Genomic DNA, 72,089 nt, shown 5'->3' on the forward strand with positions numbered 1-72,089 from the left:
CCTGAAGTTAGCTTTCCTTCTCCAGCTCTTAAGGGTCACGAAGTTCTGTATTAATCTCATTGGAAGTGCTGTCAACTGTCACCTGTTTGCCTTTTTAGGTAGTTTTTTTTTTTTTTATAATGTTTTGAATTAATGATAGAGTAGCTTGCTCCTTGGAAGAAAAGCTACGACCAACCGAGACAGCATATTAAAAAGCAGAGACATTACTTTGCCAACAAAGATCTGTGTAATCAAAGCTATGGTTTTTCCGGTAGTCATTTATGTATGTGAGAGTTGGACTATAAAGAAGCTAAGCACCAAAGAATTGATACTTTTGAAGTGATGTGCTGGAGAAGACTCTTGAGAGTCCCTTGGACTGCAAGGAGATCCAACCAGTTCATCCTAAAGGAAATCAGCCCTGAACATTCATTGGAAGGACTGATGATGAAGCTGAAACTCTGACACTTTGGCCACCTGATGTGAAGAACTGACTCATTTGAAAAGCCCCTGATGCTGGGAAAGATTGAAGGCTGGAGGACAAGGGGATGACAGAGGATGAGATGGCTGGATGGCATCACCGACTCGATGGACATGAGTTTGAGTGAACTCCAGGAGTTGGTGATGTACAGGAAGGCCTGGTGTGCTGCAGTTCATGGGGTTGTAGAGTCGGACACAACTGAGCGACTAAACTGAATGAAGATCTACCACTAACTCCAGAAAAGAGAAAACTTAAAATTTTTTATTTATTTTTAATTGAAGGGTAATTGCTTTACAGTGTTGTATTGGTTTCTCAAATCAGTCACAACTATATATATATATCTCCACCTTCTGGAGTTTCCCTCCTACTTCACCTCCCATCCCATCCCTCTAGGTCATCACTGAGCACCAAGCTGGGCTCCCTGTGTTATATAACAGCTTCCTATGAGCTATTTTACAGGTGATAGTGTATGTATGTCAGTGCTGCTTTCTAAATTCATTCCACCCTCTCCTTTGCCCACTGTGTCCATTCTCTATATCTGTGTCTCTATTCCTGCCCTGCAAGTAGGCTCATCAGTACCTTTTTTCTAGATTCCATATATATGCATTAATAACAATATTTGTTTTCCTATTTCTGACTTCACTGTGTATAACAAGCTCTAGGTTCATCTACCTCAGTTCAACCGATTCACATTTGTTCCTTTTTATGGCTGAGTAGTATTCCATTGTATTTATGTACTACAACTTCTTTACCCATTCATCTGTCAATGGACATCTAGATTGCTTCTGTGCCTTGGCTGTTATAAACTGTGAAGCCATAAACACTGGGATATATGTATGTTTTTGGATTATGATTTTCTCAGGGTATATGGTAGTTTTATTTCTGGCTATTAAAGGAATAGCCGTACTGTTCTCCATACTGGCTGTATCAGTTTCTATTGCCACCAAGAGTGCAAGAGGCTTCCCTTTTCTCCACGTTTCCCTTTTCTCCAGCATTTATTGTTTGTAGATTTTTTGTAGGTCTTTCCTTCTCTTGTGTTTTCTGCCCAGAGAAGTCCCTTTAGCATTTGTTGTAAAACTGGTTTGAAAACTGAAAGTGAAAGTCGCTTCAGTTCAGTTCAGTTCAGTTCAGTCCCTCAGTCCTGTCTGACTCTTTGTGACCCCATGAATTGCAGCACGCCAGACCTCCCTGTCCATCATCAACCCCTGGAGTTCACTCAAACTCATGTCCATCGAGTCGGTGATGCCATCCAGCCATCTCATCCTCTGTCATCCCCTTCTCCTCCTGCCCCCAAAACCTCCCAGCATCAGGGTCTTTTCCAATGAGTCAACTCTTCGCATGAGGTGGCCAAAGTATTGGAGTTTCAGCTTCAGCATCAGTCTTTCCAATGAACACCCAGGACTGATCTCCTCAAGGATGGACTGGTTGGATCTCCTTGCATTCCAAGGGACTCTCAAGAGTCATCTCTAACACCACAGTTCAAAAGCATCAATTCTTCGGCGCTCAGCTTTCTTCACAGTCCACTCTCACATCCATACATGACCACTGGAAAAACCATCGCCTTGACTAGACGGACCTTTGTTGGCAAAGTAATATATCTGCGTTTCAATATGCTATCTAGGTTGGTCATAACTTTTCCTTGAAGAAAAAGCATTGATTGCTGAGGAAGGCTTTCTTATCTCTCCTTGCTATTCTTTGGAACTCTCCATTCAGATGCTTATATCTTTCCTTTTCTCCTTTGCTTCTCTTCTTTTCACAGCTATTTGTAAGGCCTCCTCAGACAGCCATTTTGCTTTTTTGCATTCCTTTTCCATGGATGGGGATGGTCTTGATCCCTGTCTCCTGTACAATGTCACAAACCTCTGTCCATAGTTCATCAGGCATTCTATCAGATCTAGTCCCTTAAATCTATTTCTCACTTCCACTGTATAATCATAAGGGATTTGATTTAGGTCATACCTGAATGGTTTTCCCCACTAAAAGTCGCTTAATTGTGTCTAACTCTTTGCAACATCATGGACTGAATTCTCCAGTCCAGGATACTGAAGTGGGTAGCCTTTCCCTTCTCCAGGGGATCTTCTCAACCCAGGGATCAAACCCAGGTCTCCCACATTGCAGGCAGATTCTTTACCAGCTGAGCCACCAGGGAAGCCCATGATACTGAATTTTCTTAACTCTTGCTTCCTGTAAAGGATTTGATTTCTCCATCAAATCTAATCAAGAATCTTGCTGAGTAGAGTATTCTCGGTTGTAGTTTCTTCCCTTTCATCACTTGGAATATATCCTGCCATTCCCTTATGTCCTGTTGAGTTTCTGTTGAGAAATCAGCTGAAAATCTTATGGGATTTTCCTTATTTGTCTTTTTTCCATGTTGCTTTTAATATTTTATCTTTGTCTTTAATTTTTGTCAGTTTGTGTGTATAGACTTTTCATGATAACCATTCTGGCTGGTGTGAGATAATATCTCATTGTAGTTTTGATTTGCATTTCTCTAATAATGAGTGACGTTGAACATCTTTTCACGTGTTTACTGGCCATCTATATGTCTTTTTCAGAGAAATATCTCTTTAGATCTTCCACTCATTTTTTGGATTGCATTGTTTATATTTCTGATATTGAGTTATATGAGCTGCTTGTGTATTTTGGAGATTAATCCTTTGTCAGTTGCATTGTTTGCAATTATTTTCTCCCATTTTGAGGGTTGTCTTTTCACCTTGTTTATAGTTTCCTTTGCTGTGCAAAAGCTTTTACGTTTAATTATGCCCCATTTGTTTATTTTTGTTTTTAAGAAAAGGCAAAACTTTTTATTTAAAAAACAATTTAAAAAACACTGCTGCTGCTGCTAAGTCACTTCAGTCGTGTCCAACTCTGTGCAACCCCATAGGCAGCAGTCCACCAGGATCCCCCGGCCCTGGGATTCTCCAGGCAAGAACACCGGAGTGGGTTGCCATTTCCTTCGCCAGTGCATGAAAGTGAAAAGTGAAAGTGAAGTCACTCAGTCATGTCAAACTCTTAGCAACCCCATGGACTGCAGCCTACCAGGCTCCTCCATCCATGGGATTTTCCAGGCAAGAGTACTGGAGTGGGAATACAACACTAGTCACTTCAAATTACCTTAATAGCTGAATGAGCTTAATTTATCTAAGCAGAGGAAGAAATTGAAGAAATGCAAATATTTTCATTTATTAATGGCCTTTAAGTAGATTGGATTGTGAAGATACTGTTCAGCTCATTTAAAGCAAATAAGACATTAAAATAGAAGTTCAATTACACTGTATTTATTAATTGCTGAATGTTTTCCTTGGTTGCAGCAAATCATCAGTCATGTTGGAGTCTTTAGTTGTTACATGGAGGAGATTTTCAGTAGAGGATCTTTGCTTATCTTTTTCAAAATGTAAGTACACTACCGATATCCCCTCAGTTCAGTTCACTCACTCACTCGTGTCTGACTCTTTGTGACGCCCTGGACTGCAGCACACCAGGCCTCTCTCTCCATCACCAACTCCTTGAGTTTGCACAAACCCATGTCCTATCGCATCAGTGATGCCATCCAACCATCTCATCCTCTGTTGTCCCCTTCTCCTCCTGCCTTCAATTCCACCCAGCATCAGGGTCTTTTCCAATGAGTCAACTCTTTACATGAGGTGGCCAAAGTATTATAGTTTCAGCTTCATCATCAGTCCTTCCAATGGATATTCAGGACTGATTTCCTTAAGGATGGACTGGTTGAATCTCCCTGCAGTCCAAGGGACTCTCAAGAGTCTTCTCCAGTACCACAGTTCAAAAGCATCAATTCTTCAGTGCTCAGCTTTCTTTATACTCCAACTCTCACATGCATACATGACTCCTGGAGAAACTATAGCTTTGACTAGATGGACTTTGGTTGGCAAAGTAACATCTCCGCTTTTTAATATGCTGTCTAGGTATGTCATAACTTTTCTTCCAAGAAGCAAGCATCTTTTAATTTCAAGGCTGCAGTCACCATCTGTAGTGATTTTGGAGCCCCAAAAAATAAAGTCTGTCACTGTTTCCACTGTTTCCCCATCTATTTGCCATGAAGTGATGGGACCAGATGCCATGATCTTCATTTTCTGAATGTTGAGCTTTAAGCCAACTTTTTCGCTCTCCTCTTTCACTTTCATCAAGAGGCTCTTTAGTTCTTCTTTGCTTTTTTTGCAGTGTTGTGTCATCTGCATATCTGAGGTTATTGATATTTCTCCCGGCAATCTTGCTTCCAGATTGTGCTTCATCCAACCCAACGTTTCTCATGATGTACTCTGCATGTAAGTTAAATAAGCAGGGTGACAATATACAGCCTTGACATACCCCTTTCCTATTTGGAACCAGTCTGTTGTTCCATGTCCAGTTCTAACTGTTGCTTCCTGACCTGCATGCAGATTTCTACAGAGGCAGGTCAGGTGGTCTGGTATTCCCATCTCTAAAAATTTTCCACAGTTTGTTGTGATCCACACAATCAAAGGTTTGGCATAGTCAATAAAGCAGAAGTAGATGTTTTTCTTGAATTTACTTGTTGATTATCAACTTGAAGACATTTTAATTAAATCATAAAATTTAAATAGTTACACACATACAAACCTTAGTGTTTTTTTTTTGTTTTTTGTTTTTTGTTTTCTGTTCTCTCTCTACAACTCTCTCTGTTACATTATCTCAAGAGACCATGGGACTTCCCTACAATGTAGTGGTTAAGACTCCTTGCCTTCAATGCAGAGGGCACAGGTTTGATCCCTGATCAGGGAACTAAGATACCACATGCTGCGAGTCATGGCCAATATATAAATAAAGAGTCCATATAATATAATATGCTCACAGTCAAGTTTTCTATTAGCAAAATAACACAAAAATGTAATAATGTTGGTTGTTCCAACATTTGGGAGGAATGTTTACATGTGTGAGCTCCATTTTGGAATACTAACATTTAGCTGAAGGATTTATTGAAATGTCCTTCAACTGAATTCTTGGGAAAATCTTCTAAATTTTCCCAGAGCCCAGAATGTAAAAAAAAGTACAGAGTAAAATTAGTGAGAAGAAACATGTGCAGATAACAGATAACATCACCAGTAAAGACTCTGCTCACTTTCGGCAGGTGGGAATGATACCAGCTTCACGTGGTTATTTTAAGATTAAATGAGTAATATATAGTAGAAAGAAAAAAATTGAGATTTTGTTTTCTTGTATTTGCCTCTTTTCTGTCCCTACATTTAAGATGATAGCAACTCTGCTTCCTTGCCTCAGGGGATGTTTGTGGCAAGGAAGAAAGCAGAAGTTGCTTTCAAAACAACACTTTCCTTCCTAGCTTGAAGTGACCACCCCAAATGTCTATTGAATAACATTTAGAGCCAGTAATCTGGTTTACGAATGGGGTTTAAAGTAGTGTACTAGATGGCTGGGGATTTGTTGAGAAACTACATCTGCATATATTATAGATCAATGCAAGTAGGAACATTTTCTAAATTTACTTTTATTCCGACTTCTAAAAAATGTTATTTCCTAATATTATGTAATTTAGTTCTATTTAGGTGAAGAAAGAGGAATCAAGCAAAGGGATTCTCCCAAACCACTTTTGGGTGCTTCTGTGGAAAACAAAGATTTCATTGAGAATAAACAGTGATGCCTAAGCTAAAAGGATGAGAAAGAAGTCAGTGGGCTTCTAGAGCAATGGGATATGCTCCCTGATCCCTGAAAGTGTCCCTAGAATGTGACAAGATTTCAGAGTGAATGGCTGAAAGCCGCAGTCAACCTAAGCCTGGAACTCCTACTACCCAAATGTGGGCATGCCTGAGGTTTGTTCTGTGCTGCGGTCTGAATGCTTATGTCCCCTCAAAATTCTGTAGGTCATATTGTTGTTGTTGTTCAGTCACTCAGTCGTGTCTGACTCTTGTGACCACATGGACTGCAGTACACCATGCTTCTCTGTCCATCACTACCTCCCAGAGCTTGCTCAAACTCACGTCCATTGAGTTGGTGATGCCATCCAACCATGTCATCCTCTGAGTGTGGTGTCATCTGCATATCTGCGGTTATTGATATTTCTCCCAGCATTCTTGATTCCAGATTGTGCTTCATCCAGCCCAGCATTTCTCATTATGTACTCTGCATATACATTAAATAAGCAGGGTGACAATATACAGCCTTGACATACCCCTTTCCCTATTTGGAACCAGTCTGTTGTTCCATGTCCAGTTCTGACTGTTACATCCTGACCTGCCTTTCTGAAGAGGCAGGTCGGGTGGTCTGGTATTCCCATCTCTTTCAGAATTTTCCACAGTTTATTGTGATCCACACAGTTAACGGCTTTGGCATAGTCAATAAAGCAGAAGTAGATGTTTTTCTGGAACTCTCTTGCTTTTTCAGTGATCCAATGGATGTTGGCAATTTGATCTCTAGTTCTTCTGCCTTCTCTAAATCCAGCTTGAACATCTAGAAGCTCTCGGTTCATACACTCTGGAAGCCTAGCTTGGGAAATTCTGAGCATTACTTTGCTAATGTGTGAGATGAGTGCAATTGTATGGTACTTTGAACATTCTTTGGCATTGCCTTTCTTTGGGATTGGAATGAAAACTGACCTTTTCCAGTCCTGTGGCCCCTGCTGAGTTTTCCAAATGTGCTGGCATGTTGACTGCAGCATTTTCACAGCATCATCTTTTAGAATTTGAAGCAGCTCACCTGGAATTCCATCACCTCCACTAGCTTTGTTTCTAGTGATGCTTCCTAAGGCCCACTTGACTTCACATTCTGGGATGTCTGGCTCTAGGTTAGTGATCACACACCATCGATATTATCCAGGTCGTGAATATCTTTTTTGTACAGTTCTTCTGTGTATTCTTGCCACCTCTTCTTGATATCTTCTACTTCTGTTAGGTCCCTACCATTGCTATCATTTATTGACCCCATCTTTGCATGAAATGTTCCCGTGGTATCTCTACTTTTCTTGAAGAGATCCCTAGTCTTTCCCATTCTATTGTTTTTCTCTATTTCTTTGCATTGTTCACTTAGGAAGCCTTTCTTATCTCTCCTTGCTATTCTTTTCTTATAGCAGCCTAAAGGAAGACAGCCCGAATGCAGTTTAATAGACCAGAGGCTGATCAGTTAATATATATTGACACATTATTTGTCATCATTTTACATTCTGTGCATATAGGAAGGAAGAAAACAATATGCCTGCCTTCAGTTAACTTGCATTCTAGTAGGGAGGGGGAAAAGGAACACATTTCAGATGAATAAATCAATTTCAGTTCAGTTTAGCTCAGTCAATCAGTCGTGTCTGACTCTTTGCAACCCCATGAATCGCAGCACACCAGGCCTCCCTGTCCATCACCATCTCCCGGAGTTACTCAAACTCATGTCCATCGAGTCGATGATGCCATCCTTCCATCTCATCCTCTGTCGTCCCCTTTACTCCTGCTCCCAATCCCTCCCAGCATCAGGGTCTTTTCCAATGAGTCAACTCTTCACATGAGGTGGCCAAAGTATTGGAGTTTCAGCTTTAACATCAGTCCTTCCAAAGAATACCCAGGGCTGATTTCCTTTAGAATGGACTGGTTGGACCTCCTTGCAGTCCAAGGGATTCTCAAGAGTCTTCTCCAACACCACAGTTCAAAAGCATCAATTCTTCGGCACTCAGCTTTCTTCACAGTCCAACTCTCATATCCATACATGACCACAGGAAAAACCATAGCCTTGACTAGACAGACCTTTGTAATGTCTGTGCTTTTTAATATGCTGTCTAGGTTGGTCATAACTTTCCTTCCAAGGAGTAAGCATTTTTTCATTTCATGGCTGCAATCACCATCTACAGTGATTTTGGAGCCCCAAAAAATAAAGTCTGTCACTGTTTCCACTGTTTCCCCATCTATTTGCCATGAAGTAATGGGGCCAGATGCCATGATCTTCGTTTTCTGAATGTTGAGCTTTAAGCCAACTTCTTCACTCTGCTTTTTCACTTTCATGAAGAGTCTCTTTAGTTCTTCATTTTCTGCCTTAAGGGTGGTGTCATCTGCATATCTAGGTTCTTGATATTTCCCCCAGCAATCTTGATCCAGCTCGTGCTTCCTCCAGCCCAGTGTTTCTCATGATGTACTCTGCATATAAGTTAAATAAGTAGGGTGACAATATACAGCCTTGACATACTCCTTTCCCTATTTGGAATCAGTCTGTTATTCCATGTCCAGTTCTAACTGTTGCTTCCTGACCTGCATATAGGTTTCTCAAGAGGCAGGTCTGGTGGTTGGTATTCCCATCTCTTTCAGAATTTTCCAGTTTATTGTGATCCACACTGTCAAAGGCTTTGGCATGTTTTTTTGGAACTCTCTTGCTTTTTCAATGATCCAGCGGATGTTGGCAATTTGATCTCTGGTTCCTCTGCCTTTTCTAAAGCCATCTTGAACATCTAGAAGTTCACAGTCATGTGTTGCTGAAGCCTGACTTGGAGAATTTTAAGCATCAGTTTACTAGTGTGTGAGATGAGTGTGACTGTGTGGTAGTTTGAGCATTCTTTGGAATTGCCTTCCTTTGGGATTGGAATGAAAACTGACCATTTCCAGTCCTGTGACCTCTGCTGAGTTTTCCAAATTTGCTAGCATATTGAGTGCAGCCCTTTCACAGCATCATCTTTCAGGATTTGAAATAGCTCAACTGGAATTCTATCACCTCCACTAGCTTTGTTCGTAGTGATTCTTCCTAAGGCCCACTTGACTTCACATCCCAGGATATCTGGCTCTAGGTGAGTGATCCCACCATCATGATTATCTGGGTCGTGAAGCTCTTTTTTGTACAGTTCTTCTGTGTATTCTTGCTACCTCTTCTTAATATCTTCTGCTTCTGTTAGGTCCCTACCATTTCTGTCATTTATTTTGCAATGAATTGTTCCCTTGGTATCTCTAATTTTCTTGAGGAGATCTCTGCTGCTGCTAAGTTGCTTCAGTCGTGTCGACTCTGTGCGACCCCAGAGACAGCAGCCCACCAGGCTCCCCGGTCCCTGGGATCCTCCAGGCAAGAACACTGGAGTGAGTTGCCATTTCCTTCTCCAATGCATGAAAGTGAAAAGTGAAAGTGAAGTCACCAACTCTTAGCGACCCCATGGACTGCTGCCTACCAGGCTCCTCCGTCCATGGGATTTTCCAGGCAAGAGTACTGGAGTGGGTTGCCGTTGCTTTCTCCTGAAGAGATCTCTGGTCTTTCCTATTCTATTGTTTTCCTCTATTCCTTTGCACTGATCGCTGAGGAAGGCTTTCTTTTCTCTCCTTGCTATTCTTTGGAACTCTACATTCAAATGGGTGTATCTTTCCTTTTCCCCTTTGCTTTTCGCTTCCAGTCTTTTCACAGGTATTTGTAAGGCCTCGTCAGACAGCCATTTTCCATTTTTGCATTTCTTTTTCTTGGGGATGATCTTGATTCCTGTCTCCTGTACAATGTCATGAACCTCCACCTTGGAAGGGACCTATTCAAATGAGAGGCCCTGAAGTTTAACAGTGAATCTTCCCCTAGCTGGGACTTCAGCGTCAGGAAGCCAGCTGAAGGGATCACGCAGACTCAGATAGATGTTCCTGCATTGACTTGTGTGTAACCATGGCTGTGGGACGTGTAGCACCATCTCAGAAACTTGGCACACGCCCTGCCAAGGTTAAAGGTCACCAGAAGGACTGATACAGAATTCCCTACTGGCCAGGAGTACAGGATGAAATTGAATTATTTATAGAAATTTGGGCAAAATGCGTCTTTAAGTGAGATTCATTCCAGATACATATATAAAGAGTCTTGCATGTAGCTTGACATATAGTTCATTTTCTATTGGTGCCATAAGAAATTACCGCAAACATAACAACCCCTAAGTTTACTATCTCACAGTTCTGTAAGTCAGAAGTCTAGGTGGGCTCAGCTGGGTTCTAGGCTCAGGAGACCAAAAGCCAGGCATCAGCTGGGCTGGGCTCTTAGCTGGAGGCTCTTGGGAGCTCAGTCATTTTTCAGTTGCGGGACTGCTGTCCCCCCTTCCTTGCTTGTGGTGGACGGGGAACGCCTCTCAGCTCCTCATGGCCTCTTCTGTTTCTTACACATGGCCCCTTCATCTTCAAGGCCAACAGCCAGTGTCAACTCCTCTTTGTAATTCACTTCCTCTCCTTGACTTTCTGTCTGTCGTCAACCTGAGAGAGGTGTCTGTTGGTTTCGAAGATTAGATATTCTCTCTATTTTAAGATCAACTGACCATATAATAGAACCTACTCATAATATCCTATCTACAGGTTCCAGGGATTAAAGCAGGAATATCTCTGAGGGACTATCTTAGAAATCTTGCCTGACACAGGGTTCTAGAAATAGTTTCTTACCATCTTCCGTTTCACTGAACATTTCTTTATCGTCTGCTATAATCCAAGAACTAAGTTAAAGAAAGCGAATAAGACATTGCCCTTTAGGTTAAGGAGTTTATACCTTAGTGGAGGAAATTGATACTGAAATAGGTAATTTTAATACAATGATAAGAGCTGATACTTAGAATTTACAAAGGCCCATTCCTGTTATAAGCACTGCGTGAATGTATTACCTTACAAGGCAAAGGAAGGGTACAGATAAAGGGAAGGGATACAGATAAAGTGGTGTGTGCTATTGAAGCATAGAAGAGTGTACTTTGGATTGGGGGTGGGGAGTAAGGGGAGGAGCAAACAGGCACAGCTTGTCAAGGAAATCTGAGAAGGCAGTGATACCTGAACTCACGTTAAGGAAGAGCAGGAATTGGTCAGGCACAAACAGATGTGTGTGTGTGAAGGGGAGGGGGAGGGAGCAAAGGGAGTGGGAATTTTGTATGTACAAAGGCAAAAAGAGGGACAGTTACATAGTATCAGAGCAAAAAAACATCATTAAAGTCATAGCAGGATACAAACTGGAGAAACAATTTTATCACAGAAAGTCTTACCTACAAAGAAGGAGGGGCGCATCTATCATTAAAATGTGGGGATTTTTTAAAGGCTCACACAGTTATTCAGAGTAGCTCAAATAGGCCCAGATAAAATGTGAAGAAAGCTTATCTTTGGAACTTTTCTCTCCTCCCCAAGCATTTATCCTGTGACTCATTCTTGCTATTAGAGGTGTGATCAATCATTGGCATAAACTGAGAATTAAGATCTTAGCTAATAAGGCTTTAAAATGTGACCTATCTATTGCATTTTAAAAGAAAATTCTCAAATCCTGGAAAGGCATCAGGGCAATGAAGCCACCAAAGCCCTCAGATATCTAGACCAGACTGGGCAAAGCCTTTTCTTTCTATTTGAAATCTTAATTTGAATGGCAGCTGGACTTGTAAAGGGAAGCTAATGGGATAATGAGGACTGTGTGTCCTGCTATTTTCTTCCTCTGCTCATTTGTCCATTCTGATTGCATCTTGGAGCATTAGGCATATCCTACTGGGTTGTCCTCTGTTATGCTTTAGCCAAAAGTGTTTGGCTAGACTAAATGACCTCACAGTTCCTTGGAATTTACAGAGAAGATTTATTTCTACTGTACCATCATAACTTAAATATAAAAAATGAATGAAGACTTGAAATACCACTGTTAAGATGATGGAGACGTGTGGTTAAAAATTAATACTAAAATTGGGAGAAAGTAGATATAAAAGAATATATAGATAACTAGTTAACTTCTAAGTTAAATGTATGTGCATATATATACACACACATGCACCCTCAGTATAGTGAACAGCTCTTTTTTAATTTCACCTGTCTGGCATGCCTTTCTCCTTCTATTAATAGTGATGCATAGGTTTTCTTGGAAGAGAGGATTGTTTATTTCATGGGACAGTCCTGGAATCTTTCCTTGTCCAAGAGCAGACATGTGAACCAGTCAGGACTCTTGGTTACAAACAAGATACTTCCTATTTGTATTCAGTTTTTATTGCTCTGCAACAAATTACAACAAATTCAGTGGCTTAATACAACACAGATTTTAAAATCATAGTTTCTGTGGGTCAGAAGTTGGAACATTTTTGTTCCGGGATTTTTGAGGCTGAAATTGAGTCGTTGCTATTTGTACCCTCAACTGAGGCTTGGGGTCCTCTTCCAAGCTTGCTACTCATTGGCAGCATTCATTTCCTTTAGTTGTAGAATGGAGGGCCTTATTTTCTTGCTTGCTGACAGCCAGAAACTGCTCTCAGCAACCAGAGGCTACCCTCAGGTCCTTGCCATGTGGCCCCTTCATAAACAGCTCACAACATCGTGTCCAGGCCACAGGAGAACCTCCCTCTAGGGAGGGCCCAGTCCCTCTCTGTAAAAGAGCTTTCCCTATTAATTCAAGCCCAGTCAGGGTCATCTCCTTTATTTAAAAAAAAATATTTTTTCATATTTTAAATTTTTAAATTAAAAAATGTTTTGTGGACTTCCCTGGTGGCACAGTGGATAGGAACACACTTGTTCATGCGGGGCACGTGGGTTCGGTATCTGGTCTGGGAAGTTTCCATGTGCCACGGAGCCTGAGCACCACAACTACTGAGCCCACGCGTTGCAGCTACTGAAGGCCACGTGCCAGAGCCTGTGCTCCACATCAGGAGAAGCCACAGCAATGAGAAGCCCACGCGTGGCAGAAAGAGTAAAGCCCTCGCAAAACAACGAAGACCCAGGGCAGCCAAAATAAATAAATAAATAAAAATTAAAAAAAAATTCTTTGGGTTAGAATATACATACTGTAAAATTTACCGTTCGAACCGTTTTCCAAGCATACAGTTTGCAGCATTAAGTGTTCCTCACTGCGGTGCAGCCACCACCATCATCCATCCACAGTCTTTCATTCTGAAAAACTGAAATTCTGTACACATTACACGGTAACTCTAGCCACCCCACCCCCAAGCCCCAGGAAACCGCTTTTCTACTTTCCATCTTTATGAATTTTACCACTCTAAGTATCTCATCTGAGAGGAATCATGCAGTTTTTGTCCTTTTGTGACTGACTTATTTCACTTCAGTATCTTCATGGTTTATCCACGTTGTAGCATGTATCCAGCCCTTCTTTTCAAGGCTGAATGGCACGTGACCTTCATATATTTTGTTTATTCATCTGTGGACACTTGGGATGCTTCTACCTTTTGGCTATTGTGAATAATATTGTTGAAATCATAGATATTCACATGCACCTGTTTTAAATTCCTTGGGTATATAGTCAGAAGTGGAATTGTTAGATGATAAGGTAATTCTATTTTGAAATTTTTTGGCAACCATCATATTGTTCTCCATAGCATCTGTACCATTTTACAGTCCCACCAAAAGGATAATCTGCTTTTGATTAACTCAGAATTAATTGATTTGGGTCATTAATTATACCTGCAAAATTCCTTCACCTTTTTCACATAACAATCACAAGAGTGACATCCACCATATTCACAGTTCTTCTCAATACTCAAGATGAGGGGATTACACATGGTTAATGGTTTATACCAGAGACATTTTAGAATTTTGGGGGGCATTTTAGAATTTTGCCCACCACAATTCCATAAGCAGAAAGGACATTTATGGAAAAGATATTGAATGGTTCCAGAATTAGTAAGAAGGCTGGAGAATGAACCCATAAAATGAGGAAGAAAATGTAAGCCAGGCAATAATAACAAACATAGTCAAGATCACATTATAGGAAAACTCTCATAGAATGACATTGCTGGTGCCACCATCAGATAGTAATTGTTATGACAACTGTGGTAAACAACCTCTAAGGCGGAGCCCAGTGATCCTCTCCTTGTGGTATTCACACCTTCTATGGTGTTCTCACATCCCTGTGTTGCTCTGACTGACCAACAGCATTCAGCACAAGTAATGATCTGTCACTCTTAAGATTAGTAGTAGAAGATGCTGTGGTTTCAGTCTTGGTTGCTTGATTACTCGCTAGAACCACTCATTCTGTGGGACTTGGGCGATCGTGTAAATACACTTGGGCAGCATTTTGGAGAGGTCCACTTGGTGAGGAACTGAAGCCTCCAGCCAAATGAATGAGCCTCCTTGTAAGCAGATCCCCTGGCCCCAGTCAAGCCGGCACATAAATGACTGCAACTCTGGCTGCCAGCAACCTAAGAAGGACCTTTACATCTTTGAGGGTTTTAAGCCAACAAAGACAAATATGGGGAAGAGATTACATGCAGACGCAATGTCTTAACTATTTACCATCTAGCCCTCTACAGATAAGGTCTGCTGATCCTCCTACCACCATTACTGAAGACAAACTTACCAACATTTTCTCCAAATTCAAAGTCCTTGGTTCGAATGCTCAGTTAAACCTAGCTCAGGTGCCCAAGACTTACTGCTGAAGAACTGGAAGAATGTCTAGCCCCATGTAGCTTCTCTAGTGGGTGGCATGGTCCTTTCTCTCAACAAGACTCACAAAATGGGAATTGTCCCCAGTTAAAAGGTGCTCAGATTCTAGGTAACCAATAGAAAAATGATTTAACTCCATCTAAACCAATCAGATTAGCTCTCCTAGCACTTAGCAAAGTTGTGTCCAGATGATTATGCCCCAAAGCGACTGTCCGATATTCTTGTCATCACCTACATCAGTTCCTGTACTATTTGCTTTCTTAGCATTTTTTTTTTAAATTTTGTGAACCATCCCATATCCTAATAAATTGATTTTTTTGCATAAAACTAGAGTCAGTTTCTGTGCTGGAATAAAGAACTCTGCCTGATAATAACATTATAGCTATTGTGTGAAGATCATCAAAGAAGAATTTCAAAGTTGTTAATAATATTTCACTTCTCCAGGACTTTTGTTCCACCAAGAGATATCTTTTCCCCATAGGACATAGTTCAATATTTCAAACATTCACTTCTCATAAGCAAATAATATCAGAATATGTGTTTCTGAACACTGGCATAATGATAAGAACGAGTAGACTATTATATTCTCACTGTGAAATAAGATTTTAAACTATGAAGAATACTCAATAATTTCTTTCCTCAGTTAGATCTATAACTAGCTATTCTAGAATTTGTATATCAGAACTCAAATACCTCTTGTTTGTTAGCTGTCACTTATAATCAATTTATTAAAAAATCAGTTTATATCATTCATTTATTCAGTTGTTCAATGTAAAACATATATCCCCTTAACAACCATCAATAACTCAATTCTGTGATCAAACGTAGCACCATAAATAATAGAATGGTCTTCACGATCAGCCCTTCTATAATCTATGATATATCTTTGCCAAAAAGGAATAGCTTGAGTCTAATCAAGCATTTAAAATCAGATATCATTTTATAAAAAAAAAGGTGGCAATAAGAACATATTAAATTAACCATAAAAATTTAATCAGAAAAACCCAAATGTAGAATAGTCTATGGGAAAATTGGCTTGTTCTCTTAAAAAAAAAAAAATCAATGTTGTAAAAAATTTTAAAAGTGAAAAATTTTTAGATTAAAAGAGACTGAAAAATGTAACAACCAAATTAAACATGTAAAATTTGACTAGTTTCTAATCTGGAAAAAAAAAGTTGAAGTTGATTGTTGGGAAAATTTGAATATGGATTGGGTTTTAGATTGATATTAATAATTTTTTATTTGTGTTCTAAGATGTGTGGTAATAATGTGATTACAAAATCTGTCCTTAATTTAAGGAAATGCATGTATAAAATGTCATGATGTTGACAACTTCCTTTCAAATGGTTTGGCAAAATAAAAAATAAACACAAGATGGTAATAATTTTTGAATCTAGCTAATGGGTGTGTAAGTGTTTATTTTACTATTCTTTCAACTTTTTGTTAGAAATTTCTCATACTAAAATGTTGAGAAAAAAAATTGTTGCAAGAAAAAGAGCCTTTTGTGGGGAGACTGTGCTGGGATTCCCTAATGGGGCCAATATCACTGTTCCAGAGGCATCTGGAAATGCAATGAGGATATTTTTGGTTATCAAAATATCTGGGGAGCATTGTGATTTGGTGGGGAGGAAGGTGGCAGGGATGCTAAATAACTTGCAATGTGAGGGAATTTTTCACTCAACAATTACACTTCTCAAAATGCCATTATCTCCCCTGTTGAGAAGTACTAAAAATAAACCAATCAGAAGCTCTTCATCCAAAAGTCTCCCATGTACAATTCTAGTGGATCTTCTTCAATCCGCAAAAAAACAAAAATAAGAACAAAAACATGATAGAGTAATATTTATTTATGGTTTCAACTTTCTCGTTTTCTTTTCGTTGGTCAATTCACTTTTTTTTTGGTTTCACAATCGCCATTCCTTAAAAGCTGATCCTCTCAGAATGACCACTGATGCCGTTGCCAAATCCAGTGGATGTTTTGCAGTATTTGACCATGATGAATACTTCTTCCTTCTTGAAAATTTCCCCTCATCTTTCATTACACAGTTCACCTCTGGTTTTCTTCTTAATTCTCTTACTACTTTTAAGACTCCTCTCATACACTCCTTTTTCTCTGCCTACATTTAACTTCACAGGGTTTCATCCATAGCCCTCTTTTGTTTCATCTAAGCTCTTTCCTCCGATCCCCACCTCAAGGCCAGATATGCATTTAAGTTCTATACCTATTTATACAATTGCTTATTGTTGTTTTAGTTGCTAAGTCATATCCTGGATTGTAGCCCCACACGGTCCTCTGTCCACGAGACTTCCCAGGCAAGAATTCTGGTGTGAGTTGCCAGTTCCTTCTCCAGGGGCAACCCGCGGATCAAACCTGCCTCTCCTGCATTGGCAGGTGGCTTCTTTACCACTGAGCTGCCAAGGAAGCCCATACAATTGCTTACTGACGTGAAATACCTGGGCCTAACAATTATAATGGCAGCCCACTCCAGTACTCTTGCCTGGAAAATCCTATGGACAGAGGAGCCTGGTAGGCTGCAGTCCATGGGGTCGCTAAAAGTCGGACACGACTGAGCGACTTCACTTTCACTTTTCACTTTCATGCATTGGAGAAGGAAATGGCAACCCACTCCAGTGTTCTTGCCTGGAGAATCCCAGGCACGGGGGAGCCTGGTAGGCTGTCATCTATGGGGTCACACAGAGTCGGACACGACTGAAGCAACTTAGCAACAATTATGAAATGAAATCTAACAGTTTCCCACATAGACTTGGATCTACTTCATGCTTTGGGAACCTACTGTAAAGGCATCTATCCTAGGTGGTAAGGGAAGGAAGGGATAGCGTAGGGATGGCTTCTAGAAGAAGATGACACTTCACTGTCGCAATTAATCAAGGAGGAATTGAATGAAGTATTTGAGGGGGAGATGCAGTGAGTTAGGGAGCAGACTCCAAAAGAACAGAAACAGAAAACGCACAAAGGCAAATAAAACGACACTTCTCCTGGAAGTGAATGTAATTCACAACTGGTGAAGCTTACATGCTTTTTTGGCAGGAAGAATTGGTAGAGTTGTAAAGGTAGGAAGGAAATAGATCATTAAGAGTCATAGATGCCATATTAAGGAGTTTGGATTTTGTCCTATCAGGTCGGAGTTGGCAGATTGATTGCCCACAGACTATACAAGGGATGGCTCCTACCCTGTTTTTAACAAGTGGAATTAGCTGTCACCATTTAAAAATGGAGAAGCTTCACATCTGAACCTGGACTTCTAGCCTGTTCTGAAGACTTGGGAATTCTGGCCACATTTCCTTGAATTTGACGGGCTCTGCTGTCAGTGCTCTGCAGTAGTCCCTATTGATCTGCTTTATTCAAATGTCACTTATGTTACCTGCCTGGCCCCCGTGGCCGCTGACAATTGCTACTTTTGCTTCAGATGCTGGGCAGCCACTGAAGAAATGTTAGCAGGGGGTAGTATCATCAAATATTGGGTCAGAAAGATCATTCTGGAAGAAAAATAGAAGTTTGATTCTGGAGCATAGGAAAAGGAGCTGTCAAGAAATGAATCTATACATTCTAGAGCAGAGGTGGGTAACAGATTCATTACCTTGCCCAGAAACTGTTTACCCTCCGAAAACACCTGGGTAGGTCAGAGGAGGCGAGAGCTTTTCAGGCCTGGACTGACATTGGAGACAGCCTCCTCCAGGGCTGAGACAGTACAATGGAGAGGAGGGACCAGAAATAAACTTGACCATTGTCTGGGAGGTATAAAACATGGGAAGAGTGTAGGAGATTTTCTAAATAGGTAATGAATGATAGTCTAATTTTGCTTAAAAGTTTTTATCACACTTCCTAGGAAAAGATAAGTTCTCTTGCATTATTAAATAGATTTGCTTTTCAGAGTGATCAGTTCACTGGATGTATTTTCACGTATCCCTAGTAACTATACATCAGTAAATTACACCATCTCTGAGTAATAGTCTAGGAAAGAAAATTGAACATGAAGTGAGTGAACAATTAAAGTTTCTTGAAAAATGAGCCATGTTCAGTTAAGCTCATCAGTTTAATTGTCTGTGTGTTTGTTTGCTTTAAGAATGTGGGACTTCCCTGCTGGTCTAGTGGTTAAGACTCCAAGGTTCTTATGCAGGGGCCTGGGTTTGATCCCTGGTCCAGGAACTAGATCTCACGTGCTGCAACTGAAGGTTCACAGGCTGCATCAAAGACTGAATATCCTTCATGCCTCAACTAAGACCTGGTACAGCCAAATAAATGAATACTTTTTAAAAATTTGGAGCTAGGTCAGAACAATGTAGAGAGACTGAGAGATACAAAGTTTTTCTGAGATGTCTTGCCTTGACAGGTACGTGATAGACACTGGATTTCTTAGCCTGACAATTTCTCCAATCAGCTTTCCATTTTCTTTTAGTATATTCCACATTATCCCTAGTCTCTATTTTTCCATTTTTTTCCTGTTCGTTTTGGTTTGTTGTGATCAACATAGTGACTTATTTTTTCTTCTTGTGTCTTTTGAGTTTTAGATATTTCTAGATTTCCCAAATGATATGACTTATACTTAAATCTCCAGTGTTACTACACTCTTTGTACATATGTTTAACCTCTGATTCATAAATTTTCATATATACATACACATATACTAATATATGTATATCATATATATGAGTTATATATAATTCCTCTTATTTTTAAAATTATTTTATTTCATTTTAATTTAATTCTATTTCACATTCATCCTTATAACTTTTATCTCCTTATAACTTATTTTTAACTTTTATAGACATAATTGTATAACATGTTCTTCATACCAGTTTAATACTTATTACATGATTGGGCTTCCCTGTCATCTCAGACAGTAGAGAATCTGCCTGCAATATGAGAGACCTGGGTTAAGTCCCTAGGTTGGGAAGATCCCCTGGAGAAAGGAGTGGCTATGCACTCCAGTATTCTTGCCTGGAGAATTCCATGGACAGAGGAGCCTGGTCGCCTATCATCCATGGGGTTGCAAAGAGTTGGACACTGCTAACCAACTAATACACACACAGGGTTATCTGAGTAGCTAAAGAAGCTTATATGTGTTCTATTCACACTTAATGGTTGTAAAAGAAAATATGAAATATATACTGAGAGGGGTGAGGGTTATAGATACACACACACACACGCATATATATATATATGTACATATGTAGGTAGATAGATACATAAGATATAAATACATGAAATTACAAATGAGAATATCTATTTTTAATTAAATCCAAATAGGCAATATGCTAAGGTTTTTCTATATGGGAAGGTAGCTGATTTTCTCTTTTCTTTATCATAGGTTAAAAAGAAACCCTGGAATGGATAATAAAGGTAATTAATAAGGAATAACGATTCCTCTGCTATTTGCATAAAAGTCATTGCAATGTTCTAATCCTTCAGGTATAAGAAATACGGGTACACCATCAGATGAGTTGAGATATGAGACGAAAGCTTGAAAACTGGTTCCTCTAGCATTGGTGTTGTACATGTATAACCACTCAGTGTTTCTACTGTGGCACTCTCTTTGGCTTGCTTTGTGTCTACCACTTCTATCATAGTTCAACCCTGTATAACTCATTTCTAGAGATAAAAGTATAGTTTATTGTAAAGATTTCTGATATGTTATTGACAATTCTGAAGACAGACATTTCTTCTTGCCTAGGTAAAGGAAGAAAAGAGAAAAAGAGAGTATTACTATCTTGAATTGATGAAATTATTCTCTATTTGAATTATGGTGGTGGTTACACAATAGTATCAGTTCAGTGCAGTTCAGTTGCTCAGTCATGTCCGACTCTTTGCGACCCCATGAACCACAGCACACCAGGCCTCCCTGTCCATCACCAACTCCTGGAGTTTACCCAAACTCATGTCCATTGAGTCAGTGATGGCATCCAACCATCTCATCCTGTGTCGTCCCCTTCTCCTCCCACCCTCAATCTTTCCCAGCATCAGAGTCTTCTCAAATGAGTCAGTTCTTTGCATCAGGTGTCCAAAGTATTGGAGCTTCAGCTTCAGCATCAGTCCTTCCAATGAACACCCAGGACTGATCTCCTTTAGGATGGACTGGTTGGATCTCCTTGCAGTCCAAGGGACTCTCAAGAGTCTTCTCCAACATCACAGTTCAAAAGCATCAATTCTTTGGCACTCAGCTTTCTTTATGGTTCAACTCTCACATCCATACATGACTACTGGAAAAATCATAGCCTTGAGTAGACGGACCTTTGTTGACAAAGTAATATCTCTGCTTTTTAAATATGCTGTCCAGGTTGGTCATACCTTTCCTTCCAAGGAGTAAGTGTCTTTTAATTTCATGGCTGCAATGACCATCTGCAATGATTTAGAAGCCCGCCAAAATAAAATCAGCTACTGTTTCCAATATTTCCCTGTCTATTTGCCATTAAGTGATGGGACTGGATGCCATGATCTTAGTTTTCTGAATGTTGAGCTTTAAGCCAACTTTTTCACTCTCTTCTTTTACTTTCATCAAGAGGCTCTTTCGTTCTTGTTCACTTTCTGCCACTAGGATGGTGTTATCTGCATACCTGAGCTTGCTGATATTTCTCCCGGCAATCTTGATTCTGGCTTGTGCTTCTTCCAGTCCAGCGTTTCTCATGATGTACTCTGCATAGAAGTTAAATAAGCAGGGTGACAATATACAGCCTTGACATACTCCTTTTCCTATTTGGAACCAGTCTGTTGTTCCATGTCCAGTTCTAACTGTTGCTTCCTGACCTGCATACAGGTTTCTCAAGAGGCTGGTCAGGTGGTCTGGTATTCCCATCTCTTTCAAAATTTTCCACAGTTTATTGTGATCCACACAGTCAAAGGCTTTGACATAGTCAATAAAGCAGAAATAGATGTTTTTCTGGAACTCTCTGGCTTTATCAATGATCCAGCGGATATTGGCAATTTGATCTCTGGTTCCTCGGCCCTTTCTAAAACCAACTAGAACATCTGGAAGTTCAAGGTTCACATATTGCTGAAGCCTAGCCTGGAGAATTTTGAGTATTACTTTACTAGTGTGTGAAATGAGTGCAATTGTGTGGTAGTTTGAGCATTCTTTGGCATTGCCTTTCTTTAGTGTACATTTGTCAAAAATTATAGAACTGTACATGGAAAAGAGTGAGATTTACTATTGGTAAAAAAATGGAAAGAGAGAAATGAATTAAGTTTTAAGACTGTCAAAGTTAGAACCAAAAAAAAAAAAAATGCTGATAAAGTCACATTCGGTTGGTAATATTCCTGTTAAGGTAGTGAATATTACTAATATAACCATCAATATAGCTTAGTTATTCTCCTCTTTAAAACTTTGAAGAAAACAGATTTATTCTTAAAAGCCATCTTATGTTCAACCACTTGCTTTTCAGAAGTTTAAAGTTCAGTTAACAGTGTCCAACTGGTTAACTAAGTGCGGTGGAGAGCCAGACACCAAAATGGCCTCAGTGATTCTCACTGCCTGGGTTCATATTTCTGTGTAGTTTACACCCACCACCCAAAGGTCTGACCTGTGTAACCAACAGCATATTGAGGAAATCCCAGGGTGTTTCCTCTGTGATTCTCAAGGATCATTCACTCTGAGAGAAGCTATTTTGCTTTATACATAAATCTAGTACCTATCTTTTCATAGTGATATATCATGGATATGTTCCCACATCAACAAATATAGGTCTACCGTACATGACTATCATTCTGTGTGCTTTATTTCATCAACCTTCTTTTAATGATTTTCATGTCTTATAAATCTTCAGTCATAAAAATGCACAGTTGGACATATTTCATTCATCTTTCTTAAAGGAAAATTCCTGGAAATGGATTGCATAACAGAAGTTTGAGCTTCAAGTATATCAGTGAATACCTATTTATTCATCATCAGACTATATTACTGCCTACGGGGACACAACAATTGTTTAGCTAATTTGGAACTGTTAATCTTTTAGCCATAATGAAGATGTACAACTATATTTCCGAAGTACTTCTAAGTTGCTCCACTGCCAAGTATTTCAAAACTGTTACTTAGTAAAGAAACTTCTGATAATCCTTGTGGTCTAAAGTTTTGGATAAACTCAATAAACTGTTAACTATCAAAGTGTTGATATCAATATCTGCCCAGGTGAAATACCAAACCAAAGTTGATTTTGTGGTAGCAGCTGTGCTAAGCATTAGTAATGTCTCTACCAGTGACAGAATGATTCTTTATCTTCGTAGTTTGGTTATCACGTATCAGAAGACATGGTAAATTCATATTAGAAATTAAAGCCTCTCTTTGGTAACTCAAGGATCTTGGGCAAATATTGACATTTTACCCTTAAGGGACTACCTAGTTAGCTAAATTTTAGAGAAAGTTTTTCATTAAACTTATGGTTAGACAAATTCATGAATCCTTGAAAAGTATTATACTTCCTTGCATGCGGGCTAAGTCGCTTCAGTCGTGTTTGACTGCTTGCAACCTTATGGACTGTAGTCCGCCAGGCTCCTCTGTCCATGGCATTCTCTGGGTAAGAATACCTGGAGTGGGTTGCCATATCCTCCTCCAGGGGATTTTCCTGACCCAGAGATCGAACCCAGGTCTCTTAATGTTTCCTGAATTGGAGGTGGGTTCTACACCACTAGTGCCACCTGGAAATCCCCTGGAAAATGTTATGTAAGACAGGTAATCTAACTAAGTTGGTAGAGCATAATGTTTAGGAACATATGGGCTTTGATATTTGACAACCTTAATATTGAATTTCACTCTTTTCTCTGGGGGTATATAACAACTTCGTTAAGTATTAAAAATATGAAGATGATAATAATCTGAGGGCTGTTGAGAGGGTTAAATGGGATACTTCAAGGTGCCTGTCATATGGTAATTAGTCAAACAAATCTCAGTTCTTCTTCATAATCATAATGATGCTTTACATCCAGCAGATACTCATTAATGCTGTTGAGAGGAGTGTTTAACCTCAAAATATTAACAATGACCACTTAATTTCATATTCATGTAGTATTCTGCATAATTTTGAGTAATATAAATATGTAGATTCACACTAGTTTTATTGTTAGGAAAAAACCCTGAATTAGTAAAAAAGCATGAATTACAGATTTTTAAAAAAGTATTTACACTATGTATAAGATAGATAACTAATGAGAGCATACTGTATCACAAGGGAACTCTGCTCTGTGCTCTGTGGTGACTTAAATGTGAAGGAAATCCAAAAGAGAGGGGATATATGTATACATATAGCTAATTCACTTTGCTGTACAGCAGAAACTAACACCACATTGTAAAGCAATTATACTCCAATAAAAATGAATAAATAAGTAAAGCAAATTTGGAAAACTCAGCAGTGGCCATAGGATTGGAAAAGATCAGTTTTCATTCCACTCCCAAAGAAAAGCAATGCCAAAGAATGTTCAAATTACCGTACAATTGCATTAATTTCACATGCCTGCAAGATTTTGCTCAAAATCCTTCAAGTTAAACTTCAGCAGTATGTGAACTGAGAACTTCCAGATGTATAAGCTGGATTTAGAAAAGGCAAAGGAACCAGAGATTAAATTGCCAACAACCATTGTATCATAGAAAAAGCAAGAGAAATCCAGAAAAATATCTCCTTCTGCTTCATTGACTATGCTAAAGCCTTTGACGGTGTGGATCACAACAAACTGTGGAATATTCTTAAAGAGATGGGGATATTAGACCACTTTACCTGCCTCCTAACAAACCTGTATGTTTGCAGGACAAGAAGCAACAGTTAGAACTGGACATGGAATGGACAGGTAAAAATTGGGAACGGAGTGCGTCGAGGCTGTATGTTGTCACCCTGCTTATTTAACTTCTATGCAAAGTACATCAGGTGAAATGCCGGGCTAGATGAATCACAAGCTGAAATTAAGATTGCTAGGAGAAATATCAACAACCTGAGATATACAGGTGATAGCACTCTAATGGCAGAAAGTGAAGAGGACTAAAGAGCCTCTTGATGAAGGTGCAAGAGGAGAGTGAAAAAGCCGGTTTAAAACTAAACACTTGAAAGATTAAGATCATGGCATCCGGTCCTATCACTTCATGGCAAATCAATGGGGAAAATGTGTGAACAGTGTTAGATTTCATTTTCTTGGGCTCCAAAATTGCTGTGGATGGTGACTGCAGCCATGATATTAAAAGATGCTTGCTCCTTGGAAGAAGAACTGTGTCAAAGCTAGGCAATGTTTTAAAAAACAGAGACATAACTTTGCCAACAAAGATCCGTATAATCAAAGCTATGGTTTTTCAGTGGTCATGTATGGATGTGAGAGCTGGACATAACTCTCCAATCCTGAGCACTGAAGTATTGACGCTTTTGAACTGTGGTGTTGGAGAAGACTCTTGAGAGTCCCTTAGACAGCAAGGAGATCTAACCATCAATCCTAAAGGAAATCAACCCTGAATATTCATTGGAAGGACTGATCCTGAAGCTGAAGCTCCAATACTTTGGCCCCCTGATGCAAAGAGCTGACTCATTGGAAGAGACTCGAATGCTGGGAAAAATTGAGGGCAAGAGGGGAAGGGAGCGACATGAGGATGAGATGGTTGGATGGCATTACTGACTCAATGGACATGAGTTTGAGCAAATTCAGGGAGATGGTGATGGACAGAGTAGCCTGGCGTGCTGCAATTCATAGGGTCACAAAGAATTGAACACAACTTAGCGACTGAACAACAGCAACAAAGATAGTTGCATTACTTTAAAATTTATTTAATAATTTAACTATAAGAAGAGTTTTCAGTGAGTCCTTTGGGGAATACATTTTGTTATAGATGGAAAATTAGCACTTTTTCACTTATAGATTGTTGATGTTTTTATGTGCTATTGAAACGTCTTGCTGTATCTGCACAGGTAATTTAAAAGATTTCCTCCCAGTGAAATTTCATTGTCTAAGGCAGCAGTCCCCAACCTTTTGGGCACCAGAGACCGGTTTCATGGAAGGCAATTTTTCCAAGAACTGGGGTGGGGGATGGCTTTGGGATAATTCAAGTGTGTTACATTTATTTTTTTTAATTTATTTTTAATTGGAGGATAATTGCTTTACAGTGCTGTGTTGGCTTCTGCCATGCAGCAACATGAATCAGTCATAAGTGCACATAAGTCCCCTGCCTCTTGAACTGCCCCTCCACTTCCCACCCCATCACATCTCTCTAGGTAGTCAGAGTACCTTGTTGAGCTCCCTGTATAACACAGCTTCCCATTAGCTATCTGTTTTATATGTGGTCGTGTATATGTTTCAATGCTACTCTCTCAATTGTCCCCCCAGCCTCTGCTTTGTCTGTGAGTCTATTCTCTACGTCTGTGTCTCTATTCCTGCCCTGCAAATAGGTTCATCAGTACCATTTTTCTAGACTCAACATATGCATAACTATGCATGCTAACTCGCTTCAGTCCTGTCTGACTCTTTGTGACCCTATGGAGTGTAGCCTACCAGACTCCTCTATCCAGTGGGATTCTCCAGACAAGAATACTGGAGTCGGTTGCCATGCCATCCTCCAGGGGATCTTCCCGACTCAGGGATGGAATCTGCATCTCATGTCTCCTGCATTGGCAGGCTGGTTCTTTACCAATAGCACCACCCCAGAAGCCCATGCATTAATATACAATATTTGTTTTTCTCTTTCTGACTTTGACTTACTTCATTCTGTATAACAGGCTCTAGGTTCATCCTCCTCATTAGAACTGACTCAAATGCATTCCTTTTTCAGTTCAGTCACTCAATCATGTCCGACTCTTTGCAACCCCATGAACCACAGCACGCCAAGCCTCCCTGTCCATCACCAACTCCTGGAGTTCACTCAGACTCACGTCCATTGAGTCGGTGATGCCATCCAGCCAGCTCATCCTCTGTCATCCCTTTCTCCTCCTGCCTTCAATCTTTCCCAGCATCAGGGTCGTTTCAAATGAGTCAGCTCTTCGCATCAGGTGGCCAAAGTATTGGAGTTTCAGCTTCAACATCAGTCCTTCCATTGAACACCCAGGACTGATCTTCTTTAGGATGGACTGGTTGGATCTCCTTGCAGTCCAAGGGACTCTCAAGAATCTTCTCCAACACCACTGTTCAAAAACCTCAATTCTTCAGTGCTCAGCCTTCTTTATAGTCCAACTCTCACATCCATACATGACCACTGGAAAAACCATAGCCCTGACTAGACAGACCTTTGTTGACAGAGTAATGTCTCTGCTTTTTAATATGCTGTCTAGGCTGGTCATAACTTTCCTTCCAAGGAGTAAGCGTCTTTTAGTTTCATGGCTGCAGTCACCATCTGCAGTGATTTTGGAGCCCAGAAAAATAAAGTCAGCCACTGTTTTCCCATCTATTTGCCATGAAGTGATGAGACCGGATGCCATGATCTTCATTTTCTGAATGTTGAGCTTTAAGCCAACTTTTTCACTCTCCTCTTTCACTTTCATCAAGAGGCTTTATAGTTCTTCTTCACTTTCTGCCATAAGGGTGGTGTCATCTGCATATCTGAGGTCATTGATATTTCTCCCGGCAATCTTGATTCCAGCTTGTGCTTTCTCCAGCCGAGCGTTTCTAATGATGGACTCTGCATATAAGTTAAATAAGCGGGGTGGCATTCCTTTTTATGGCTGAGTAATATTCCACTGTGGAGAAGGCAATGGCAACCCACTCCAGTACTCTTGCCTGCAAAATCCCATGGATGGAGGAGCCTGGTAGGCTGCAGTCCATGGGGTCTTGAAGAGTCAGACATGACTGAGTGACTTCACTTTCACTTTTCACTTTCATGCATTGGAGAAGGAAATGGCAACCCACTCCAGTGTTGTTGCCTGGAGAATCCCAGGAACAGAGAAGCCTGGTGGGCTGCCTTCTATGGGGTCGCACAGTTGGATGCGACTGAAGCGACTTGGCTGCAGCAGCAGCAGCAGCAATATTCCATTGTGTATATGTACCAAAACTTTATCCATTCACCTGATGATGGACATCTAGGTTGCTTCCACGTCATAGCTATTGTAAGTAGTGCTACAAGAACATTGAGGTACATGTGTCTTTTACAATTATTGTTTTCTCATGGTATATGACCAGTAGTGGGATTGCTGGATCATGTGGTAGTTTTATTTCTAATTTTTTAAGGAAGGTCCATACTATTCTCCATGGTGGCTGTATCAATTTACATACCCACCAACAGTGCAAGAGGGCTCCCTTTCCTTCACCTCCTCTCCAGCATTTATTGTTTGTAGATATTTTGATGACGGCCATTCTGATCGGTGTGAAGTGATACCTTATTATAGTTTTCATTTGCATTTCTCTAATAATGAGTGATGTTGAGCATCTGTTTATTTGTTTATCGGTCATCTGTATATCTTCTTTGGAGATATGTCTGTTTAGGTCTTCTACCCATTTTTTGATTGGGGTTTTTTTTGGTATTGAGCTGCATGAGCTATCAAGTACATTACATTTCTTGTGCACAATATTTCTATTATTATTACATCAGTCCCATCTCAGATCATCAAGCATTAGATTCTGGAGGCTGAAGACCCCTGCTGTAAGAGAATCCCTTACTTACTAAAGGCAAAATATGTCAACTCAGATTTTTAAAAGTACAGGTTCACTTACTATGATTTTTTTCACTGTGTTTTTAATATAAGCTGGATAAAGAAAAATGGGGGGGAAAATAACCTTTTCTCTGAGATAAATTAGTTAATTTAAAACTTAACATTGAGGGACTTTCCTGGCAGTGCAGTGATTGACACTCCATGCTTCCAAAGCAAGGGTGCCAGTTCCATCCTTGGTCGGGCACTAAGATACCACACGCTGCACGCCAAAAAAGAAAACAAAACAAAAACTGCAAAACCTTAACATTGAAAGTAATATTCAGCAATGTACTAGAAACCCTGGGGAACTTCAATCTAATTTAAGGAATAAACATTAAGCTCATATTATGAATCCAGCATTGTTTTAGGAACACAAAGATTAATTTAATGTGGATGTTAATGTTGAGAAGTAATTTGGAGATAATTTAATACAAATCTCTCAACAGACAGGAGGAAATTAAGGCCTCTGAGAGATTAAATATCTTTCTCATAGTCAATAGGTAAGTAGTAGAGCCAATATGAGAATGTTTCAAGTTTGGTATTCCTTGCATAGCCTCATGATCCCTACCTCAAGGTTTTACAAAAGATACTTGGTACAGTTTTTACATCAACTAGAGCTCTTATGGCTGAGATATCCCAACAAAGTGGATCAGGAAAATTTCCATGATAGTCAGCATTTCAAAATAGCAGGAGGTCAGTGCAGCTTTGTTCCTAATTCTGCAAGAACAAAAGAAATTCTAATTATACAACTGGCACTGGACAAATAGTCCCTCTCAACAAACATTTGATTGCTTGCTATGTGCCTCATTCTGTGTTATATCCTAGGAATATAAAGTAGACTGAAAACAGTCTTTTTTTTTTCTGAAAGAAACTAGTATTTATATTAAACTACAGAGGAATTGATGCTTTTGAATTTTGGTGTTGGAGAAGACTCTTGAGAGTCCCTTGGACTGCAAGGAGATCCAACCAGTCCATCCTAAAGGAGATCAGTCCTGGGTGTTCATTGGAAGGACTGATGTTGAAGCTGAAACTCTAATACTTTGGCCACCTGATGCGAAGAGCTGACTCATATGAAAAGACCCTGATGCTGGGAAAGATTGAAGGCAGGAAGAGAAGGGGACGACAGAGGCTGAGATGGTTGGATGGCATCACTGACACAATGCACAGGGGTTTGAGTGAACTCTGGGAGTTGGTGATGGACAGGGAGGCCTGGCATGCTGTGGTTCATGGAGTCGCAAAGAGTCAAGACACAACTGAGCGACTGAAGTGAACTGAAACTACAGAGGAAATAAACATATAAGGAAAGAATTTCAGGGACATTACACAGCCAAACCAATGCCTAGGAAAATGCATTCCAATATTTAGAAATTATTATTTTTAAAAATTTTGTTAATTTTAAGGTAGTTTCGCCAGGGCACAATTACCCCAATCCTACTCAGTTCAGTTCAGTTCAGTTCAGTTCAGTTGCTCAGTTGTGTCTGATTCTTTGCGACCCCATGAGCTGCAGCACACCAGGCCTCCCTGTCCATCACCAACTCCGAGAGTTTACCCAAAACTCATGTCCATTGAGTCGTAATGCCATCCAGCCAGCTCATCATCTGTCATCCCCTTCTCCTCCTGCCCCCAATCCCTCCCAGCATCAGAGTCTTTTCCAATGAATCAACTCTTTGCATGAGGTGGCCAAAGTATTGGAGTTTCAGCTTTAGCATCATTCCTTCCAAAGAACACGCAGGACTGTTCTCCTTTAGAGTGGACTGGTTGGATCTCCTTGCAGTCCAAGGGACTCTGGAGAATCTTCTCCACACAGTTCAAAAGCATCAATTTTTTGGCTCTCAGCTTTCTTCTCAGTCCAACTCTCACATCCATACATGACCACTGGAAAAACCATAGCCTTGACTAGACGGACATTTGTTGGCAAAGTAATGTCTCTGCTTTTGAATATGCTATCTAGGTTGGTCATAACTTTCCTTCCAAGGAGTAAGCGTCTTTTAATTTCATGGCTGCAATCACCACCTGCAATGATTTTGGAGCCCCAAAAATAAAGTCTGACACTGTTTCCACTGTTTCCCCATCTATTTGCCATGAAGTGATGGGATCAGATGCCATGATCTTCGTTTTCTGAATGTTGAGCTTTAAGCCAACTTTTTGACTCTCCTCTTTTACTTTCATCAAGAGGCTTTTTAGTTCCTCTTCACTTTCTGCCATAAGGGTGGTGTCATCTGCATATCTGAGGTTATTGATATTTCTCCTGTCAATCTTGATTCCAGCTTGTGCTTCTTCCAGCCCAGCATTTCTCATCGTGTACTCTGCATATAAATTTAATCTGTATATAAGTTAAATCCTACTCAACACCCTCCAAAAACTTCCTGTGGCAGAAATAGGTAAAAGAAACCAAGGCAAGGTAAACAGAATCAGCACTGTGACTCCTAACCTCAATGCAGAGGAATATGATATTCTGACCTATTATTTTAGGGGAGCAACCACTTTCCTAATCTAGTTAGATTTAAATGGCCTTAGGCCAAAGTACCATCCAACACTTACACCCACATTTGTTCTGGTCACATGTAACAAAAGTGTGAGATTGAAGGTAATCTAGCTGTTTAGGTCTCTGACATGCTAAACCAGCCGCAGTTTAACACAATGATAGCTCTGGAAGGGAGAGAATCACAGAGGGCCCTACCTATTTTTTTTTCCTGTGGTGGTGGTGGTTGTATACGTGATCTTTTCCTGGACTAGGGATTGAACCTTCTGCCTTCCTGCAGTGGAAGCATGCAATCTTAATCACTGGATCACCAGGGAAGTCCCTGAACAGTGACTTTAAATCAAATTGATCCTTCCTCTTTACTTGGACAATTTGGTGCCCTTGCATAGGTATTATTTTCTCCCCAAGTGTTCTTTTCCCTTCTTCCTATCAGATAATCTCCTCAAAAACTTAATTTGAATTTTATTTACAAAACTTAAAAAAAAATGTCTTCAGATTTGGATCAATCCGTTTCATTAGATCCTATCTCCTATTATGTTTATAAACACCTAAGATACTTAGTTTACTCTCCTGAATAAGAGTCGAAAATTTTGACAGAGGAGCTGACCATCCATATAAGAGCTTTAAATAGTTTTAGATGGGTCATGGGAAGTGGCACCAACATTTTGAATGATTACAGCACTTCAGTTCTGCTGTAACCCCATTTTTATTTTTGAAACTCATTCGCTGAGTTAACGGTGACATTGCACAAGAAAGGGACAGTGTGACAGAATCTGATGATTATCTCATGAGGAAGTATAGAGCTACATACGACAAAAAGCAACAACATAGCAACTCTGGTCCAGAAACCTTTGCTTTTAATCTCGCTTTCCCATAAACATGCTCAAAGCAATCCATAATACAAGGGTATTTGCTTTTTTGTTTATCCCTTTTTAAAAAAAACCCAAACCTCCTAATGCGTTTATTTTAAAATGCTGGGGTTGACGGGGACGGGGGTCGGGTGAGTGATACTTGAGTTTCCCTCTGGGGGGAAAAAAATGTTGGGTGTTTCATTTCCTCTGCCACATCCACTAGCAAAATAAAACCGTTTGCGAGGGCACTTGGGTTCCTCCGAAATCTTGAAATAGATATGGAAAGAAATGGTCGAGGGTTCATACTGAGTGAAGGCGCGCAGGGGGCTCCAGACTCCTTGCAGGTGGAGCATCTCGGGCCTGGAGAGTCTCCTGAGGGGTCGTGAGGAGACCGCCAGGCTTGCAGGCATGTGGGTCCTCAGGCTGGACACGGGTGCTGTGCCCAGAACTGCCCAGGCAGAGGGGCGCGGGGAGGCCACCTACAATCTGGCCCGGGAATTGTGCGGGCTGGAAAGCCTTCCTTCTGGCCTTTGTGCTTGCGCGAGTCCCCCGCGACCTGGCTTGGGCGCCCGGTGTGGTCGCAGGGGTGGGCGGGCACGGTCCGAAGATGCTAGAAAGAGGGAGGCCCGGCCGCGCATGTGCGGCCCTCAGGTCGGCGACGAAGTCACAGGCTTGTTGACGGGCCCTCGCGACGAACATGGAGGCTCCCGCCGCCTGGGGCCCCGCTAAGAGGTGGCGCATCTTGCGGCGCGCGGCCCCGTGGTCGCCAGCAAGCCCCGATGGTAAACGCCGGAGGTCCGCCGGCAGACGGCCCGCACGGGCGGGGCTGGCGGCCCGCGGGCGGCGTGGAGGCCGCGGCGACGCTCGGGACGGGCCCGAGCGGCGTCAGCACGCACGTCGCCGCCGCGCGCCGCCGCCGGGGGCCCCCTGCAGGCCGTCAGCCCCGCTGTCCCCGGCTCCAGCAGGTAGAGAGCGCCCCTGCAGACGTGTGAGGGGAGACGCCCTCGGCGCGGGCCCCAACCACCGCCTCCTTCGGGCCTCGGCCACGGCCCACTCGTACCGCCCGGCCCGGTAGAGGTCTGCGACCTGAGCTCCCCGCGGCAGACCCCTCTCCCTTGTCGAAGTCCTTGGCCAAGCGGTGGGGGGAAGGGCTGCGCCTTCACATGTGCTCATTGTTTGTTGGGGTCCTTGGAGAGGCCGAACGAAGATTACCCGTTGGGAATTACATCGGTCTCATAAATTGTTGTGTGTCAAACCTCAGTGGTTCCCCCCAGACCACACTTTTATACTCCCGTGAAAGCAAGCTTTTCAGCTTACGATATGTAGGCGTTAATCACTCGATTTAGGTGTTCGACTGAACACACATTGTGCCCGCTACGTGGCAGGCCATCTGCCAGGTGCCGGGAATACACAGTGATGTGTAAGGGTAGATGGTGCGTATGCTGTCTCGTCCAGCTCTTCTTGGCCCCATGGACTCGAGCCCGCCAGGCTCCTCTGTCCGTGGAACTTTTCAGGCAAGAATACTGGAGTGGGTTGCCATTTCCTCCTCCAGGGGATGTTGCCCATCCAGGGATCCAACTCAGCGCCCACATCTGCCTTCATTGGTAGGCAGATTCTTTATCACTAGCGCCACCTGGTAGATAGACCAGACAATTATAATAATAAAATATTGATAAATGCTATAGGAGCACAGTCCTCAAAGAAGGCAGAACATGGAGGCGTAATTCTTCTGGGTGAAAAGGAGAGCAGTGCTAGAGAAAAGTAACTTTTGGGATCGTTCCTACTACGATAAGGCATCCAGTTTCAGCTTCTCCCACAGTATGTCTTGACATTCTGACTTTAGACCTTATCCGGCAGCTTCTTCCATTCTTTTCGCTGATTATTCCAGCATTCAAAATCCTTTATGTAATTCAGCCCTTTTCTTGTGTTTCATCTTCCTTTGCTCCTTGCCCTCTTCCCTTCCAAAAAAACCACCAGCCTTCCTCGTTCACTGAGTAAATATTAATGATTTCTCTCACATAAACTCCCTCAACTTCCTACTCTCATTTCCATTTTCCCCAGCCTTGGTATTTCAAATGACACTTTGTTGTTGTTGAGTGAATGCATGAATAAATAAACATGTTAGGCACTATTTGTGCTAGATGCTGGCGATTCATGTCAGTAAGGTCGGTTTCCCTCTGTCCTCAAGCCAGTCAGTGCATGGAGTCATATCTGCTGCTCTGGACTGTGATGGACTCTTGAGTTACTAGACTCATATGTTCATTGCTTTTATGATATTCACATCTGTTTGTCCTCCATGTTCCTCAGATGTAACATATCCCATACTGTATCCCCTTACTCCAGGGTTTACTCTTCCTCCTAATTCCTGACTCAGTGAGTAACTGCATCATCTGTCTAATGGATCAAGCCAGAAATGTGGGGTTCTAATTAATCACCAATAGCTATTTATACAATCCTGGTAATTTCTCTCATTCCCTCTTTCCCCCCACTTTCTCAGCCTATGTCTTAGGATCCTTATTCATTATCTCTTTCTTGAATCTTTGAAATTGCCAGCCTGCTGTCTATTACTTTTAATTCTTTCATCTTATTCCTTGGATATCAAGCTTTATATAATAATAAGCTTGTATACAGGAGAAGGCAATGGCAACCCACTCCAGTACTCTTGCCTGGAAAATCCCATGGAAGGAGGAGCCTGGTAGGCTGCAGTCCATGGGGTTGCTAGGAGTCGGACACGACTGAGCAACTTCACTTTCACTTTCACTTTCATGCATTGGAGAAGGAGATGGCAACCCACTCCAGTGTTCTTGCCTGGAGAATCCCAGGGCCGGGGGAGCCTGGTGGGCTGCCGTCTATGGGGTCGCACAGAGTTGGACACGACTGAAGCGACTTGGCAGCAGTAGCAGCAAGCTTGTATAGCTACTTCCAGATTTTTCAGATTTAGGCTTTATTTATATACTAGTCACTTTAAAAGATGAAGATTTAATTTCTTTTTTTATCTTCTTCATACTTACTACACTTAACAGGACTTCCTTCTGAATTACTGAGTCTAGCAATATCCTTATACTTTTATTCTAATTAAGTCACTATTCGTTGTTTACATTATTATGACTATGAAAATGTTAGTCATAACTGAGGTTTGTAAAATATCTAGTATTACATTTCCTTTCTGCACAACCTTTTCCTCTGAAGATACTTTTTGATCCCTTTGCTTTCTACTAAGCTGAAGTATATGAAATTGCCACTTTTATTAAATATTGGCATTGTGTCATTCAAGCTAGAATGTTTTTTTCATGAATTCAATTTCAGTTCTCTAACAGTTGTCCAAATAACTCAGTACTTTTAGATAAATGAAATATTCTGTAATTTTCAGCTTCTTGATACCTTCTGATGGATTAAGTGTCCTTTTCATTTCTGTGCTCCTGACGTAATCTCTCCTGGAGTCTTCTGACTTGCCCTAATCTGGACTTGTTAGCTCTACCAGGAAGACAACTATCATTCTAGGGCTTTTCTTCACTGGAATCTTGAATCTGTTCTTAACGTGCTGTGGCTTTCTGTTTCTTGGTTTATCCCCAAGAAACTGTCTTAGAGTATCATTATTTCTCCATATCATTAGGGAATGAAAACTCATATTAAAAAGTTACAGAACATGTTCTGAGAACAATAAACCTTGCAGCCGACCAACAATCTTTATTAGAAATGCTGAGATAGAAATAATTACTAAGTTTGCATCCAAATCTTCCTCATTTTGGAGGATCACATCTTCTGATAGCTCCTTAAGAAAGAGTGCACAAAAGAGAAAGTTTTCATATCTTGCCTATTTAAATATCTGTATTCTGCCCTCTCAACTAATTAGTTTGGTATGCTATATCATTCTTCATTGAAAATAATTTTTTAAAAGAATTTTGAAGGTGTTGCCCCAACATCTTGTAGTGTCTAGGTTAGCATTTGTTGTTGTTTACTCACTAAATCATGTCTGACTCTTTGCAACCCCACGGACTGTAGCCCTGCAGGTTCCTCTGTCCAGGAATTTCATAGCCAAGAATACTAGAGTGAGTTGCTATTTCCTCCTCCAGGGGATCTTCCCAACTCAGAGATCAAACCCGTGTCTCATTCATTGGCAGGAAAATTCTTTACTGCTGAGTGACCACGTTAGCTGAGAAGAAGTCCAAAGTCATTCTATTTCTTGATCCTTTGTTTTTGACCAGATATTTCCTCCCAGAACCTTTTTCCTAATTTTCTGAAATTTTATAGTGTTTTTCCTAGGGGGCATCTGTTTTCATCCATTGGACTTAAAACTTAGTGGACACTTGAATCCCATTGGCCTAGCTGGGGTTCCATGTTCACCTCTAAATAGTTCATGATGGACAGGAGGATGATGTACACTGATGGATCAGTTCTGTGGCGTTTATCCTTCCTTAGAACTGAGAGCTGTGACTGGGGGTACATGTACTGACCACACAGGAAGGGTGGCTTTCCAGGGAAAGTCAGGGTATCGTTACTAAAAGATACACAAAATATTGGACTGATAAAGCTAGAGATGTCCACGCCGTAATGTAAACAAACTCTGTATGTGTAACTTGAAAAAAAATTGTTCCACAGTTTTCTTTTCTTTTTTCTTTCTTGCCACCCCACATGGCTTTCAGGATCTTAGTTCCCTGACCAGGGATCGAATCAGGGCCCATGACAGTGAAAACTCAAAGTTCTAACCACTGGACCACCATGGGATTCCCTGTTTGTATGACTCGATGGAAGCCTAACTTGTAACTGGAATACTGAGTTTTGAGTGACTGAATTTGCTGTGGTCCAAATGATCTGAATGGCTTTTACTGACTTACATTCAGCATACTAAGAATGTAAGTCATGGTAGGGTGAAGTGGTATCTTGTATTTTATAGAGCGTGCATTAACTTTTGTTTTTTTTTTCATAAAATATTTTAAAATGTCTAATTAAATGGATTCTGCAGACACAGCTATAAGTTTATCTCTTTTCTAAAAGCCTGAGAATCCATGATCATGTACATTATACTTGTTTACAGAGTAGCCAGGAGCCAAATCATGTGAAAGAATTGAAATTATGTTCCCATATTAGGTGATGATCACGTTTGCCACTGTCTCTTGCCAGGCCTTATTCTTGCAAAGCTCTCATACAGCTAGAGCTTTGATGCCCTGTTTCCGATTCTGTTCCCCAGTGTGTCTTAGAGTACAACTATTTCTCCATATCATTAGGGAATGAAAACCCACATTAAAAAGTTACAGAACATGTTCTGAGAACAATAAACCTCACAGCTGACCAACAAGCTTTATTAGAAATACTGAGATAGAAATAACTGCCAAGTTTGCATATGAATCTTCCATAAATAAAAAAAATTACTCAGGTATTTATTATCTCTATTTTATAGCATATTTGGCTTTGTTTAGATAGTACCTAAATCCAAGAGGAAAGCCCGGTGATTATCACTGTAAAAGGCATTTATTGAAACTTCCTGTGATAGATACTTGAAACAATAGTGAACATGCATAAATGGCATAAGTTAGTAAATGTTAAGAGGAAGCAAAGGTAAAGTGCCTTTCATGTAAGGGTTACCAAATAAAGCACAAGAGACTTCATTAAATTTGAATTTTCAATACAAATAAGTGAATGCTTTGGCATCAGCATGTCTCTAGCATTTCATTTGAAACAGTCCTAGCAAAAATTTTGTTATCTATTTGACAATCTAATGAAACTGGACATTCTGTATTTTTACTTGCTAAATCTGGAAAATCAGCCATCATATAATAGTGATTTAATTTCATATAAGAACACAAAGATTATGAGAACTTCTGTGCTGTGGAAGCTGCAGCCAGAAGGGATTTTTCAATTGGTTAGGCTGTGTTCCCTGTAAATTCAGTTCACTTTAAGCAACATGTGCAGACATCTCCTATCCCCAGATGGAGACTTTGGGGCTGGATAATGTAGAGAGGAATAAATTGTTTCCTGAAGATTTTCAGAGCCCAGGTGAAGATGATTTCAGTCCTATAGGGGCAGGTGCCCCAGAGATAGTGTGTGAAGAGGAAAAAGCAGTAACACGACCTTTGAGCAAACAAAGATTTGAGCAAATGTGACTGTTAGGCAATAGTTGGGTGGATAAATGGTGTAAAAGATGATGAGCAAGTAGATACATCACTTTGAAAATATATAGCAGCAGATATTAATAATATCCTACCTGAGAACTCCAGGTGGTTTTGTCCATGATTTTTGGTCTATATTTAGAAAAGAACCTCTCAGTAATTTATTTACATAGCATTGAGCCTAACAGTTTCTCACAGAAATGTGAGAATTTCTTCACATCACGGTCATAGTCTAAGAACTTTTTGCCTAAATTATCAGTTTTGAGATTTCAATATGCTTATAACCTGACTCCAGTAATACTGGATAGCATCTATGAGGCAGTTTCTAAGTCCTTTCATGAATTAAAATATTTATTTCTCACAACTGAATGGGGTAAGTGCAGTTGTTATTTCCATTTTATAGTTGAGGCAAGTCTAGAGTAGAAAACTGAAGTGTCGGTCAGATTTTGTAGGGAACATAATGAAGGGGGCAGATGGAGAGTAAGGCAGTGAATGCAAGTGACAGCCTCAGAGCTGGGATTTAACAGGGAGACTGTGGTGAGCTGGGAAGCAGGGAACCTATCTCACGCACTTGCTGGATGGCTCAGACTTTCTACATCATCTGTTTTTCCCTTGAGAAGCTGGAAATCCAAAATTTAAATGACATTTTCTATGTTTTGAATGTCAGAAACTAGTTTAAGTTTAAAGCACTCAACTGATCAAACTAGAATCAGCTTCTGAGCAAATTTTGTCAACAGTTTTTCATTTCTGCTTTAGATATATTTTGTTTTTATAAGCTAAAAAGAGTAAATTGTTTTGTCAAAATTGAAAATCAATGGACAAATCCTATTATGTAATACCAGTCCCATATTTTTAGACCCTAAGACTAGGTTGTGGCAGTGTGTGATGATCAATATTAAACATGAAAATTGAGCAGCTCGTATTCAGAGAAAACAGGTGTTCCTTTTCTGTTGAGTCGTGTTTCTTTATTTTTAAAAATTACAGTTCACCTGAAGAATATTAATTTTACATGTACTGTTACAAACGTGTGTGCTTACATATAAAACGTTTGCAAGAAACAGTATTCATTCTTACTACCTTTCATACATTCTGATACTTTCTATTCTATTTCGTATTGTTTACTACATGCTGAATTGATTTCATAGCCCACTAATAGGTCATTTCCAAGTTAAAAATCTCTGCATCAGAGAACAGCTTTTCCTTCATAAGAATAATACAACTCTTAGCACTGAGTGAAGTCAAATGCAAAAACTGTCAAGGACTGTGTATCTAATTTCTATTGTGAAAATTCTGGCAGTGAGAGATACCACTGAGAGAGGTATGATCTAAATGCTCCCCTTGCATGTTAATTTTGTCTCCGTAAGGGGATTAGAGCAGGACAGCTACTTTCTAAAAACTTATTGACGGCAAGAGAATACTACTTTTTGTGTTCTCCCATAATGCTCAGCTCAGAGTTGTGTCTCAAGTTAAAACTTGTTGCTTTGATTGAAATAGCTATTGATATGTAGATTATTGGTTCCTAATTGATTCTTAGAGTTTTCTGGAAAACTTAAAAAAAAATACAGAATCTTACTCAGAAAAATTGTGTTTGTATTTGTCTTTTGACCCAGAAATTATCTTTCTAGGAATCAACACCTGTGACTAGTTGATTAATAAATTAGTGGTGATATCACCATTTTAATTATTATACAGCTTTAAAAAAAGAATGAGAAAGAGATCTGTGATATATAGTTAAGGGAAAAAATCAACATGCATATATTTTGTTTATTTTTGCAAAACAAAACACAGGTAATATAAACAAAGAACTGATAGTTGTTTTTCATAGCGTGATTCTGAAATGGAATGAAGGGGAAAAGGAGAGATGAGACTTAGAAATCTAAGTATGCTTTTCAATTTAACTTAGCTTTTAAATCATATACATATTTTATATAGTAGAAACAATTAATTTAAAAAGAAAAATTCTAAAATTGGAAACAGGAACAAATAAACCTTGACTGTATCAAATTGCTAACATAATTACACAGAGAATAAAAACTTACTTCCAGTGAATTATTTGCAAAGAGTGAAAACCTTATCTTTGCAATGGAGACCCCTGATCACCTGTTAACCTATTAACATAGCTATCACCTATTAACACAGCTGTCAAACCTAGTGTCACTGACAGATAAGCTGAATTACATGGTTCCAGGTGTGGTCACAGGATTGTAGTGTTAAGTATCATGTAGTGTTTGTGTCAAAAGTGTTTGATCTATATTAAGTTTTTAGATACAATTTCCATTTTACAGGAGAAAGGAGGATTAAAAAAGAACAAATCTAATGACACCAGAAGGCAGGTCAAATTAGGAAAAGGCCATTTTTTAATGTGTAGCTACCAAAGGGTTTGATTAGAGAAGCCTGAAAGACCTTTTAGTCTTGAAGACAGATTAAGCAGGGATGGCTTCCCTCAGATTTTATTGAAAACCCTTTTCCTTTATATGCATAACTTGCTGAAGCTGCTGGTCTAGGCATTTTATCCAATATAAATGAATTTTTAAAAATGTTATACATAGGAACAATTCCAACTTCTTACATGAGACAGCAATTCTAATTTGAGAAACATTGAGCTCTACCTAGAATTGGAGACCTTTTTCTAAATAAGACACTGTTTCTGCCTAAATACGGGCATTTTGATTGCTCACTTCCACTGAGCCCTTTTTGCTGCTTGCTACATTAAGTTCTCATTGAATGTGCACTTGCCTTCTTTGCAATGAAAGCAGATTAATCCCCAACACGATTTTTCAAATGTTCTTTAGACCTCTAACTGGGTCCTTTTTCGTTGATGCTGTTATACTATGGCATTTTGGGCTCAGTGAATGGCACTGAAAATCAGCTTCTCTTAAATTATATTAAAGCTTAGACGAAATAGTAAAGAAGAATATGATTTCTTCCTTCCCCACAGAACGGAGAGAGATTAGGCTAAGGGCCTTCCTTGGTTCAGAGCACAGAGAATTGGGGAGATGGCAGAGCAGCTCCATCTGTTTTTGGGTGAGGAGAAACTTCAGGCTCACCCTTTTAAAGCTGCCAGGCAGCATAGCTTCTGAGCAGAACTGCCCTGTATTTGCCACTGGCAGCTCCACCCTGGCTGTTTGGTCCCAGAAACACCCTCCAGTTTCCCCTCTTTTCAAACTGTGCCACTCCCCAACTCCCCCCACCCCAACACCCCACCCCACCACTGACTGGCACACATCATCACAACTGTAAGATAACAATTTTTCTTGTGTGATTTGGAGAAATCAGTTTATTTTCTAGTCTTGGCACATGTGTGTTAAGTCCTAGGTAGCATTTGTATCATAGCGAGAACAAGAACTAGGCTAGTAGTGGAAAGGGATTAATGCGTACCGGAATGGAGCACCCTGGAGTCTAGTAGTCATACATCCTCATGATCTAAGGTAATAGTTCTCACTGTGTAATGTTGAGACTTGCAGCAGGAACATCACCTGGGGACTGGGTAAAATGACACATTTGGGGGCCCCGCGCAGACTTCCTGAGTCAGAAATTCTTAGGATTGAGCCTAAGAATCTGTGTTTGAGCAACACCCTCCACTGCCCCCCTCCCCGACTCCACCAGGTGACTTCTTAGGCATACTAAAATTTAGGAACCACTCTAAGGCATGAAATTTCCTATTTTCTCTTATTAAGTCAGCAAATCTGTTTAAAGACCTTCTGCGTACTATGATCCACAAAAAATAATATAACAATCTTTGTTCAGAGGGTGGTAATGTGGAACATAGGACAGAGTTTATGCAAAAAGCTCTAACAGACATTTATTATCACCTGTCTTTCCAGCTTCTGGGTGTTCCCACATTTGGGTCTGTGGGTATGAGTGGGTGAACCATGTTAACCAAAGGTGAAGAGGTTGAAATGGCATATGTATTTGTAGCAAAGGGCAGACAGCTCCTGATGTGATTGAAGACAGAATTTTTAGACTCAGAGTATAAAAAGAAGACCCTGTTCTATTTTATACTCAGAAAAAATTACTAGTAAAAACATTGTGGAATGGTGGAAGAGATGGCAGGACTGGGATGATCTGGTTTTAAGGGAAAATTTAAATTCTGTACTATCCGGATAAGCAGTTTTATCTAGCCTTAGCCTGTGGACTCAGCTGGGTAGAGTTCTGTCACAGATTCAGTTCCCTACAGAGCCTGCTAAATTATTCTTGTTCTTGCTACAGTCAACATCCTACTCACAATTTAAGTCATCAAGTACAGGTGGCATGGGGCGTTGGGAGGATTGTAAATCATCACACAGTCCTATTCCTGGGCGAACAGCTAAAGGCTGCTCAACGTTTGTGGTAGAACCGTCTTTGTAAGAGGTAGTAGACAATGAATGGTAAATTTCTCAAACTCTTTCCCAAAGCTTTAATTGGTACAAAGAGTTTTTTTTCTTTTCTTTTCACACAAATTTACCTTTGTGGAGAAAGAACATAATAACGTCTCAAGGTAGGTTGGTAATGTTTTACTTAATGCTATTATACTTTTTATATTAACTTCTAAAATGCCTCATTTGGTGAAATTACTTTATTAAAATATTTGTATCACCATGTAAACATGTAGCTCTCTTTCTATGCACATTAAATAGATCTTGAAGCTATTTTAAAAAATTTAGATGTTAATCTCCTGCATCCTTATAAGGAGACAAAAATTGCCTAATTTTTAAATATAGCAGGCTACATCCACCAACACTAGCTAAGGATGCCTCAGTGTTTCCATAGCAGAACTTGTTTCTAACTCAGCCTTAGGAAAATGCCTTAAGGTAAAACTTGAATGCTGTATCTGTCTTTCAGTAGACTGTTTTATAAAGTTTCTGAGTTTAAAGTTACCGCAAATATGGACAGTGTATAGAATGTTCTTATGATTGGTTTTCCCCTGCATCTGGTGTTTAAACAAATAGGAATTTTATAGTGGACATAATAATAATACTGGATGTCAGTAGCAAAAATATTATCTTTATGTTTTCCCATCATCATTCAATACTGAGAATTTCTCCTACATGCTTTAAGAAAAAACCCAAAAGGTTGCTTTTATTTTTTAAAATCATGTTTAATAATATAAAAGGCAGAATATATGAATACACCTAGATACTCCCGCAAGCTGGTGGCTGGGTGCTTTGATCTTGGGCTACCTTCATGGAAATATGCTACACTTTGTATATGAAGATAACATTGTCAACTGTTGTTAAGAACTGCTTTTTCTAGTAAAGCGGTAAATAATTATATGGACATCTGAACTTATATGTTTTAAAAATATGATAACCCTATTTCTATTTATATATGATTAAATAGAAATACTTGACTGGTTGGTTGAAAAATAACCAATGAAAAGGATTTTGTTTTGTTTCTGTTTACAGTGTTGTAAGACACTTACAAAGGATCATTTTGAAATCTAATAAACAGAATAGTTAAGGTATCAATACCCTCCACTATGGGCTTCCCAGGTGGCTCAGTGGGTAAAGAATGTGTCTTTAATACAGGAGACACAGGAGACATGGGTTTGATGCCTGGGTGGGGAAGATCCCCTAGAGGAGGGCATGACCACCCATTCCAGTATTCTTGGCTGGAGGAGCCCATGGGGGAAGGAAATAGAGAAGATAAATTTTGGATTAAGCAATTTACCAAAATAAATTAGACTCTCCCTGGAAACCAAAGATTGCAGCCTCACATGTCTCCAGAAGCCAGGCAGGGCTATGTGGATGAAGCGGGCTACGGATAGCACGGAGACGACCTTGAACTGAAGCGTCGAGCAGCACATAGCTCAAGCCATGTAATAGTGAGTATCCAGTATTTCCAGAGCTTTTGTTTGTTGAGACAAACTTCTAATGTAGATTTTCTTTTTTTAAAAAACCTCCAAATTGCTTAATACTGGGAGTTTTAAAAATAATAGAGTTTGTTAAACAAATCTATCTGCTGGATAGATTTTCCCTGTGAGACCTCAGTTTGTGACCCTTTACCCTCAATTGTGGTATTCTCAGCTTTCTCTGCTGCATAACACATTGAATGCCAGATGTAGATGATTACATATTATCGTACAAATAATGAAAACACTCACAACTATTTAATATTTGTTAAATATTGTTTAGGAAAACTAATATAATTTATATATTTGGACGAAGGCTTCACCAGGTATCAACACACACACACACCCATTGGCGTGTGAACTTGTTTCCACTCAGTGAGTGAGATAGTAATGTTAATTTTACTGACCCAACACCACTGATTCACTGGGGAAAAAACTGCCTTCTGTCTCTCTCTTTCTCATTACATGCACACATATGCATACACACCCAGAGGCACTGTGGTAACGTATATGCCTTGGTGGAAGTCACTATGCAATTGAAAATCTGAAAGGTCAGGGTCCATATCTCTGCAGATAAAGCTGTAATAATCAGTCTAGTATATCAGTGCTGGTGTCTAGTAAGCATGGAATGACTAGAGTTTGCAGAACTTATTAGATAGGCCATTTGAAAGTGACAGAAATCTTGACTTTACAGTTATTATTTCCATTTCACTTTTAATACATGCTCAGGTCAGTTCAGTTCAGTCACTCAGTCGTGTCCGACTCTTTGCGACCCCATGGATTTCAGCACGCCAGGCCTCCCTGTCCATCACCAAGTCCCAGGGTTCACCCAAACTCATGTCCATTGAGTCGGTGATGGCATCCGACCATCGTATCCTCTGTCGTCCCCTTCTCCTCTTGCCCCCAATCCCTCCCAGCATCAGAGTCTTTTCCAGTGAGTCAACTCTTCACATCAGGTGGCCAAAGTACTGGAGTTTCAGCTTCAACATCAGTCATTCCAATGAACACCCAGGACTGATCTCCTTTAGGATGGACTGGTTGGCTCTCCTTGCAGTCCAAGGGACTCTCAAGAGTCTTCTTCAATACCACAGTTCAAAAGCATCAATTCTTCAGCGCTCAGCTTTCTTCATAGTCCAACTCTAACACCCATACCTGATCACTGGAAAAACCATAGCCTTGACTAGATGGACATTTGTTGGCAAAGTAATGTCTCTGCTTTTGAATATGCTATCTAGGTTGGTCATAACTTTCCTTCCAAGGAGTAAGCGTCTTTTAATTTCATGGCTGCAATCACCATTTGCAGTAATTTTGGAGCCCTGAAAATAAAGTCTGACACTGTTTCCACTGTTTCCCCATCTATTCGCCATGAAGTGATGGAACCAGATGTCATGATCTTAGTTTTCTGAATGTTGAGCTTTAAGCCAACTTTGTCACTCTCTTCTTTCACTTTCATCAAGAGGCTTTTTAGTTCCTCTTCACTTTCTGCCATAAACGTGGTATCATCTGCATGACTGAGGTTATTGATATTTCTCCTGGCAGTCTTGATTCTAGCTTGTGCTTCTTCCAGCCCAGCGTTTCTCATGATGTACTCTGCATAGAAGTTAAATAAGCAGGGTGACAATATACAGCCTTGACACACTCCTTTTCCTATTTGGAACCAGTCTGTTGTTCCATGTCCAGGTTCTAACTGTTGCTTCCTGACCTGCATATAGGTTTCTCAGAGGCAGGTCAGCTGGTCTGGTATTCCCATCTCTTTCAGAATTTTCCACAGTTTATTGTGATCCACACAGCCAAAGGCTTTGTCATAGTCAATAAAGCAAAAATAGATGTTTTTCTGGAACTCTCTTGCTTTTTTGATGCTCGAACGAAGGCCTACTTGACTTCGCATTCCAGGATGTGGGTCGTGAAGATCTTTTTTATACAATTCTTCTGTGTATTCTTGCCACCTCTTCTAATATCTTCTGCTTCTGTTATGTCCATACCATTTCTGGCCTTCATCGAGCCCATTTTCTTGAAGAGATCTCTAATCTTTCCCATTTTGTTGTTTTCCTCTGTTTCTTTGAATTGATCGCTGAGGAAAGCTTTCTTATCTCTCCTTGCTATTCTTGGGAATTCTGCATTCAGATGCTTATATCTTTCCTTTTCTCCTTTGCTTTTCACTTCTCTTCTTTTCACAGCTATTTGTAAGGCCTCCTCAGACAGCCATTTTGCTTTTTTGCATTTCTTTTGCATGGGGACGGTCTTGATCCCTGTCTCGTGTACAATGTCACAAACCTCTGTCCATAGTTCATCAGGTACTCTGTCTATCAGATCTAGTCCCTTAAATCTATTTCTCACTTTATCTGTATAATCATAAGGGATTTGATTTAGGTCATACCTGAATGGCTAGCACATTATAAATCACTAGTAGAAACAGGCAGTCCTTGCCATGAATTAAGAGCTGCATGTTGAGAAAAAGATAACAGTGAGTTTTATTTTTCTTTTGTATTGATAGTTTAGAATTGGTCATATCAGGTGTCTATTATATGTGTTCAGCTCAGTTCAGTCACTCAGTCATGCCTGACTCTGCGACCCCATGGACTGCAGCACACCAGGCCTCCCTGTCCATCACCAACTCCTGGAGCTTGCTCAAACTCCATTGAGTTGGTGATGCCATCTCATCCTCTGTCGTCCCCTTCTCCTCCTGCTTTCAATCTTTCCCAGCATCAGGGTCTTTTCCAGTGAGTCAGTTCTTTGCATCAGGTGGCCAAAATATTGGAGTTTCAGCTTCAGTATCAGTCCTTCCAATGAATATTCAGGACTGATTTCCTTTAAGATAGACTGGCTTGATCTCCTTGCTGTCCAAGTGGACTTGCTCAAACTTGCTCAAACACAATTATATGTGTTAGAGGGTGTGAAATAATTAAGTAAGCTTTTTAAATTAAAGTATAATGCATGCATACAGAAAAATACAAAAATCATTAAATAGCTTAATGTATTATTTTCAAAGAAATGAAACTCTAGACCTTTTGGAATGGTTATTTGGAACAGTTCATTTTGCATATTCAGTCAGTTCTTAAATATACCAGTATGCTTCTGAACATAACATTATCCCTAACTTGCGCCTCTTTTTTGCCCTTGAGCTTTTGGTTAAACTTTAGATTACTTGTTTCTGCAAAGCATCCATTACCTATAGTCTTTTCATCATACAGCACTAAGGCTATGTCTTGAGCAGATTCATCAGTATCACTTCTGGATTATACATTGGAATTACAAGATAAATATTCTCTAAAATGATACATTTTTTTAAAAAAAGAAAGACAAAAATAGTCCTTAAAAAGAGGTTTTGGTTACATTTTAAAATGTAACCATTTTAATATAACCATTTGGTTACATTATAAAAATGTAAAAAATCAATAGGTAATTTTACCTTTTTAAAATGATAACTTTTTCCTCCTAAATGAAGGTTTTTGCAAAGAAGAGTAAGAAGAAGGCACATTAAATAAAAATTCTAGGTATTAGAATCAGAGCCTATTATAGATTTCATCTAAGCAATTTTACTGTAAACACATACTTATAAACATAATGTCTCTTGACTGAATAGTTAAAGCAGGTCATATATCATAATCCAAACAAAGATAAACATGTGGTAACCTAGAAACATGATTAAAAATTTTATTATCTTACATAATCAAAGCACCATTTAAGTAGGTGAGCCAAAATTATTACATATAACCAAGTCTATCAATCCATAAATTCAGAAGAAAGTTCATTGTTTTCTCATGGTAAGAATGTTGTGTCACTGTTTACCCAGAGCTTTTCATTGATTAAGCAATGAATGTAACGCAAAGTTACACTATTATGATAGAGTTTTCAAATTGATGGAGAGATATTCTGGGTCTTCTTCAGAATGACAGTGTAAAGTAGGCTATCTATAATTATAATTATGGGAGACAGCCCAAGTTTGGAATGTTTTGGTTTTTTTTTTCCATTGTCACATGTATAATCTGCACGTAGTGAACCTCAGGCCTCTGGATCTGCAAATCTCTGATTAAAGTAAATCATGTAGCCTAATGAGAAGATTCCAATAAAACAGAATTTTGTTCACTAATTCAGAAACATGTGCTGTGCTTAGTCGTGTCCAGCTCTTTGCAACCCCATGGTCTATAGCCTGCCTGGCTCCTCTGTCCATGGGGATTCTTCAGGCAAGAATACTGGAGTGGCTTGCCATGCCCTCCTCCAGGGATCTTCCCAACCCAGGGATCAAACTCAGGCATCCTGCATTGCAGGCAGATTCTTTACTGTCTGAGCCACCAGGGAAGCCCGAGAATACTGGCATTGGTAGCCTATCCCTTCTCCAGGTGAACTTCCCAACCCAGGAAGTGAACCGGGGTCTCCTGTATTGCAGGTGGACTTTTTACCAGCTGAGCTACCAGGGAAGCCCCCATACAAGAATACTGGAGTGGAAATACCCCACATACTCTAATTTATCAATGAATGCTACCACCTTTTCAACTTTACCAAAGCCAACCATATTCTCATTCAAGGGAAGCATTTGAGAGCTTGACGTCAAATCCCACTTCAGCTACACCTGCTGTCTTGCCTTTTCCGTTAGTTTTAGTAACGGTTCTTAATCAGGTTGGCTCCTGACTGAGTCACACTTCTGTGGCTAACCTGTCTCACTCCAAGACCTCCAGCACTGCCTTACTCCAGTCAGTGCTCCTGGAGACCACAACCTGTTCCAGACCTCTCTCTTGGGTCCCTGCTGCAGAACTACCCTGATTCAAGGTGGCACCCTCATGCCTGGTCCCACTGCCTCAATGTTACACTTATTGTTTATGGAGCCCAGATTCATTCACACTGATTCTCAGCAATAACCATAACCAGATTTCCCTTTGGTGAATCCTACCTTCTAATCTTTTCTGTCAGCACAGGTGGTTACTGTGAATACTGTATGCTATCCTCTAAGAGGCTTCAGACAATGAGTGCTTTGCATTTCCTTAACTCGAGTGCTCCAGTGAATGGCTCAAAAACGGTATATGTCCCAAGCGGAGACAATGCAACATGCTCCACCCTCCTTCTGAGCCTCAGACCCTTCCAGCATGCTCCTGCCACATAGCTCAGTTGGTAAATCATCTGCCTACAATGCAGGACACCCAGGTTCGATTCCTGGGTCAGGAAGATCCCCTGAAAAAGGAAATGGCAACCCACTCCAGTATTCTTGCCTGGAGAATCCCATGAACAGAGAAGCCTGACAGGCTACAGTCCATGGAATTGCAAGAGTCGGACATGACTTAGTGACTAAATCGCCACCGCTGCTGCCTACGAAGTTTGTCCCTTAGCTTTCTGTATCCCCTGCCCACCCCATTCATATGTGTGAATTTTCCTGATGCATGTCTACAAAACATGTAGCCCTAGGAAGTGTTGATAGTTTGAGAATGAAGTCATTCAAAGGAAATAATGAAGAGGCTACAAACTGATGTTAATGTTTGGGCCCTGCTTCTGTATTCAGACCTAAAGCTGGCTTGCTTAGTTATATTATTATTATTATTTTTTTGTTTAAGAAGTTAGAGCAGTTGCCTTCAATTGAAAAATAATCTTAATTGATTCATAATTTATTTACTCCATAAATGATCTTTGAGGATGCACAATACCCAATAATTGGTTAGGTGGTGTGGATATGGAAGAGAAAGTCCCTGACCTCGTGGAACTCACATTTAGCTGGAGGACCACTGTCAAGATTTCCATGATGCTGATTTCATGCCTATCTGGACTTCTTCCCATTACCTATTGACAGATACTTGTGATTCTGAGCTTTGCTCGCTTGCCTGCCACAGAGTGTCTAATGTAGAACTTGCAAAGAATTCATTCTCTTGTCTGGAGACCTTTATAGCTATGGGTTATCAGCTATGTGGACCATCTCATTTTAGCAGGTCTCTCTAGACTTGGGGTCTCAACTATTGCTTGTCTAACCTATACTACTGCTATTTGAGCTTCAGTATGTTATTTCTCATGTTTTACTTTATTTGTTTATTTTCATAGGTCATTGGGAATAAGGATTGAATAGCCTTTAGGAATCAGATGGTGAGAAGGAAGATGAGGACGTCTTGTCCATTAGGAAAAGTTAGGTTTGTATTCATTTACCATGCATGTCTTCTTTCAGAGAAACATTTTAGAGCTACTTTGGTAGAAGAAATTGAATAACAATAATCATAATTTAAATTGATTACATAATCGTTCTTTCTCCTTCCTTCATCTGTATTTCCCTCTCCTTCCCTCCCTCTCCTTTTTCTTTCCTTCAAAGTGGGATATTCTTTAAACTACTTCCTGGTGGTGTTCTGGGTGATAAAGAACAGCTTTATACCTATGAAGTATTGCTGTTATGAAACTTGAGTTCTAAATTAATAAGGCATTGAGTTCAGAACTTTTACATGTAATTCCATTTTAATAATACAATGAATTATTTTTATCAGTAAGGAAATGGATTCCAAGTTATATGGTTATGTAATTTGTCTAAGATCAGAGCAAAGGCAGAGACAGGGTTCTGACTTAAGTGCATGTGACCCGGAAGCCCGTTTTTGTAGCAGAAGATATCAAACTAAGCACTTAAGTGCTGTGAAGAAAAATAGAGCAAGGTATATGGGATCCAGAGTGAAGGGCCCCAGAAAGTTCTAGATTCAGAGGTAGAGATCTGAATCAGGCCGTGCAGAACACTATAGGAGCAGCATGTGTGGCAGGAGGGTGCTGGAAGGGTCTGAGGCTCACAGGAAGGGCAGTGCAAGGGAGGAGAGGAGGCCACAAGGACAGGCAGACGCCTGATGGTGGAGCACGTTATGGACCATAGCAAGAACTTGGGATTAGATGATACTTGTCACTCTAGTCCTAAAATGCAGTTCTTTCTGTTCAGGGTTCAGAGGGTTGAGAAGGAATGAATCAGAGATAGGAGAGCGCAGGGAGTGGATAAAACAGATGAGATTAACAATGCTCAGGCTCTGGCCAAAGGCACATCCCACAAGTGTAACCACACCCTGCTTGGATTTCTTTTCTGTCTTTGAACTGGAGTTGAGCAGAATGGGAGTGTAAGAACTGTGTTCTGATCTCTTTCCCCTCTGTGCCTGGGCAGAGAAAAAGGAAGATCGGCACAAGTAGGTGTGAGATCAGAGAAGAATTATGCAGCTGATACTCTGTTTAAAAGGAATTCCGGTGTTCACCCCCACTCCAAAATATCAACGGGCATTTCTGCCAACACACAGGCTGACACTGCAGTGTTATACTGATTGGCTTTCTCTTTTATCAGGAAACATTTGTATAGCCTGCATAACTCAAAGGTATAAGTCAAAAGAGAAGACCCCATATATTGTAATCTGTAAACTTGTTCTTATCTTACAGTTTAAAGTAAATCTCTCTGAAAGAACTGCATAATTTATGCTGCTTAGAAAAATGTTCAACATTTGTTTCAAATGTTAGGCCTCAGAGTGATTTTTTTTCTTCCACATTTTCTTTGTTGAATGAAAATTCATTCTTTAGGGAAAAAGAAACTTCCTTGAAGTAAGAAAGTCATCGTACTTATTTTGTATGAAAAATGTTGAATGTTACTATTGGAGGAAAGTGAATGACAATACTCAGATTTGGGATTGGCAGGACAGAAGAATAGAATAGAATCAAGTATTCTGAGATCTTAGACATTCTTTAAATCATCTCCATTTTTTTTTAACATGAGAAAATTAAGTTTGGAGAAGTTCAGGTTAAGTTTGAAGTTTGTCTTCAAAACTAAGTGACTTGTTCTTTGTTTTAAATTTTAACTTTTAGTTATCCCTGGCCTTGTCAAAGGTAGTCATTTTTTATTATAATTGTATTTTTGTAGATACTCATGAATATTATGGGGGATATGGTGGCCTTCCATGGGATTGATGGTGGTATTTTGGGTGACTTTGCCAGCTATATCTTTTACATAGCTATATATATTTATATCCCTGTCTAGTCTATGTCTGTATTTAAAAAAATGTAATCCATAGAAAAAAATGCATTTGTGTAGGGACCCAGCACACACACCTGCACACAATATAACTAAAACATATGTTTTCTTTTTTGTCTTTACTTGTCTTCTCCATGCTTCAGCTCTGTTTTCTTTTCTGCTTAATTAAAAATCTAGTCCCAATCCACTGAAAGGATTTTACAAACCCACTTAAGGGTCTAAACTCACAGTAAAGGCATGATTTTGGAAAAAATACCATTGGCTTATGATGAAAATCCCTATCTGCTGTAAAAGGAAGCTGAGGATGGTTTTGGTATCAGTTCCTAGGCTTTGGTGGTCGCTGTCATAGAATCAACCCATTCTCTGCTCCTGAGCTAGATGGACAATGGCCATGAATTTGACCTCAAATGGCACTTATCTCTCTCTCTTCTCGAATTTCTTGAGGTCACTGATTAGCTGTATTGACCCTGCAGTGCTGGAAAGAATGGTGGCAAGTTCTTGAAGCACATTCTGTATGTCTACTCTCAGCTGTAAGTATATATTTAATAGCGTTAGGATTGTAGGTTTCAGTAGCTAGAGGAGAAGGCGGGGGAGGGAGAGAGAACGAAACCAAGAGAGCAACGTTCATTAGTGTATTCAACACGAGACTCAATCATCTGTTCAAAGCGCGCTTAGAACTTTCAACATACTGAAAGGTTTAATTCTGTCCAATACTTAAAATCTTACATGAATAATTGTATCATTTTCCTGTTTTTTATTCATTAGACAACAGCACTGTGTTAAACCTCACAGCAGAGGACAGTTTTCATTTTTGCCAACTTGATATCCGTGAACTTCCTCCATGAACAGTAACTCACATTTCTTGTTGGAGACCATTTCCCCTGCTCCTCTCTCAGTTCTCACAGTGAAAGTCATAACATCAGGGACCAATTCTCAACCCTGTTGGTTGGATTCTGAGGTGCTTTCCTCCCCGCTGCTGATTGCACTTGAACCCCCAAGTCTATTCAGCCTCATCCTGAACTTCAGGACCAATATTGAGGAGAGGGAACAGTAACCTAAACTGTCCTGTGATACATCATCATGATTTTCCTCCTAAACTGGTTTCTGACTTTGTGCCTCAGTTCTGTTAATAGGCCACCCCCTTGCTATGTGGGGCCTGTGCCACTGTATGTAACTTGTCCCTGAAAATCTGATGCTTTGCCTTATGCTGGCCTGGATCTAGAAATACAGATTATGAATACGTTAATTGTCTGACCTCACGGGTACTGCTGACATGACTTACTTGCCTTTCTGTGAACTCCTGGAGGACCGCCCTCCAGTCATTTGGCACCTCATGGTAAGAAGTGCTCCTATTTCCCTGTAAAGGCCACCTGAGGGACTCTTTCCTAGGCTACCCCTTATTGTTTGCTACAGTGTTGCGGATACCGAGTGGTGTTCTCTCACTGGATCTCTTCCCAGCATCTGTGGCGGAGTCAGTTCCAAATGCCTGTCCCTCTCCCAAGGTTGAGTCTATCGCCAGATCCTCGCCTCGCCTTCATTACTCTGCTGTTAATTGGACCACATCTGGTAGATTCTCAAGATACATGAAACTTTTTTTTTTCTTTCTCTATGTTCAGTACAGTATTTTGCTCAGGAAATAGTTGTTAAACAAGCATGCCCATTTGAAAATTTGCATTGCTTGTCACAGTTGTCATTTTGTTTGAGGGGTCACGAAAGGAAAACTTGTACCTTGGTAACTGTTTTAAGTGAGAAAAATTTGGAAAGAATGAATCTGCTTTTTTAAGACATTATGAAATAAAATGTCAAAAGGATGTTTATTAACTGCAAAATCCAGACTGTTTCATTTTGGTGCTACAGCTTTTGAGTGTGTTCCATGTAACCTCAAATAGCTTTAAAATATATTTTTTTATCAGGATAAAAGTAAAGTGTTTTGATGTTAAACTGTTTCATGACACAACAAAGTAAGAGAGAAAGAAAGGAAAAGAAAGAAAGAGAAAAACCGAGGGCGGGAGAAAGAGGGGAGTGGGAGAAAAGAGGGAGGGAGGAAACGAGGAAAGATGGAAGGAAGGGAAGAAAACACTGGATTCCACTGCAGTCCGCGGATGAATGGCACTAAGCTCTTGCACTCTGTTGGTTCATTTGGAAATGTTATTCTGAAGAAACTGCAAATTCAGTTTAACTAATATTGTTAGGTATCAAGTTACAGTTGACAAAAACAACACCCTGTTAATAGAGAAAAAATAGATTGTTATGCCTCCTAAGGAAATGTGTTAAATTTGGGGTATAATGACTGAGAGTACATTATGTTGATAAGTTATATATAAATTAACTAATAAAAGTGCATTAGATGAATATATTAGATACTCTTCCCTGAAAATGCCCATGAGATTGAAAAGTTCCATAAAATATCTTTGTGGGCTTGCACATTCAATAATTTTAAAATGCAATTGAAATTTTTATTTGGCCCTTCTTACAGATAAGCTTGTCAACCTTGCATAGACAGATTTGTCTCCTGGGTCTGGGTCTGAGAAGAGCAAAATGAAAGATTCAGCTGGGAAGGGATGACTGCAGGAAGGAAAATCAATGTAGTAAGAGAGAATGCAGGACAAAATACAGCTATAATTGCTTTAAATGCAGATCATGGACTGTTTGACTTTTGCCAGTTCTGCTTAAGCAACAGCATATATTAAATCTAGCTTTCAAGGAGCTCCTTGTCTCAGGATATAGGCAGATGTGCAGACAAATAATTGGGGTAGAATGTAATGGCAGAGCAGTGGAAAGAGCAACAAACTGTCTGGTTAAGTGAGCCATGAAGGTTTCACAGTCTAGTTCTCCAAGGAAGCTAAGAGTTTGTTGGATGAAGAGGAAGAGAAAGGCTTTGCGGGGAAGAGACTAGCTAGAGCAAAGGTGTCAAGCAAGAGGCATGTTGAGGGAAAGCGTAAGTGGTCTGGTGTGGCTCTAGGAACAGTATATACTGGGGAAGGGGTTTCTGGCATGAAGTGATGAGAAAGGCAGATTGGAACCAAATGATGAAAGACGTTTGAGAAGGAAATGGCAACCCACTCCAGTGTTCTTGCCTGGAGAATCCCAGGGATGGGGGAGACTGGTGGGCTGCCATCTATGGGGTTGCACAGAGTCGGACACGACTGAAGCGACTTAGCAGCAGCAGCAGCAGCAGCAGCAGAGGATTTTGGGCCTGACCTTAGCAATTTAGGGGCTTCCCTGGTGGCTCAGGTGCTAAAGAATCTGCCTGTAATGCAGGAGACCTGGGTTCGACCCCTGGGTTGGGAAGATCCCCTGGAGAAGGGAATAGTTACTCACTCCAGGATTCTGGCCTGGAGAACTCCAGGCACAGGGGAGCCTAACAGGCTGTAGTCCATGAGGTCACAAAAGAGTCCGACACGACTGAGCGACAGACACACTTGGAGATGGGACATTTGGAAGCGATCAGTTCTTCTGCTGAATACAGCCATGATTTATACTTCTGAGGATTCTATTAATAAGAGGATAATACAGTTTAGTTGCATTGTTATTCCCTTTCCTATAGTGTTCTCTTGCCCCAGATGTGATCTTCACACACTCCTTGGGCACATCTGCTGCTGTTTAATTTTAATGATAACTTCTTGTCCTTGTATTTTTTCAACTTGGGTTGGTAAGCCTTGCTTGTGGTGTCTACTCAAGGTGTTTAGAGCTGCCTTGGAATGTTTATCTCCTCCACCACACTCTTGTGGTATCATCAGAGGTTTATAAAGAGGAAAAGGGCAAGGAGATAGTCAGTAGTCTTCCTTCTAGGCAGTCTACCTGGAACACTAAGTCGAGAGCCTTGTTAGAGGACGCTGCTGCCGTCTGGGTCATTGCCACCACTCACTCATGCTCTCCACTCTCAGCTAAGTGATGTAGCCATCACACACCACTTTCAGTTTCCCAGGTGGCTCAGTGGTAAAGAATCTGCCTGCCAGCGCAGGAAACGCAGGTTTGATCCCTTGGTTGGGAAAACTCCCTGTAGTAGGAAATGGCAACCCACCCCAGTATTCTTGCCTGAAAGATGCTATGGACAGTGGAGCCTGGTGGGCTACAGTCCATGGGGTCGCAGAGAGTCAGACACGACTAGCTCACATGCACCATGCTTCCCAAACTTTCACAGCTTCCTTAAAGCCCTGCCAAGTGCCCACACCTTGTTTCTTTCTTTTCTCAAGGAACTGGTGATTGCCTTTGCTTCCCAGACTGTATTTGATCCCTGGAGTATCTGAGGGTTTTATCTGTTTATCCGTAGTTAACCAAAGTCACCTTACATTCTTACCATTGTCAGCCATGGCATGGATAGCCCTGGACATACGACATCTATGTCAGTTCAAGCAAGGCTTGCACCTGGTTCGTAAAGTAGGCTATTCATCTGTTTGATGTATAATTATTGAGTACCTATTATGTAAGGGATGTTTTAGACACTGAAGAGAAAAAGGAGAGTAAAACAAATGAGCCATCTGTTCCCTGGAAGTTCATGGCTGCGACGGGGTGGGCAGACGGCAGCCTGTGGATCAAGTCTGGCCCATCTTTTTTTTTTTGAACATAAAACTTTGGAAACGTAGTCACGTTGCTTATGTCCTACCTATGGATACTGTAACTCCAAAGCTGTGCAATTGTAACAGAGACGGATAGGCCTGAAAAGCCCACATTTACCGTTTCACTCTTTACAGGAAAAGTTTGCTGATCCCTGGTCCAGAACAGTGCTTCTTGAACTATCTATAATCAAAGACCAGTTTTACTATAGATCGTATTTTGTTTGTAGTAAGAGATCACTTAACGTAAGATCTACCCTTTTAACCGGTTTCTAAGTGCGTATTATTGTTGACTGCAGGTGCAGTGTTGAACAGCAGATCTCTAGAGCTTTTTTATCGTTCTTGACTGGAATTGATTAGTAATTCCCCGTTTCCCCCTCTCTCTAGACCCTGACAACCACCCATTCCACTCTTTGATTCTATGAATTTGATTATTTTAGATACCTTATATTAGTGGAAGTATTCAATATTTACCTTTCTGTGCGCGGCTTATTTTTCTTAGTATAATGTCTTCAAGGTGCATTTATGCTATTGCATATTGCGTAACTTCCTTTTTTTAAGGTCAAAGAATATTCTATCGTGCATATATACCACGTTTTCTTTATCCATTCTTCTGCTGGTTGATATTTGTGTTATCTCCACATTTTGGCTATTTTGAATATTGCTGTAATACACATAAAAGCACTAGTATCGTTCAGAGGTCCCAGTTTAAATTCTTTTGAATTAATACCTACAAGTGGAACTGCTGGGTTATTTGGTAGTTCTATTTTTAATTTTTAGGGAAATATTCCTTATTGTTTTCCATAGCAGTGGCACCAGTTTGCATTCCCACCAGTAACATACAAGGGTTCCAATTTCTCTGTATTCTAACCAATACTTCTTATCTTTGTGTGTGTGTGTGTGTTTTATGATGGTCAACTTGACAAGTGTGGGGTGATATCTCATTGTGGTTTTGATTTGAATTTCTCTGATGACTAGTGATGTTGAACATTTTTTCATATACCATTGGCCTTTTGTATGTGTTCTTTACAGAAATGTTTATTCAAGTCTTTAGTTCATTTAAAAATATATTATTTATTTTTTTTTGCTGTATGTGGGTTTTCCTTTAGTTTGGGGAGCAGGGGCTTTTCTCCAGTTGTGGAGAGCAGGAGCCACGCTCTAGCTGTGGTGTGAGGGCTTCTCATGGAGGTGGCCCCTCCTGTTGTGGGGCAGGGGCTCTAGGGCACCCGGGCTTCAGCACTGGGCCGCTGGGCTCTAGAGCCCAGGCTCAGTAGTTGTGGCACATGGCTTGGTTGCTCTGCATCAGGGATCTGACCTGTGTCTCCTGCATCGGCAGGTGAATTCTTGACCACTGAGCCACCAGGGAAGCCCTTTAGTGCATTTTCAAATTGGGTTATTAGTTTGTTTGTTTTTTTAACTATTAGGAGGAGTTCCTCATGTTATTTTAAAGAATAACCACTTTTCAGATATGTGATTTGCTAATATTTTCTCCCATTCCATAGGTTGCCCGTTAATTATTGCCTTTGTGAAGTGAAAGTGAAGTGAAGTGAAAGTTGCTCAGTCGTGTCCAACTCTTTGCAGCCTTATGGGCTATATAGTCTGTGGAATTCTCCAGGCCAGAATTCTGGAGTGGGTAGCCTTTCCTTTCTCCAGGGGATCTTCTGGATCCAGGGATGGAACCCAGGTCTCCCGCATTGCAGGTGAATTCTTTACCAGCTGAGCTTCAAGGGAAGCCCAAGAATACTGGAGTGGGTAGCCTATCCCTTCTCCAAGGGAACTTCCCAACCAAGGAATTGAACTGGGGTCTCCTGCATTGCAGGTGGACTCTTTACCAACTGAGCTACCATATCAGGGAAGGCAAAGAAATTATTGCCTTTACTGTGTAGAAACTTCTTGGTTTGATGTAGTATCACTTGTTTATTTTTGCTTTTGTTGCTTGTGCTTTTGGCGTCATTATCTATGAAATCATTTCCAAGGCCAGTGTCGGGAGGCTTTCCCCCTCTGTTTCCTTCTAGGCGTTTTACAGTTTGGGGTGTTATGTTTAAAGCTTTAATCTATTTTGAGTTGCTATTTGTGTATGTAAAGTACGGATCCAGTTTCATTCTTTTGAATGTGGATATCTAGTTTCCCTACACTTTCTGTTGAAGAAAGTATCTTTTTCCCATTGTGTATTCCTTGTCACATATTAACTGACCACAATTCATAGATATATTTCTGGGCTTTCTACTCTGTTTTGATTTTATGTTTTAATTAAAATGATATTGTGCCAATTATTTTGATTATTCTAGTTTTGTAATATGTTTTGAAATAGTTCTGCAACTTTGTTCTTCTTTGTCAGTATTGGTTTGCCTATTCACTGTCTCTTGTGGTTTCATATAAATTTCAGGATTACTTTTTCTATTTCTGTAAAAAATGCCTCTGATATATTGATAGTACCTTGAATCTGTAGATTATTTTAGGTAGTATGGACATTTTAACAATATTAATTCTTCCAGTCAATGAATACAGAATATTTTCCATTTGTTTGTATCTTATTAATTTCTTTCATCAGTAATTTGTATTGATAATTTTCAGTATACAGGTCTTTCACCTCTTTAGTTAAGGTTATTCTTTTTCTTGCTATTATAAATAGGATTGTTTTCCTATATTCCTTTTCAGATAGTTCATTGTTAGTCTATAGAAATGTGACTGATTTTTCTATACTGATTTTGCAACTTGCAACTTTATTGAACTTACTAGTTCTAATAGCTTTTTTCCTTCTAACCTTTTTTAAAATTTATTTTTAATTGGAGCAATAAATAATTGCTTTACAATATTATGACGGCTTCTGACCTACAGCATGAATCAACCATAAGTATAGATATGTCTCTTTCTAATAACTTTTTTTAAAATGGAATCTCTAGGGTTTTCTGTTCATGAGATTTGTCTTCCCACATGGCGCTAGTAGTAAAGAACCAGCCTGCCAATGCAGGAGATGCAGGAGACATGGGTTTGGTACTTGGGTCACGAAGATCCCCTGGAGGAGGGCATAGCAACCCACTGCAGTATTCTTGACTGGAGAATCCCATGGAAAGAGGAGCCTGGCAGGCTATAGTCCATAGGGTTACAAAGAATTGGACATGACTGAAGTGACTTAGAATGCATACATGCACATACATGATCATATTTTCTGCAAACACGAACACATTTATATCTTTTCTAATTAGAATGGCTTTCATTTCCATTTCTTCGCTAATTTCTCTGGCTAAGGCTTCTGATACTGTGTTAAGTAAAAGGCAGAGAGTGGACATCCTTATCTTGTTTGTGATCTTAAAGAATAAGCTTTCAGCTTTTCATCATTGAGTATGTTGGTGTGGGCTTGTCATAATGATAAGGTACATTTTTTTCTACACCTAGTTTATTAAGAGTTTTTATCATAATAGTTGTTGGATTTTTTTCAGATGCTTTTTCTGCATCTATTGAGATGATCATATGATTTTCATTCTTTATTCTATTAATGTTGTGTATCCCATCAATTGGTCTTTGTATATTGAAACATCCTTGTGCCCCAGGAATAAACCTCACTTTGTCATGCTTTATAATCATTTCACTATGCTATTGAATTTGGTTTGTTAGAAGTCTGCTGCGGGTTTTTGCACCTGTACACATCAGGGCTATTGACATGTAGTTTTCTTGGGGAGGTTTTGTCTGGCTTATGTATCAGAGTAATGCTGGCCTCTTAAAATGAGTTCGGAAGTATTTCCTCCTTTTCAGCTCTTTGAAAGAGGAGGATTGGTGTTAATTTCGTCTTTAAATGTTTGGTAGAATTCTTTAGCGAAGCCATCTGGTCCTGGACTTTTGTTTTTTGAGAAGTTTTTGGATTATTGATTCAGTCTCTTTATTGGTTAGAGGTTTATTCATACCTTCTATTTCTTCATGTTTTTTTATAGTATGTTTTTAGGAATTTACCCATTTCTTCTAGGTTATCCCATTTGTTGGCGTACAGTTGTGCCTCATAGTCTCTTATGATCCTTTGTTTCTGTGGCATCAGCTGCAGTGTCTCTTCTTTTATTCCTTAAGAAAATTAAAAAAAGACATTTTGGCTGAGTCTTTGTTGTGGCACACAGAGGCTTCCCCAGTGGAGCGCAGACTCTAGAACGTGCAGCCGAGTAGCTGCAGTGCATTCTGTCCCCCTCCATTGGAAGGTGGGTTCTCAACCACTAGACCACCAGGGAAGTCCCTGTTCTTTCATTTCTGATTTGAATATTTAGAACTTCTTTTTTGTCTTAGACTGGCCAAATGCTGCTAACTTTATTTTTTTCAAAAAGACAACTCTTAGCTTCACTTATTTTTTCCTGTTGTTTTTCTTTTTTATTTTAAAAAGCTTTTTATTTTACATTGGTGCATAGCTACTTAACAATGTGATAGTTTCAGGTGTACAGCAAAATGGCTCAGCCATACAAATATGTGTCTCCATTCTTCCCTAAACTCCCCTCCCATCCAGACTGCCACAGAACATTGAGCAGAGTTCCCTGTATTATACAGCAGGTCCTTATTGGTTATCCATTTTAAATATACTTGCTATTGCTTTTTTATTTTCTATTTCATTTATTTTTGCTCTTACCTTTGTGGTATCCTTCCTTCTGCTAGTTAGCTTGTTCCTCCTTTTTCTGGTTCCTTGACATGTCAAGGTAGGTTGTTTATTTGAAATATTTTGTGGTGAGATTTCAATCTTCAGTTTGTTAAGGCTTGCTTTCCGATCTAACATATGAGCTATCCAGAAGAAAGATCTGTGCATGCTTGAGGAGAACATACATTCTACTCTTGCAGGTAGAATGTTCTACATATATCTGTTAGCATATGGTTGCTCTGTAGTGTTCTTCAGGCCTTCCCTTTCTTTCTTCTTAAAAAATGGCTTATTTATTTTCAGTTGTGCTGGGTCTTGGTTGCTCTGTGTGGGCTTTCTCTGGTTTGCAGTGAGTGGGGGCTCCTCTTTGTTGCATTGCATGGGCTTCCCATTGCGGTCACTTCTCTTGTTGCGGAGTGTGGGCTCTGGGCACGTGGGCTTCCGTAGCTGTGGCTTGCAGGCTTTAGAACTCAGGCTCTGTAGTCATGGTGCATGGGCTCAGTTGCTCCATGACACATGGAATCTTCCTGGACCAGGGATCAAACCTGTGTCCCTTGCACTGCCAGGTGATTCTTATCCACTGTGTTACTAGGGAAGCCCCAGGCCCTCTATACTGATCATCTGTTCAGATGTTCTCCATTACTGAAGGTAGGAAATTGAAGTCTTCTACTTTTGTTGTACTGATGTATATTTCTTCTTCAGTTATGTAGACATTTGTACGTATTGTTCAGGTGCTGTGACCTTGGATGCATATATATTTCTTTTTTTTTAATATAAATTAAAAATATATAAATTTATTTATTTTAATTGGAGGTTAATTACTTTACAGTATTGTATTGATTTTGCCATACATCAATATGAGTCCGCCACGGGTATACACGTGTTCCCCATCCTGAACCCCTCTCCCTCTTCCCTCCTCGTACCATCCATTTAAAAATGATAACCAAAAGAGTCACAAGTGACAAAGGATATTATATACTGATAAAAGGATTGATCCACCAGGAAGATATAAGAATTATATGTGCATTCCCATATCTTCCTGGTGGATCAATCCTTTTATCAGTATATAATATCCTTTGTCACTTGTGACTCTTGGTTATCATTTTTAAATGGAAATCTTTTTCAATCTGTGTTCTCTTTTGGTTACCATTTCCATGGAATATCATTTTCCATCTTTTCATTTTCAGCTTATGTGTATCCTTAAATCTAAAGTGAATTTCTTATAGATAACATGTAGTTGGGCCTTGTTTTTTTATTCATTCCTCCATGCTATATCTTTTGATTAGAGAATCTAATCCATTTGCATTTAAAGTAATTATTGCTATGGAAAATTTTACTGTTACCATTTTATTAGTTGTTTCTGCTAAGATGACTTTAAAAATTTAAAAAGTCAATCGTGGACAGATGCTTTTGTACATTATAATAAAAATGAATTACTAGAAAGACAAAAAGTCAAATATGAAAAATACAAGCCACAATTATCCATCATATTGCTATAAAAGTTTCTAATACTTAATTTTAGTTTCTATTTCTATCTCCTGGAGGATAAGTAATAAATAATTTGCAGATCAGCACGCCAGTAGACCATACTTTGAGTAGTGCTACTCTGGAAATTAGAATTTACAGAAGGAAATCAGTCAAATAATAACCCAAATAATTATCCTAGATTAAATTTCAGTAACATCTATGATTAAAAATCATCAAATTATATGTGACGTAGTTGCAGAGATCAAAGCAGGAATTTCTGAAGATAAGAGATCTGAGCTGAGGTTATTGCATGAATGTGAATTAATCATACAGAGTATACTTTTACCAGAATCTGATTTCAATAAGACAGGATCTATGGAAATAGAATTACTTGTGCAAAAACCTTGTAGTGGGAAGGAAATTAATACATGTTTGTAACCGTGTTAAGCACATTATGTGTGTTGTTCAGTCACTTGGTCGTGTCTGACTCTCTGCGACTGCATGGACTGCAGCAAGCCAGGTTTCCCTGTCCTTCACTTTCTCCCAGATGTTGCTTAAACTCATGTCCATTGAGTCGATGATGCCATCCAACCATCCTATCCTTTATCACCCCCTTCTCCACTTGCCTTCAATCTTTCCCAGCATCAGGGCCTTTTCTAATGAGCTGGCTCTTTCTATCAGGTGGCCAAAGTGTTGGAGCTTCAGCTTCAGTGTTAGTCCTTTCAGTGAATATTCATGGTTGATTTTCTTTAGGATTGACTGGTTTGATCTCCGTGCTGTCCAAGAGACTCTCAAGAGCCTTCTCCAGCATCACAGATCAAAAGCATCACTTCCTTGGCTCTTAGTCTTCTTTATGGTCCAACCCTCACATTCATACATGACTGCTGGAAAAATCACAGCTTTGACTATATGGGCCTTTGTCAGCAAAGTGATATCTTTGCTTTTGAATATGCTGTCTCGGTTTGTCATAGTTTTTCTTCCAAGGAACAAGCATTTTTTAATTTCATGGCTGTAGTCAATATCTGCAGGGATTTCGGAGCCCAAGAAAGTAAAGTCTGTCACTGTTTCCACTTTTCCCCCATCTATTTGCCACAAAGTGATGGCACCGGATGTCATGATCTTTGTATTTTGAATGTTGGATTTAGACCAGCTTTTTCACTCGCCTCTTTCACCTTCATCAACAGGCTCTTTAGTTCCTCTTCACTTTCTTCCATTAGGGTGGTGTCATCTGCCTATCTAAGGTTATTGATATTTCTCCCAGCAATCTTGATTCCAGCTTGAGCTTCATCCAGCCCTTTATTTCACATGATGTACTCTATATATAAGTTAAATAAGCAGGGTGACAATATACAGACTTGATGTACTCGTTTCCCAGTTTTGAACCAGTCTGTTGTGCCATGTCCAGTTCTAACTATTGTTTCTTGATCTGCATACAGGTTTCTCAGGAGACAGGTAAGGTGGTCAGCTATTCCCATCTCTTAAAGAATTTTCCACAGTTTGTTGTGATCCACACAGTTAAAAGCTTTGGCATAGTCAATGAAGCAGAAGCAGATGTTTTTCTGGAACTCTCTTGCTTTTTCGATGATCCATCGGATGTTGGCAATTTGATCTCTGGTTCCTCTGCCTTTTCTAAATCCAGCTTGTACATCTGAAAGTTCTTGGTTCACATACTGTTGAAGCCTAGCTTGAAGGATTTTGAGCATTAACTTGCTAGCATGTGAAATGAGTGCAATTGTGTAGTAGTTTGAATGTTCTTTGGCACTGCCCTTCTTTGGTATTGGAATGAAAACTGACCTTTTCCAGTCCTGTGGCCATGCTGAACTTTTCACTTATTCCCCTTAACAAACCGGTGTATTTTTCACTTATTCCCTTTAACAATCCTGTAAGTTCATTATCTTCTTACTCATGCTCTCTGTCCTCAGTTAAGCAATACATTAACATCTCTTTTTATCATTGAATTAATAGATAATAATTATTACTTATTAATTATTACTGAGGAGTAGAGACGTGAAATAACTTATTCAAAGTCACTTAGCTGTCTAGTAGGGGGTGAAATTGGATTCCAAGACCATTCGATTCCATAGTCTGTTATTTTATTCACCATACTGTGCTACTATCATATTTGACCTGAATAACCCGATTTCAGCTGTGAGACATTTGCCTCCAGTTCCCAGCAATCTTAAAATACTGCCTTATTTTTCCTCTCTTCCTTGATAAAGCTGGAATCTATAATTAGATTGATCATACTTCCAATTGTTTCCACTGAGAAAATCGATGGAGAAGCAGAATATTCCATGAAGGCTAGTATTAGGCACCACAGCCATTTATTATATCTTTCTAAAGGAGAGGTATGTAGCTCATATCAGAATTAGGTTCATCTGTGAGTAGTAAGAACTCCAAAAAGAATAGTTGCTTCAAGATTGAAAGTTGTTTCTCTTTCATGTAAAAATCCAGAGACAGATAGCTCAGACTCTATTGTATGAAATCATCAAGACTCTAGGCTTGTTTCCTGCCATTGCGTGACCCAAGATGACTGGCTAAGTGCTGTATTCATTTCCTAGGGCTGCTGTAACAAAGGCCATGACCTAGGTGTCTTACAATTACGGAAGTTCATTGTCTAACATTTCTGGAAGCTGAAAATGTGAAATTAAGGGGTATGGCTATGCTCTCTCCAAAGCACGTGGTGAAGAATCCTTCTTTGCCTCTTCTTGCTTCTGCTGCTTGTGGGCAGTCTTTGGTTTTCCTTGGCTTGCAGCTGTGTTAGTCTGATTTCTGCCTCTGTTGTCACTGGGCTGTCTTCCTGCTGTGCCTGTCATGGTGTCTTTGCATGGTGTTATTCCTTTATGTCTGTGTTCAGAGTTTCCTCTTACTAGTTGTATTAGATTAAGGCTTGCTCTAACAACCTTATTTTAACTTGTTTACATCTGCAAATACCTTATTTCCAAATAAAGTATCATCCACAGGGACTGAGGGTTAGGAATTCACTGTATCTTATTTTTCAGAAGGAGGTACGACAGGTTCCAACATTCTATTTACCTTCCATCCTGCAAAAGTAATAAGGAAAGAAGCTATGATTCTTTCCTCAAAAGACGCTTTCTATATGGTAGATAAAAAGTTTTGCTTACGCTGGTCATAGTTGGGTGCAAAGAATGTTGACCAACTTTGTGACCAGCTAAACTGGAGATTCTGTTACTAAGGGAGAAGAAATGAATTCATATTGAGTGACAGCAAGCAATCTCTGCCATGTGGTCTAAAATTGCTCTTTATTATTTTAATTTTTAGAAGTCTGACTTTTAATTATGGCAGAAAGTGAAGAGGAGCTAAAAAGCCTCTTGATGAAAGTGAAAGAGGAGAGTGAAAAAGTTGGCTTAAAGCTCAACATTCAGAAAACGAAGATCATGGCCTCTGGTCCCATCACTTCATAGGAAATAGATGGGGAAACAGTGTCAGACTTTATTTTTGGGGGCTCCAAAATCACTGCAGATGGTGATTGCAGCCATGAAATTAAAAGACGCTTACTCCTTGGAAGGAAAGTTATGACCAACTTAGACAGCATATTAAAAAGCAGAGACATTACTTTGCCAACAAAGGTCTGTCTAGTCAAGGCTATGGTTTTTCCAGTGGTCATGTATGGATGTGATACCTGGACTGTAAAGAAAGCTGAGAGCCAAAAAATTTATGCTTTTGAGCTGTGGTGTTGGAGAAGACTCTTGAGAGTCCATTGGACTGCAAGGAGATCCAGCCTGTCCATCCTAAAGGAGATCAGGCCTGGGTGTTCATTGGAAAGACTGATCCTGAAGCTGAAACTCCAGTACTTCAGCCACCTCATGCGAAGAATTGACTCATTGGAAAAGACTCTGATGCTGGGAGGGATTGGGGGCAGGAGGAGAAGGGGACGACAGAGGATGAGATGGCTGGATGGCATCACCGACTCGATGGGTGTGAGTTTGGGGAACTCTGGGACTTGGTGATGGACAGGGAGGCCTGGCGGGCTGTGATTCATGGGTTTGCAAAGAGTCAGACACGACTGAGTGACTGAAGTGAACTGACTGAAGCAAATAGCTGTACAGAAATATGCTTATTGCATTTTACCATGGAAGCATAGCAACAAGTTTACAAAAAACTATAAACATGTATATTATCAATGCATTTGAGCAGTTCCTCGTATAATATTATATACTTAAAAGAAATATAAGGAATGGGCTGTGCTCTCAGACATCATAAAATCTAGTTGAATGGGTCTGAATCTTTTGAATTTCATAAACCAATAACTTTTCTGGAGAATAAAAAATGGGAGGGACAGATAAGAGAGAAACGTCAACTTTTTATTTTTATTTATTTTCGGCTGCACTGGGTTTTCTTTGCTACACGTGGATTTTCTCTAGTTGTGGTGCATGGACTTCTCATTGCTGCGGGTTCTCCTGTGGAGCACGGGCTCTAGAGAGCACAGGCTCAGTAGTTGTGGTGCCCAGGCTTAGTTATCCCATGGCATGTGGAAGTTTTCCTGGACCAGAGACCAAATCCATTTTCCCTGTATTGGCAGGTGGGTTCTTATCCACTGGACCACCAATGAAGTCCTAAAATTGCTCTTCAAATCAGTTTCTCTGATCTAGTGATTGGGTATTCCTATGCAAGCTGGTTTTAGACAGGCAAAGGAACCAGAGATCAAATTGCCAAAATCCATGGCATTATCGAAAAAGCAAGAGAGTTCCAGAAAAAATATCTATTTCTGCTTTATTGACTATTCCAAAGCCTTTGACTGTGGGGATCACAACAAACTGGAAAATTCTTAAAGGGATGGGAATATCAGACCACCTGACCTGCCTCTTAAGAAACCTGTATGCAGGTCAGGAAGCAACAGTTAGAATTGAACATGGAACAACAGACTGGTTCCAAATAGGGAAAGGAGTACATCAAAGCTGTATATGGTCACCCTGTTTATTTAACTTATATGCAGAGTACATCATGAGAAATGCTGGGCTGGATGAAGCACAAACTGGAATCAAGATTGCTGGGAGAAATATCAATAACCTCAGATATGCAGATGACACTACCCTTATGGCAGAAAGTGAAGAGGAATTAAAGAGCCTCTTGATGAAGGTGAAAGAGGAGAGTGAAAAAGTTGGCTTAAATCTCAACATTCAGAAAACAAAGATCATGGCATCTGGTCCCATCACTTCATGGAAAATAGATGGGGAAAAAGTGGAAACAGTGGCTGACTTCATTTTTTCAGTCTCCAAAATCACTGCAGATGGCGACTGCAGCCATGAAATTAAAAGACACTTACTCCTTGAAAGAAAAGTTTTGACCAACCTAGACAGCATATTAAAAAGCAGAGATGTTACTTTGCCAACAAAGGTCAATCTAGTCAAGGCTGTGGTTTTTCCAATAGTCACGTATGGATTTGAGAGTTGGCCTATAAAGAAAGCTGAGTGCTGAAGAACTGATGCTTTTGAACTGTGGTGTTGGAGAAGACTCTTGAGAGTCCCTTGGACTGCGAGGAGATCCAACCAGTCCATTCTAAAGGTAATCAGTCCTGAATATTCACTGGAAAGACTAATGTTGAAGTAGAAACTCCAATACTTTGTCCAGCTGATGTGAAGAGCTGACCCATTGGAAAAGACCCTGATGCTGGGAAAGATTGAAGTTGGTAGGAGAAGGGGACGACAGAGGATGAGATGGTTGGATGGCATCACTGACTCAATGGACATGAGTTTGAGTAAACTCTGGGAGCTGGTGATGGACAGGGAGGCCTGGAGTGCTGCGGTTCATGGGGTCGCAAAGAGTCAGACATGACTGAGTAACTGAACTGACTGACGACTGATGGGATTGCAGTGTTTGATACTCTCACCGAAAGCTACATAGTAGATCACCTGTTTTAGGCTGGGGCAGAGATATATGGCTTCCTGGAAGTTTCTAACAAGCCCGTACCAGTGTGATTGTGACTTAGTGATGTGATCTTGAGCTAGGTAGTCAATTTCTCTGAGTCTCAATTTCCTCATTTTTATATTAAGGATAATATCTATTTCATGTAATTGATGTATAGCTTAAGTATGTGAAAATTCCTGGCATAAATAAGTACTCTATATCTGATTATTTTAATATGAATCCAGGAAGGAGAAAAACAGAAAAAGAAGCAGGAAGGGAAAGAAAAATTGCTTTCTGTATATAACATTCTAGTGAAAAGAAAACCTTATGTAAAGAAAATCTGTATTTTCTTCGGTGTCTTTTTAAGCAAGTCGTGTTTCTTCTGAGAAAACATCAATCTACTTGCTCTCAGCAGTTTCTTTGATGAGATATAAAGCCATCCTACACATTTTGAATTTTATCTGATGGTACTTCTTAACTTCCCTCGTGGCTCTGTTGTATCTGAGCTGGTAATCCGCCTGCAATGCGGGAGATCTGGGTTCGATCGATTCCTGGGTTGGGAAGATCCCCCGGAAAAAGGAAAGGCTACCCACTCCAGTATTCTGGCCTAGAGAATTCCATGGACTGTATGGTCCATTGGGTCGCAAAGAGTCAGACACGACTAGTGACTTTTACTCACTCAGCAGATAATCTTTCATGTCCTGATCATAGGGCAAGTACTGCTATTATTACAACTGAGAGGAATTGTCCACATGACTCTTCAGGCATTGCATAGGTACTATGCTTAGCTTTTCCAGTAAGTATTACAGCAGAGTCTTCTTGTTCCCAATATCCAGTCCCCTCTCTTTTTCTGTGTGGTTGAATGTTTAGCTTGAGTACGTGGCCACCTCATCCAATGATTGTATTTCTCAGCCTTTCTTGCCACTAGGTGTGGCCATATGATCTAGTCAATGTGTTTAACCTTAAGTAATACAGTTTCTGGGGTCATGTCACTAATCTTTCCCTGCATTTCTAGTCTCCTCCTGCTCTCTGTGATGTGAATGTGATCTGTGATTTCTTTGATGACTGCAGCTATTTAGGACAGGAGGAAAACAAGATAACTTAAGCCCTATGTTCCTAATACCATGGAGCTGCCGTATCAGCCAGTTCTGCTTAAACTTGGATTGTTATGTGAAAATAAACTATTTTGTTTAAATCACTGCTATTCTGGGTTTTATTACAGTCATTGAACCTGTATCTTAAAAAGTACAGAATTTGGTACCTAAATGATCAGGTAGTAGTGGTACCAGAACGCAGTTATTGCAGTCTGGAATGTTGACTATATTATTATACAATTGAATGAGCTTTCAAAAACTGTTATCTGCAATAACTTGGATAGTGAACCAAACACTCATGGAGACCATCGCTCTAAGAGAAAAGGTAAAAACAAGCAAACAAACAAATAAAAAAGTCAGGATATGGGCATCTATTGACCGCTTCTTTAATTCTTTCAACAAAATTTTCAAGGCAAATATAGATTCAGACTGGATTGAGTCAATTGCAAGCAGAGATGGAAAGGAATGCAAAAAGAAATTCTTTCTACCTAGGCCAGAAATCTAAGTTTACTAAGCATTGAATAATTGAGGAAGAGTTGAAAGAACAGGCTGATTCTGCAGACCAAACTAGCAATGATAAAGCTGTTTGTTAACGGTAGGAGAGGCAAGAAGATGGTTTTGGTTCCTTGTTAGTGTCTACCAACTGCTTCTCAAAGCAAGTCCAAATTAAGAAATAATGCATTTAAAATGGATTTTCCTCAGTGTTTTGCAAGAGCATTGTTGCAAACTTTAATGGTTTATTGATTGGCACAGTTCAGTTCAGTTCAGTCGCTCAGTCATGTCCGATTCTTTGCGACCCCATGAATCGCAGCATGCCAGGCTTCCCTGTCCATCACCAACTCCCGGAGTTCACTCAGACTCATGTCCATCGAGTCAGTGATGCCATCCAGCCATCTCATCCTCTGTCATCCCCTTCTCCTCCTGCCCTCAATCCCTCCCAGCATCAGAGTCTTTTCCAATGAGTCAACTCTTCGCCTGGGGTGGCCAAAGTACTGGAGTTTCAGCTTTAGCATCATTCAAAAGAAATCTCATATAAACTTATCTAGCTCAAAGATCTTCAAAGCAAAATATGTAATCCTTGGGTTAAAAGGAGATATTCCAGTGGGTACTTGGACACATATAAGTTTAAGAGGATCCACTTATCAGCCTACCAGGCTCCTCCGTCCATGGGATTTTCCAGGCAAGAGTACTCCGATAGATATTAAACTTTCATGCTATTCCTTCCAAAATTGATCTACCTAAGAATTTTTCCCATTATATTTCTCTTTTGCTGCATTTCCTTTTAAAATTGTCCTCCCACTTGACTAAAAAAGGTCTGCTATTTCCTCATCTGCATTCTAGCGCACTGCAAATGTGCACTCCTTTATGATGTTTGCAATGATTGATGACTAATAGTAATGATGAGGAGCTTCCCTGGTGGATCAGCAGTAAAGGTCCCCTTTCCTGGTGGACCTTTGTTGGCAAGTCCGTCTGCCAGTGCAGGAGATGTGAGTTTGATCCCACGGTCTGAAAGATCCCTTAGAGAAGAAAATGGCAACCCACTCCAGTATTCTTGCCTGGGAAATCCCATGGGCAGAGAAGCCTCGTGGGCTATAGTCCATAGGGCTGTGAAAGAGTTGGATACAACTTAGCGACTAAACAACAATAGTACTAATGCTAACCAGAAGACTTTTAATGAAACATTTTGGCCATTGTTGTTTTAGGGGAAAAGCCATTTAATTTCAACTTGTATGCATAGTTTTATTGCAAAGAAATATTATGGAGATGATTCATGTAAGACAGAAAACACAGAATATATTACATCATGTAATTCTGTGAGGGAAGTTAAAAGGAAATAAAAATTCAAGGAACAAAAGGACCTGTTAAAGAAGAACTAGTTCACATGTTTTTAAAATGAATGATGGTGGTGTCAAATCACTATATTATTATTTGCATTCTTTTTGACACATTTAAAGGATTTGTTTTTCTTGTTCAGTTGTGTCTGACTCTTTGTGACTACATGGACTGCAGGACTCCAGGTTTCCCCATCCTTCACAATCTCCTGGAGTTTGCTCAAACTCATGTCCATTGAGTTGACAGTGCCATCCAACCATCTCATTGTCTGTCATGCTGTTCTTCTCTTGCCCTCAATCTTTCCCAGAATTAGGGTCTTTTCTGATGAGTTGGCTTTTCACATCAGGTGTCACAGTATTGGAGCTTCAGATTCAGCATCAGTCCTTCCAGTGAATATTTAAGACTGATTTCCTTTAGGATGGACTGGTTTGATCTTGCTGTCCAAGGGACTCTCAAGAGTCTTCCCCAGCACCATAATTTGAAAGCATCAGTTCTTTGGTGCTCAGCCTTCTTTATGATTCAACTCTCACATGCATACATGACTACTGGAAAAACCGTAGCTTTGACTACATGGACCTTTGTTGGGAAACTGATGTCTCTGCTTTTTAATATGCTGTCTAGGTTTGTCATAGCTTTTCTTCCAAGGAGCAAGCGTGTTTATTTTCATGGCTGCAGTCACCATTTGCAATGATTTTGGATCCCAAGAAAATAAAGTGTCACTGTTTCCATTGTTTCCCCATCATGAAGTGATGGGAGCGGATGCCATGATCCGAGTTTTTTGAATGTTGAGTTGTTTTGCTTAAATGTTTATGTATTATTTATTTACTTGACTGCATTGGGTCTTAGTTGAGGCATGTGAGATAGAGTTGCCTGACCAGGGTTTGAACTCAGGCCCGCTACACTGTGCGCATGAAGCCTTAGCCGCTGGACCACCAGGGAAGTCCTGAACATTGAGTTTTAAGCCAGCCTCTTTCACTCTCATCAAGAGGCTCTTTAGTCTTCTCAGCTTTCTGCCATTAGGGTGGTGTCATCTGCATCTCTGAGGTTATTGATATTTCTCCCTGCAATCTCGATTCCAGCTTGAGCTTCAT

At 40.0% G+C, this 72,089-nt stretch overlaps 1 long non-coding RNA gene across 2 annotated transcripts; it reads left to right on the plus strand.

Moving 5' to 3' along the window:
* Positions 1 to 3,768: 3,768 nt before the first annotated feature.
* Positions 3,769 to 53,403, plus strand: LOC138437221 (uncharacterized). Of its 2 annotated transcripts, XR_011255826.1 has the most exons (5): positions 3,769 to 3,851; positions 20,085 to 20,116; positions 49,642 to 49,727; positions 52,019 to 52,104; positions 52,340 to 53,403. It is a non-coding gene; the product is annotated as an uncharacterized lncRNA (long non-coding RNA). The 2 variants fall into 2 exon arrangements; XR_011255827.1 differs by lacking the exon at positions 20,085 to 20,116.
* The last annotated feature ends 18,686 nt before the right edge of the window (positions 53,404 to 72,089 follow it).

Source organism: Ovis canadensis, chromosome 3 (genome assembly GCF_042477335.2).
Source record: "Ovis canadensis isolate MfBH-ARS-UI-01 breed Bighorn chromosome 3, ARS-UI_OviCan_v2, whole genome shotgun sequence".
NCBI lineage: Eukaryota > Metazoa > Chordata > Mammalia > Artiodactyla > Bovidae > Ovis > Ovis canadensis.